The sequence below is a fragment of the Triturus cristatus genome, chromosome 7, assembly GCF_964204655.1.
Source record: "Triturus cristatus chromosome 7, aTriCri1.1, whole genome shotgun sequence".
Classification (NCBI taxonomy): Eukaryota; Metazoa; Chordata; class Amphibia; order Caudata; family Salamandridae; genus Triturus; species Triturus cristatus.
In genome coordinates, this window is record NC_140590.1 from 1,754,495,712 (window position 1) to 1,754,567,800 (window position 72,089).

Here is a 72,089-nt window from a genome sequence, read left to right on the forward strand (position 1 = left end):
CTTGCCATGTGTACCCTGGCACCATTTGTGTTAACGTAAACTCTGCTACATGTGTCCACTGTACAGGCTGACCAAATGTCCCTTGTTCATGCTCACGGGGGCCAGTGCCTGTGTCTTGGTACAATGATCTGATGATGGCCATTTGTAGATGATGTATTTGTACCGGCGCACCAGGGGTATTTTGTGTACAATCTGGATTTCTTGCAGGCCATTTGTTTGTATTCCAGACTAAAAGATGTAAGTGCCTCCTGTGTCTCATGAATATTGCCTCATGTAGGGGGTGGTTGGTGCGGGCAAGGCATACATGTCTAGACCTAAGGTCTCCTTGCTAGGTCTGGCCAGTGTGTGATGTTTGTCTGGACATACACTCAAGGTGCAGTGACCCATTAATGTTGGGCATGTTTTTAAGTATTGCCTTTGCAGCATGTGCCTACAGTTAATAGACATGTTTCCTGCTCATCCCTGTTTACGCCAACGCTGTGTGCTGCAGATGCTGTGCTGGATTGTCCCCAGTGCCTGGCTCCTCTGTCCAAATCCATATCATGTTATTTGCTTTTGTGTCATGCTCTCCATAGTTGGTCAGTGACATGGTGGGTCAACCAACTGTGTGTTGCAGGGCCTACATATGTACCTTGTATTGTAGATGTTACTCATGTTGCTTTTCAGGCTATGCACTGTGACCTATGTGGATTTGACTCATGTGACATATGTATACAGGTGTCTGGTTATTTCCTGTCTCTTCACCTTGCCCACAGCATCGTCGGGGGACACAGAGGGAGACACTGGCACGGACCGTGAGGAGGGAGCGAGCACCAGTGCCAGCGGTGCAGAGTTGTCTGGCACATCGAGTGGCACGGAGGCCGACGGGAGTGCAGCGGAGGACCTGTCCAGTCAAGACACCACCGACTATGACGCAGACGGGTCCGAGGCTGAGCACTCCGAGGGGGCGGAGGCTGGTCCCACAGCTGACACCAGCACTCCATCACTACCCGCCCCCTCCATTCCGATCACCGGCCTCCCACTTGCTCATGTCCCTTCCCGCCGTGCTCGGTCACCACGTGTCTCCTTCTTGCCAGGCACCGCACCCCCTGCCCCTGTCTCCACTGCTGCCACCAATGCCGAGTCTGTGGACATCCTGCGGCAGTTGCGTGTTGGTCAGACTGCGACGCTTAATGTCCTCCATGGCCACAGCTGAGTGCTCGACCAGATGGAGGCATACTTGGAGGGCATTTCATCGGCGCAGTCTGACCAACGCAACTTGCTGAGGTCCATAGACTCGACACTGACTGCAGCAGTGGGTCTCCTGCAGTGCTACGCCCCACCCCCTACCCCTGCCCCATCCACACTTTCCACTCCCATGCCTGTCCCACGTACACCCAGACATCAGCATGCACACACCCCACCAGACACAGGCACCACACCAGCAGGGCAGGCCAAGCGCACACCTCCTGGCACGCACACACAGGGTGAGGTAGGCACACCCACTGGGTCGGGGGGCAAACGTAAGTCACGCAGCCAGAGTGGGAGTCCGCATTCCGCAAAATCCACTCCCTCCAAATCCACTCCCCTCAGCTCTCCTGGCCACGAATCCAGCAAAGATGCCTTCATGGCCGCTCTGTCCCTGAGCCCAACAGTGACACCACCCCGCAAGCGGCCAAAGGAGTCCCCGTCAGGGTAGTTGAGTGCCCCCCCCTGTCCACACCCTCCCCCAGTGGCGCTGCGACCCATTCCTCCGCCCCCCCCCTCCTTGGGGCCTGTGGTTCCTTCAGGTGCAGGGGAGACGCTGGGGGACCTTGCTGACGTGTGCAGCGCCATCCTCACCACCTCCTTTGGCGCTGCCCCACCCCCTGTGTTGGAGTCGTCCGTCCCTGCACCCACAACACCTGCCCTTGCCCCCCCTGTCCTTGCGGTGCCTGGTCCTTCCCCCCCACATGATGCCCCCCCCCTGTGGATGACAGGGTGGTCTGAACTGTGCAGGCAAGCTAGGGGACACGCGTCCCACTGTGTCCCCCATCCAGCTGTGACTTATGGACTGCCCTATGGGCTTTGTAAATATTGAACTTGATCCACACAAACATTTTTTGCTCATGCTGATTAAAGCCATTTTTTTTTCCGTTGAACTCTACTGCTTTTCTGGTATTGCTGTTGGTGGGGCTGCTACATGATTTTGGGTGGTGATCATGTGTTGGGTGTGTGAGAAATGTAGTAGTGTGCTGGTCATAGGTGCCATCACAAGGTGTTAGCTAAGTTTCTTTGTTCATGTAAGCAGTTACTGCATGGTGACATTGTCCCAAGGTGTGTTCCTTCCTCTGTGTACCCTGACATCTTCCCTGCAGGGTGTTTCCAATATGTTGTGCTGAGCTGTGTCTACATTAGCTGGGTGTGTGACGGACACCTTCAACTTTGTCCATGCATGCAGAGCGATGTCTCCACCTGCATCATCCGTGGCATCCTTGGTGATCACTGCACTTGTGTATGTAGCCTGTTGACATGACTTCATGTGGACATGTGCCCTTTTAGGCAGTATGCATGTGTGTACTCCCAGCCTCGCACACATGTGTTACATGTACTGCAGGGTCTTTGTGCACCTGACTGACAATTGTGGCCATTGGATCTGTGGGTACTCCACCCTTTTTCTTTCCATGGGCACTGCTGGGAGGCCTCTGCACACACCCCTCCTGTGTCTGGACACTGCTGGGGGGACTCTGCACACACCCCTCCTGTGTCTGGGCACTGCTGGGGGGACTCTGCACCCACCCCTCCTGTGTCTGGGCACTGCTGGGAGGACTCTGCACACACCCCTACTGTGTCTGGGCACTGCTGGGGGGACTCTGCACACACCCCTCCTGTGTCTAGGCACTGCTGGGGGGACTCTGCACACACCCCTCCTGTATCTGGGCACTGCTGGGAGGACTCTGCACCCACCCCTCCTATGTCTGGGCACTGCTGGGGGTGTTAGGCACTCACCCCTCCTATGTCTGGGCACTGCTGGGGGTGTTAGGCACCAACCGCTCCTCTGTCTGGGCACTGCTGGGGGTGTTAGGCACCAACCACTCCAATGTCTGGGAACAGCTGGGGGACTCTGCACCCACCCCTCCTGTGTCTGGGCACTGCTGGGGGGACTCTGCACCCCACCCGCCCCTCCTGTGTCTGGGCACTGCTGGGAGGACTCTGCACCCACCCCTCCTATGTCTGGGCACTGCTGGGGGTGTTAGGCACCCACCCCTCCTCTGTCTGGCCACTGCTGGGGGTGTTAGGCACCAACCCCTCCTCTGTCTGGGTACTGCTGGGGGTGTTAGGCACCAACCCCTCCTCTGTCTGGGCACTGCTGGGGGTGTTAGGCACCAACCACTCCAATGTCTGGGCACTGCTGGGGGACTCTGCACCCACCCCTCCTGTGTCTGGGCACTGCTGGGGGTGTTAGGCACCCACCCCTCCTATGTCTGGGCACTGCTGGGGGTGTTAGGCACCAACCGCTCCTCTGTCTGGGCACTGCTGGGGGTGTTAGGCACCAACCACTCCAATGTCTGGGCACTGCTGGGGGACTCTGCACCCACCCCTCCTCTGTCTGGGCACTGCTGGGGGTGTTAGGCACCAACCGCTCCTCTGTCTGGGCACTGCTGGGGGTGTTAGGCACCAACCACTCCAATGTCTGGGCACTGCTGGGGGACTCTGCACCCACCCCTCCTATGTCTGGGCACTGCTGGGGGACTCTGCACCCACCCCTCCTATGTCTGGGCACTGCTGGGGGACTCTGCACACACCCCTCCAGTGTCTGGGCACTGCTGGGGGTGTTAGGCACCCACCCCTCCTACGTCTGGGCACTGCTGGGGGTGTTAGGCACCAACCGCTCCTCTGTCTGGGCACTGCTGGGGGTGTTAGGCACCAACCACTCCAATGTCTGGGCACTGCTGGGAGTGTTAGGCACCCACCCCTCCTATGTCTGGGCACTGCTGGGGGACTCTGCACCCACCCCTCCTATGTCTGGGCACTGCTGGGGGTGTTAGGCACCAACCACTCCAATGTCTGGGCACTGCTGGGGGACTCTCCACCCACCCCTCCTGTGTCTGGGCACTGCTGGGGGGACTCTGCACCCACCCCTCCTGTGTCTGGGCACTGCTGGGAGGACTCTGCACCCACCCCTCCTATGTCTGGGCACTGCTGGGGGTGTTAGGCACCAACCACTCCAATGTCTGGGCACTGCTGGGGGACTCTGCATCCACCCCTCATATGTCTGGGCACTGCTGGGGGTGTTAGGCACTGTTAGAAGGCGACCTCAGAGGGGCCCGGAGGGGGCCCTGACTGCCCTGAGACCCACCCTCGAGGTATCGTAGCCGGGCACTGGCGGGAGACTCCTCAGGGGAGGAACCTCGTATCTAGGATCGCACACTCGGCACCGCACGACAGAGAGACACCACACGAGGAGTTCTTAAGAGCAAATCTTTATCAGATCGGAGTGGTAAGATCTTTATGATCAGCAAGGCAAAATATATACAAGTAGAGCGCGGGCTCACAAAGTCTTGGAGGGGGGTTAGGAGGTAGCGGGTCGTGGGGTCCGGCGGGACCAAGGGAGTCTGTGGGCGCTGCGAGATACTCAGCAGGCTCGAGTACAAGTTCGGAGGTCTTACGATCTTCAGGGAGCCGCGAGTCACTCAGCAGGGCTCAAGCACAAGTTCGGAGGTCTTACGATCTTTCAGGGAGCCGCAAGTCACTCAGCAGGGCTCAAGCACAAGTTCGGAGGTCTTACGATCTTTCAGGGAGCCGCGAGTCACTCAGCAGGGCTCATGTGTTTCCAAGGCGAATCTGCCAGACAGTCCCAGAGCACCCCTTGTTATAGGGCGACTCCTCTTTGATGTCCGGAGTCTGTGCAAGCAGGGGTCTTGTTAACCTGGGGGTCCCTTGTTGGGGGTTTCCTGCCATTGTCCTTTGATCCTTTCAGGGCCGGGTCGGGAGGAGCCCCAGACACCCAGCAGGCGTGGAGCGAGCCCTCGGGGAGGCCGGCGTGTCGATCGAAACCCACCTTCCCAGGGAAGCGCAGAGGTGTGATGGAAACTGCTCCTCCCTTTCTCATCCCAAGGGGAGCGCGATGTCCTCCAGCCGGAGTGGCGCCTGTAGGCTAGGGTCGCGCTGGGGCCGGGCGGCCATCTTGGTGCATGAAGTGGGCACGCGGGCCCGGGGTGGCCGAAGGAGGAAGGCCTACGGACGGGGAAAGTCCGGGTCGGGTGTGTGTGTTCTGGTGGGAAGGATCGGCCAGGCCAGGGGCTCGGGGCTGGTGTGAGATGCAGGGGTCAGGTCTGACTATGTTACGAGGGCCAGGTCTAACACGCGTCCCCCCCAGCTGAAAGCCGGAGAGAACTACCCATCTTCTTGGGGGTTCTCTTCGCTGAGGCGGAAGAATCGGGAGAGGCCATCGGCGTTGGCGTGTTCCGTACCAGGGCGATGTTCCACGGTGAAATCCATCCCCTGGAGGGAGATTGACCACCGCAGAAGCTTGGGGTTTTCTCCTCGCATCTGCATGAGCCATCGCAAGGGGCGATGGTCGGTCTGGACCCTGAAATGGGTGCCGAACAGGTAAGGGCGTAGTTTCTTGAGGGCCCAGACTACTGCGAACGCCTCGCGCTCGATGGTACTCCATCTCTGTTCCCGGGGCAACAGCCTTCGGCTGAGGAAGGCCACGGGCTGGTCTAGACCCTGGTCATTTACTTGGGAGAGGACGGCCCCGATGCCATGCTCGGAGGCATCAGTTTGTACCACAAACTCTTTGGAGTAGTCGGGGGCCTGGAGGACGGGGGCCATACACATGGCCGTTTTCAGGGCATTGAACGCCTCTTGGTAGGCAGGGGACCACTGTACCTTCTTGGGCTGCTTCTTGGACCTGAGTCCCGTGAGGGGACCGACCAGGCTGCCGTAATTCCGGATGAATCTCCGATAGTAGCCCGTGAGGCCCAGAAAGGCTCGGACCTCTGTTTGGGTAGTGGGGGGTTCCCAGGCTAGGATGGCGTCGATTTTGGGCTGTAGAGGGGCGACCTGCCCGCTTCCGACCTGGTGCCCCAGGTAGGTTACCGAACCTTGCCCAATCTGGCATTTGCTGGCTTTCACGGTGAGGCCCGCCTGGCGTAGGGCGGTTAGCACCCTCCGGAGGTGTTGGAGGTGCTCACTCCATTCGGAACTAAAAACTGCGATATCGTCGAGATATGCAGCGCTGAATTTTTCCAGCCCGGCCAGGACTCTATTTACCAGTCGCTGGAAGGTGGCCGGGGCATTTTTCATCCCGAAGGGCATTACGCGAAAGCGATAGTGCCCATCCGAGGTGGAGAAGGCGGACCGTTCCTTGGCTCCCTCTGTGAGCGCAATTTGCCAGTAGCCGCAGGTGAGATCGAAGGTGCTGAGGAACCGTGCAGCTCCGAGCCGGTCAATGAGCTCGTCCGCTCGGGGAATGGGGTGGGCATCGGCTCGGGTGACCTCATTGAGTCCCCAGTAGTCCACGCAAAAGCTGAGATCCGGGGCGACCCCGTGGGCGGCTGCTTTTGGGACCAGGACCACGGGGCTGGCCCAGGGGCTGTCTGAGGGTTCGAGCACGCCTAGGGTCAACATTTTCGAGACTTCGGCGTGGATACAGGACCGGACCCGATCAGGGACTCGGTAGGCTCGGTGTCTCACTGGCGGGCTGTCCCCGGTATCCACATCATGGACACACCAGTCGGTGACCTTGGGGACCAGGGAGAAAAGGTCCGGAAACTGCCCTAGGAGCTGGCGGCAATCCTCACGTTGCTGGGGAGTGAGAGACGGGGAGAGGTTCACTCCTTCTACGGAGCCGTCCTTCTCCTTGGTGCATAGAAGATCAGGGAGAGGATCTGACTCTTCTTCGGACCCGTCGTCAGTGGCCAGTAGGAGGCTCAGCTCTGTCCGCACAAAGTGGGGCTTGAGGCGGTTCACGTGGAGGACCCGGAGGGGGTCCCGGGGTGACTGGACGTCTACCAAGTACGTGACCGGGCTCTTTCGCTCAACTACTTTGAAGGGCCCGGTCCATTTATCCTGGAGAGCGCAGGGTTTCACGGGGGCCATGACCCACACCAGCTGGCCCGGCTGAAACTCGACTAGCGCGGCGTTCTGGTCGTACCAGCGCTTCATCTCCTCCTGACTCGCCTCCAGATTGGCCTCTGCCATTTCCCGGAACCTCCTAGTCTGATTGCGGAGGGTCAGGACGTAACGGAACACGTCTCGGGGGGTGCCTCGGGGCGCCGCCTCCCACTCTTCTTTGACCAGGCTGAGGGGCCCCTGACGGGGTGCCCGTAGAGTAACTCGAAGGGGCTTAAACCCAAGGATTTCTGGGGAACTTCTCAGTATGCGAATAGGAGGCAGGGGAGCAGGAGGTCCCACTTACGCCGGAGGGGCTCTTCCAGGCCCGCGATCATCCCCTTCAGAGTCCGGTTAAACCGCTCTACCAGGCCGTTTCCTTGGGGGTGGTATGGGGTGGTGAATTTGTAGGACACCCCGCACTGTTGCCATAAGGACCTCATGTATCGGGAGATAAAGTTGGTACCGCGATCGCTCACGACCTCGCGGGGAAAACCCATGCGGGAGAAGATCCCCATCAGCGCCCGGCCCACCACGGGGGCCGTGACGGTGCGCAGGGGGATGGCCTCAGGGTAACGAGTGGCATGGTCCACCAGGACGAGGATGAACCGGTGCCCCTGGGAAGTTGGGGGTCCAGAGGTCCTACAATGTCGATCCCGACCCGCTCAAAAGGGGTACTGACAACAGGGAAGGGCTGGAGGGGAGCCTTGCGCTTCCCTCCACTCTTCCCACTGGCCTGGCACGTGGGACAGGACTTGCAGTGGGCTTCTACATCCGCTTTCATTCTGGGCCAGTAGAAGTGAGTCACGAGGCGACTGTATGTTTTGTCCTGACCCAAGTGGCCTGCGAGGGGAACGTCGTGGGCCAAGCCCAGGAGGAGGTTTCGGAAGCGTAGTGGTACCACCAGCACCCGGCCGGACCCTAGCTCCACTGACTTCTGTTCGCTGTACAGAAGGTCATTCTCCCAATAGACCTGGTGCGTCCCCGTCTGGTCGCCTGGGGCCTGGGCCTCTGCCTGTTGCCGGGGCCCGACCAGGGAGGGACAGGTAGCCTGCTCTCGGCAGAACTCCTCACGGGAGGGGCCCCCTTCGTAGCGCCACTGGGCTAATTCGGGCAGATCGCCTAACTCGGTGTCTGGGGTGGAGTCGGAAGGCGGCGGTTCGTCACTGGCGAGCGACTCTTCTGGTGGGGGGATGTGGGGGCCCTCGGCCGGGACCATCCCATCTTCAGGGGTCGGGGCATCGTCGACGTCCCTCAGGGGGGTCAGTCGAGCCGCCATGGATCGAGTGGTGGCGCACACCCACTCAGGGAGGCCCATCATCCCTAGGTGGGTCTTGCGCTCAACTTGCCCCCAGGGGGAACTTTCCAGGTCGTTCCCCAGGAGACAGTTGACGGGCTGGGATGTTCTCACTGCGACCTTCAGTTTACCGACCACCCCTCCCCACTCGAAGGGCACCAGGGCTACCTTACATAGGCTTTCTGTGTTGTCGGCTGAAATGACAGGGCAAAATACGTTGGGGAGGACCTGGTCCTCGTGGACTAAATGGCTGAGGACACCGGTGATGCTGGCCCCGGTGTCACGGAGGGCTTCTACTTGGTGGCCATTGATCGTGACGAGCTGCCCATATTTCTTTGTGTTAGAGGGCAGGAGGCTCCCAGGGACCATCTCTCTATCTCCTAAGGACACTAGGGCCATAGCGGCGGGTTCCCACTCCTCGGCCTCCTCAACCTCCTCCCCCAGGGCTACATTGGCTATCTGTCTAGCGGGGGGTGCTGCTTGGTTGGTGCGTGGGGCCATGGGGCATTCAGGGTCATTGGCGTAATGCCCGGGCTTCTGGCAACGGAAACAAGTGATGGTTACCCGGTGCCCCCGTCTCAGGGGGGGCCGGATACAGCTGGTGGGGGTGCCGGGAAAGGCGGAGGTTGGGACTTCGGGGGACTAGCCTGGGGCTCTCTCTGCCCTCCCTGGTTTCCCCCCCCTCTCTGGCGGGGTGGTCCCTGACTGACTCGGGGGTACTCCCCTACAGGGCCCCGGGAGACCCGGGTGTTGGTCTAGCGATCCGCCTCGACAGCCAGCTTTCTCGGGTCCGTGAGCTTGCTGTCGAACAGATGCTGGCGTAGTTCCACAAAGCAGTTGGCAGCCAGGTGTTCCCATAACATAAGGTCGGTTAGTTCTTCCAGGGTGGTTACCTTGCTGCCCTTGATCCACCCATCGAAGGCGCGGCTGAAGAAATTCACATATTCCACCCAGGTGGTACCCGGGATCTTCCTGCAGTCCCGGAACCGCTGGCGGTACATCTCCGGGGTGAGGCCGTACCTTGTGAGGAGAGCCGCTTTCATGTGTTCATAGGAGGTCTGCATGGAGGTGGGTAGGTCGAGCAGGGTGTCTCTTCCTTCGCTCAGGAACCGTCCCCATAACCCAGCCCCCCAATCCTTCTGCGGGACCCGATGGGAGGTCATGGCGACCTCGTAGGCCCGAAACCACTGCTGAATGTCATCATTCTTGTAATATTCCTTGACCACATCCTTGGGGATGTGGACCTTCTGCTCCGTCGGGGCGGCCGCCTCCCGGTTCCCCGGGGGCCGCGCTTCTTCGCTTCTTGCTTTCAGTTCTATTTCCTTCAAGCTGCGTTCATGTTCTAGTTGAAGTCTCCTTCCCTCGTGTTCTCGTTGGAGATTCTTCTCTTCCAGTTCTCCTTGTACTCGCAACTGTTCTACTGCTAGCTTCTTCTCGGCTAATTTCAACTCGCCCTCAATTTTGAGTTTGGCTAATTCGAGCTCGTGATGGCGACTTTTTTCTCTGTCTGCGAGTTCCTCTGGGGATAGGCCCCCGTCTGGTACGAAGCCTCGCACCTGGTTGCTGCTGCGCTCTCCTTGGGAGGGTCCAGCTTCGTCGTGGGGCTCCACCGCTCATTCTGGGAGGGAGGCTCCAGAATCCACCCAAGCTTTCAGTGCCTTTTGCATATCTTCTTTGGTGTTGAGACCAGTGGTAGCAATTCTGAGTTCCTTACAGAATTGCTTTAGTTCTCTGTGAGTGTACTCTTCCAGCTGTTCCACCTGGAACACGGTACTGGCGTCGTCTTCTACGAGAACCACGGCGTTTCCTTCTGCCATCTTTGTCGATAGTGCGTCAGCCGTTCACGGTACGATCTCTAGATTATGGGCCCGAATCCCGTCGCTTGCCACCAATGTTAGAAGGCGACCTCAGAGGGGCCCGGAGGGGGCCCTGACTGCCCTGAGACCCACCCTCGAGGTATCGTAGCAGGGCACTGGCGGGAGACTCCTCAGGGGAGGAACCTCGTATCTAGGATCGCACACTCGGCACCGCACGACAGAGAGACACCACACGAGGAGTTCTTAAGAGCAAATCTTTATCAGATCGGAGTGGTAAGATCTTTATGATCAGCAAGGCAAAATATATACAAGTAGAGCGCGGGCTCACAAAGTCTTGGAGGGGGGTTAGGAGGTAGCGGGACAGTCTTTGGGGGTATGGATCAAATGCAGGAGCGTATCCGGCGCACAGCTCACAATCCTCGAGCTGGGGGATACGCTTGTCGTCGTGGGGTCCGGCGGGACCAAGGGAGTCTGTGGGCGCTGCGAGATACTCAGCAGGCTCGAGTACAAGTTCGGAGGTCTTACGATCTTCAGGGAGCCGCGAGTCACTCAGCAGGGCTCAAGCACAAGTTCGGAGGTCTTACGATCTTCAGGGAGCCGCGAGTCACTCAGCAGGGCTCAAGCACAAGTTCGGAGGTCTTACGATCTTTCAGGGAGCCGCGAGTCACTCAGCAGGGCTCAAGCACAAGTTCGGAGGTCTTACGATCTTTCAGGGAGCCGCGAGTCACTCAGCAGGGCTCATGTGTTTCCAAGGCGAATCTGCCGGACAGTCCCAGAGCACCCCTTGTTATAGGGCGACTCCTCTTTGATGTCCGGAGTCTGTGCAGGCAGGGGTCTTGTCACCTGGGGGTCGCTTGTTGGGGGTTTCCTGCCATTGTCCTTTGATCCTTTCAGGGCCGGGTCGGGAGGAGCCCCAGACACCCAGCAGGCGTGGAGCCAGCCCTCGGGGAGGCCGGCGGGTCGATCGAAACCCACCTTCCCAGGGAAGCGCAGAGGTGTGATGGAAACTGCTCCTCCCTTTCTCATCCCAAGGGGAGCGCGATGTCCTCCAGCCGGAGTGGCGCCTGTAGGCTAGGGTCGCGCTGGGGCCGGGCGGCCATCTTGGTGCATGAAGTGGGCACGCGGGCCCGGGGTGGCCGAAGGAGGAAGGCCTACGGACGGGGGAAGTCCGGGTCGGGTGTGTGTGTTCTGGTGGGAAGGATCGGCCAGGCCAGGGGCTCGGGGCTGGTGTGAGATGCAGGGGTCAGGTCTGACTATGTTACGAGGGCCGGGTCTAACAGGCACCCACCCCTCCTCTGTCTGGCCACTGCTGGGGGTGTTAGGCACCAACCCCTCCTCTGTCTGGGCACTGCTGGGGGTGTTAGGCACCAACCCCTCCTCTGTCTGGGCACTGCTGGGGGTGTTAGGCACCAACCACTCCAATGTCTGGGCACTGCTGGGGGACTCTGCACCCACCCCTCCTCTGTCTGGGCACTGCTGGGGATGTTAGGCACCAACTGCTCCTCTGTCTGGGCACTGCTGGGGGTGTTAGGCACCAACCACTCCAATGTCTGGGCACTGCTGGGGGACTCTGCACCCACCCCTCCTATGTCTGGGCACTGCTGGGGGACTCTGCACCCACCCCTCCTATGTCTGGGCACTGCTGGGGGACTCTGCACACCCCCCTCCTGTGTCTGGGCACTGCTGGGAGGACTCTGCACCCACCCCTCCTATCTCTGGGCACTGCTGGGGGTGTTAGGCACCAACCACTCCTCTGTCTGGGCACTGCTGGGGGTGTTAGGCACCAACCACTCCAATGTCTGGGCACTGCTGGGGGACTCTGCACCCACCCCTCCTGTGTCTGGGCACTGTTGGGGGGACTCTGCACCCACCCCTCCTGTGTCTGGGCACTGCTGGGAGGACTCTGCACCCACCCCTCCTATGTCTGGGCACTGCTGGGGGTGTTAGGCACCAACCACTCCAATGTCTGGGCACTGCTGGGGGACTCTGCACCCACCCCTCCTCTGTCTGGGCACTGCTGGGAGTGATAGGCACACACCCCTCCTGTGTCTGGCCATGTACGCTCCATACATACACGGGTGTGGGTACGGTCTGTACATACACGGGTGTGGGTACGGTTCGTACATACACGGGTGGGGTGGGGGTACGGTCCGTACATACACGGGTGGGGTGTGGGTACGGTCCGTACATACACGGGTGTGGGTACGGTCCGTACATACACGGGTGGGCTGTGGGTATGGTCCGTACATACATGTGTGGGGTGGGGGTACGGGCCGTACATGCCCGTACCCACGCTCAGCAGGCCTGTGTACGGCTCGTACCCAGGCCTTTAGAACGTGGATACATGCCGTACCGCCATTGTTTGGGTGACGTAGGGGTGGGCGTGGTACGACCCGTACACACGCTCTTCAGGCGTGGGTACGGTACGTACCTGACTTGTTGTGTTGCCGGTTCGCGTCTACATCCACTTCCGTTGCTGGACACGCCCCCACCCCCTCGAAGTGACCAGGCCCTGCAGGTCAGGTATGTCCAGGGCATGTATGATGTGTGACTTGGGTGGGGGTTATGTGTCCTGCCCCTGCCCCCCCCTTTGCCCCTGGGTGTTGTTCTGACCTTCTGCGGCATCTGCGTCGGTGCCTGTAGAGCAGGTGGACTGCTATGAGGGCCGGGATGACACGTAGGTTCGGGTCCATTGCTGTCCGTAGCGTACGGGTGCTGCTTGCGTGCGTCGTCCTGATTTCCCGGCAGTTTTTGGCAGCTGGAAAATATAATCCGTGCGGGGTGACGTTGGTGCGGTTCGTACTTCCTGGTTCGTGAACCGCAGCCTGAATGCGTCCCGACGTCACGTCGGCGCTTTCCCGGATCACATTTGTATGCATATTTTTGTCGGTCGGTGTTTTGTACGATTCGTACGGAAATGGTGTTTCCGTACGAATCGTACTTCCATGTTTGTAATGTATTTTCCCCGGGTACGAGTCGGACGGAGAAAACGCTCCGACCGACGGTTCGTACCCGGTTTTTCCCGGATCGGAATCGGCCCCATGTAGTAAAAAAGGAAGGCTTGGGCATGGGAAAACATTAATTTTTCCAAGTTGAAATGGCAGTTTACACATGCACACACAGTCTGCAGTGGCAGGCCTGAAACATGTTTGCAGGGCTACTTAAGTATTTTAGCACTGACTAGCAGTGGTAAAGTGTGCAGAGTCCTAAACACCAACGCAAATGGGTTCAGAAAACAAACAGAAGGGTGAAGGCAAAATGGCTGGGCATTACCCTGCAGAAAGGGCCAAGACTAACAGGCAGTTTGTGATTTGCAACCACCTGTGGCATCAAATTCAGAGATGAAGGCCTTCAAGGGACAGAAGAGCTCTTACTTTGCATCTGCATTCTCAAATAGGAAACCTTTTGATTTTTAAAGCAGCTCATTTATATTAAGGTACAGGTGCTGCTTTAAAAAAATGTTTCCCATTTCGGAAGACGTCAAGTGGAATAGGCAGTGACCCACTGCCTGCTCCTCTGAAGCACTGATACCTGAAGCACCGGAACCAAAAAAACTACTGGAGAGGAAAATGTCCCTCAGGGACTTCTTCTTTGCAACACCGATATCTCTCCACTTGAGTTGTCAGTATCCGGTCAATGGTTTGCAATCACAATTGTGGTTATGTTATGTTAATTGCATTTCTTGAGCACACGGTTACCCAAGGGTGTCCTCGCGCTGGCTACTATCTGTCCAAATTCCAGAGTATGTATTGGCCTACATGGTAAACAACCAGGTTTTCAGCCCCTTCCTGAATGTCAGCAGTTCCGTGGTGCTTCTGAGATGAAAAGGAAGCTCATTCCATGCCCGGGCGGTGCAGGTGACAAAGCTTCTGCCGCTCCAGTTAGCTTTTTTAACTAGCAGTACAACCATCCCTTTTGCTTCAGCTGAACAAAGGGCTCTTCTGGGGATGTACCATTGGAAGCGTTGTTGAGGGTAGTCTGGTCCTGTTCCGTGAAGCGCTTTGAAAACCATGCATAGGGACTTAAAATGAACTCGTTGTTTCACAGGGAGCCAGTGTAGCCTTTCTATTTCTTTTTTAACAGAAACAAATTTTGGTGTCCCAGTCAGCAGTCTAGCTGCTGCATTTTGTAATAGTTGAAGCTTGTTTAGGTATTTCTTTTGAACATTAAGGTACAGACTGTTACAATAGACCACACACGATAGGATTAAAGATGATATAACTATCCTTTGACAGTCTGCTGGTAGGAACGATTTTATTTCCTTATCATTCTAAAAAGCTGCTGAATTGTGCCTGAGACTCGCGGTCAGGTTTAAAAAAAATTGTATTTACTTTTAAATTTGCATTTTTACCATTGCCATTTTGCACTCACCAAGCCTGATCACACCGATCCCTGCTCGCTCCCCAGTCCACCGCGGTTTTTACCATTTGAAGTGACGGAAGTAGAGGCAGGTCGGAGGCAGAGCTCAGAACGAGCTTCCGGGTATCCCACCACTCAAGCCGCATGGCAGACGCACAGCGGCTGATTAGACTACCTGCACTGCTGAATTGTGCCTGAGCTTTGCGAAGGTCAGGTTTTAAAAAATTGTATTTACTTTTAAATTTACATTTTTACCATTGCCGTTTTGCACTCACCAAGCCATTTCACACCGATCCCCGCTTGCTACCCGGTCCACAACGGTTTTTACGGTTTGAAGTGGAGGGAGTAGAGGCGGGTCGGAGGCGGAGCTCAGAACGAGCTTCCGGGTCTCCCACCACTTAAGCCACATGGCAGCCCCCCCATCCTCAATTAGAATGGTCTATTCACGCCAGGAGCTATTAAAGTTTAGGAGACCCAGTCCTAAAAAGGACTGTCAGCATTCACTGCTCCCACTCAGCAAGGTGCCCGTGTGCTCTCACTGCATGTTTAGCTTCCGCCCACAGGATGATTCACCCCCTGAGGTCCAGCATCACGACACATTCAGAATGCTCCTCCTCAACTGTAGATCTCTACCAAAACACTCCCTGGAGATTAAGATGCTCCTGGAAGATGAGGGTCCGGATGAACTATTCCTGACGAAAACATGGCTACATAGTGCATCAGAACCTGATCTGGTACAAACTCTGCCCATGGGTTATACTATGAAGCGGAATGACTGCGATAAAAAGAAAGGCGGAGGTATTGCCATAATCCACAAAAACACGCATTAATGCAGGGTTTAACCTGACATTAGCCCAGACTGTGAAAGTGTCTCTTTTAATATGGCGCTATCTTTCACCCACTCCTTTTCTGGAGCTCTCATCTACCGCAGCCCTGGAGGGTGCAGTCAGTTTCTTAAATCTCTTCCTGAGGTGGCAGCCACATTGGTGGGCACATCCCCCAACACCACTCTCATGGGGGACTTCAATCTACATTTTGATGACCCCAACAAGGTGGATGCACCCATGATCTTTTAGCTATCCAACTTGCCCAAAAAGTTATAGGCCCTACACACAAGAAAGGCCACACGCTAGACCCCATCTTTAGCAACCACACCAGAATGTCGGTGAATAATCCTATTCGCATTCCCTGGTTGGACCAATTTCTGATCCCCTTTTGTATAACCCCCCCACAGTGAACCCCGAGTAGCAAAGTCATCAAGAGGAAAACACACCCTTGGGCGAAATTTACCGTAGACTCCTGGATTACAGCTCTTGAGAGTCTCAAACCAAAAGCTAGCTCAAATCTCACCGTAGCTTCGGAAAGTTTCACCCATTGGATTGAGTCAAAGCTAAACTCAATGATAAAAGTAGAGATAAAAAAACTCCATGGTCCTCCCCTGAACTGCGAATACTCAAACAGACATGCAAAAGATTGGAGAGGGAATGGAGGAGAGATTACAAGGACCTGAACAAAATAAAATAAAGAGAATCTATAAAAGTCTACCAAAAAGAAATAAAAAAAGCACAGGCCAGTTATTATGAAGGCATCATTACTTCCGCCACCAACACTTCCAGGGAAATCTTTCGGGTAGCGGGGATCTCTTAGAGCTCCCAAAAAATGAACCAACTCTCGGGCACCCCCAGAACGGTATTATACATTGGCGGAATTGTTTTAGGATAAAATAAAAAAGATATATACCACATTTCCTAGCTCCCCCTGCCCCAGTGACCTCCGATCTACAGATGTGCTCCCAAATCAGCCAGAACATGTGCTTAAGGAATTCCCTGCTATGAATTTGGACAAGTAACCAGAAATCTTTTCACAAATAAAATCAGGCTCCCCTCTAGAGCCAACCCCCCCATTTATCCTTCACAAAGCAGGAGGTGTGATCCTCCCTACTTTTCTGGAAATCATAAATCTCTCCATTTCCACAGGATCTGTCCCTGGACCATGGAAACATGCCATGGTAAAGGCACTATTAAAAAACCTAGCCTAAACCCAGAGGAACTGGGCCATTATTGCCCTATTTCGCTGCTGCCAGCCATTGTAAAAATACTAGAAAAATATGCGAACTCGCTCCTCTCCAACTTTCTGGAAACCCATGACCTCCTGCATACCACCCAGACTGGGTTCCGTCCTAAGCACGGAACGGAGACTGCTCTCTTGCTGTGGTAGAGGACTCTAAACAAATTTTAGATCGAGGAGGAGCAGTCGCCATCATCCGCCTCGATCTAAGTTCAGTCTTCAACACAGTTAACCTTACCATCTTAGTGGAGAGACTCAGGAGACTTGGGATCCAAGATGAGGCGATCTCCTGGATACAATCCTACCTAGATAATAGAAGTTTTCAGGGGACGCAACATTTAGGAGATTAGAGCTCAGCTGTGGAGTCCCACAGGGATCCTCGTTGAGCCCCACACTATTCAATGTGTATATGCAGCCACTTACTGACATCATTCTACCTAACAAGATTAAGATCGTTACCTATGCGGCTGACACGCTTCTGGTCATAACTCTCAATGGGTCCCGCAATTTTCCCTCTGAGTTTGAAACATGTTTGGAGAAAGTTGCCTCTTGGATGGAGCACTCCTCTCTCAAACTCAATGGAGGCAAAACAGAACATATGCTCATAGGCAACTACTCAAGCATGGACCTTAACATGATATGGCCCAAGTGCCTAGGCTCCCCTCCAACACCTAGAACCAAGATAAAGAGTTTGGGTGTCTGGCTAGACAACTCTCTTAAGTTTGACCACCAAGCGGTGAGGGTGACAGGGGCCTGCTGCGGCACACTCAGACTTCTTCGGAAAGTCCTCCCACTCCTTCCAATGGCTGCAAAAAGAATCCTGATTCAGGTCTTGGTCCTGTCACGATTGGACTATGGCAACTCCCTCTACTTAGGGTCTTCCAAAGCTACTTTAAGGAAGCTCCAGGTGGCGCAGAACTGTACTGGCAGAATGCTGCTTGGGATCTCAAAGTCCAAATCAGCCAAGCCAGCTTTAAAAACTCTACACTGGCTGCCAATCCCAGAAAGAGTTAAATTTAAGGCCCTTGGCATCGCTCATAAAACGATGTGGGGAATAGGCCCGCCTATCAACAAATCCCTTATTACTCCCTATCGCCCCAAGAAGGACTTGCGGTCGGTCACTCTTAATCTGGCAGTCGTTCCAAAAATAAGGAGGACAAGAAGTGGAGGAAGATCCTTTACCTATAATGTGGCGAAACTCTGGAACACATTACCCCCACACCTCTGCTCTGAACCCCATCTCCTTCCATTTCGTAAACTTTTAAAAACCTGGCTATTCCAAAAATCAGCACTTTAACCTCATTTGCCTCTGTTCAGTCGCTAGTGCTAGGATGGCTAAAGGTAGCTACGCGCACTACAAAGGTTTAATAATAATAATAAAGATGGAAACTGGCAGAGGTCACCGCGTTTACCTGGTCCCCAAAGGAGAGTTTATTGCCCACTATGACACCCAGATTTTTCAGTTTCCTGGCAAACCATTGATACATCCGTTTTCTAATCGCAGATAAGAGGGTGACTCCTTTCTTGCTCCCTCTTATTTGTAATTTGAAAAGGGGTGCAAAAGCCCTTTTACGATTTGGAAAAATGTTTCAGACTCATAAAGCAACTTTTGAAAATAGTTAAAAGATATTTTTTGGGCACAATACTTGTCAATTTGCAAGTAGTAGGCTTTATGACCAAAGAGTACCACTGTACATCAGGCCCTGTTGTCTACAGTTTACTGTTATACTTCAATCAGAGCTCTTTAGTGACCACTGGCTCATCCTCCATGAATATGACCTCAACCATCTGTGACAGCTTGCCAGTTGAGGCACCTGGTTGTATTCTGAAGGGAAGATGATCAATTATTTGTGTCTGCATTAAAGTCATGTTAATTTATTTATAGTGTGTTAACTCCACAATGTACCTCAGCATTGTCAGCCAACATGCTTTTTTTAATATCTCAAAGTTACTTGGAGATTAAAGGGATATAAGCATTGCACTCCAGAGTGTGTATCAAGAGTGGTCTGTTGCAGGAGCACACCATAACATTGAAAGGATACTATCTAATGTGGCTTACACTCTAAAAGAGTAGCAACAGGTAAGTGCAATCTTTCTGCAGTTTGCTCTGGTGTTCATCTTATATGTTAATGTAATATTATGTTATGTTAGTTTATCCCATGAATGATCTAGTCTCTCAGAAAGTCCCTTTCTGTCCAAGCCTATCACAGTGGATATGGTAGGGCAACTACAGGCAGGACAATCAAAGAGCACAGACACATTATATAACTCTTTGATGACTTTCAAAGGCTCTGTTGAAATATTAATGTATTTTTTAATGTATTCTTTTGCAGATACAATGAGCTCAGCAGTGTCAATATCCGATGGGCATTGTGTGCTTGTTGGATCAGCTGCTGGTGCTGAGGCTTTGCCTTTCTTGCCCTGCAGAACACGCCTGTGTGTGTCTGTTCTTGCCTCAATCGCCCCCCTCCATGCTCCCTGCGGCTTTGTTTAATAACTAATAAATGCATGTATTATTCAATTGATTTTTCACAGCAAACAAATCCTGCTTATAGATGCAGCCTGATCTTCATGGGATTATGCGGTGACTCAGCAAAGAAATTGGATGCGCTGTGTTTCTGGAAACTTCTCATTAGTATTTGAGATGGTGGTGAATATATCAATTTTACCACAGTACATCTGCTTACACAATGAGCCATGCTCCCGCTCAAGCCTTTAACCTGGCTGTGCAGAGGGAGGGAAGAAAGAGAACTGCACTTTGTGGACTGCATGGTACATGTTCTTTGCAGCAGGCACATTAACCCTCTGTGCTACCTTTCCAGGAGTCAACCCTTCCACTAGACAAAACTCCGATCTCTCTCTAGGAAGAACATTAATCACTAAAGTTATCATGACATTTTTATTGTTTCTGAAAATTTCTGGAGGCCAGGATGGAGGCAGCAAGTTTTTTAAAAACCATAATATACTTGCAAACACTACGCACCCACCTGAAATAGGTACCCAGTGCGGTCACACCGTTCGCATCGCCCTAACCTGCTCAAGGTTCATGTGACCTCAGTGACAGAGTCACAGCGACTGGATCACTGTTGCTCTAGCGTGTGCTGTTTCGTAGGCCTGCCCGCAATACTGGAGATTAACTTCAGTATGGATTGTGGTGGACAGGCCTTCAAGGTTATCCCACAATTGACACCACTAGGGTACAGCCTTCTAAGGTCTAGTGGGGCCTTCTAAGGTCTAGCATGGGAATGTGCTCCTTCAGTATAGTGGTCTGGTGGACTGGTCATGAAGGCTGAACCCGGTTCCCCAGTTCCAAATTCGACAGCTCTGGCCATAGTGCCACATCCTCTCCCCCACTGAACACCACACTACCCCACTGAGAGAAACTCACACTGCCTTCAGCTATAACCTAATTGTGCCCGCTATAAACACTTGGATGTGGCTCATTTCAAATTATGCACTTGATAAGAGTAATATGCTGCCTAAAAAAAAAAAAAGTAAAAGCAACCACTCATAGGGAATGCAAGATTAAGTAAAGCATGTGAAATGTAAGCAGAAACAACATGGTTACCTTAATGATCTCTCACTCACTATTCAGGAATCAGCGAGTGGTTTTACCTGAAGAGTTAAGGACATGACTAGAGGGCCCTGAAGGGAACCGTTCCAATGTCCATTTCTCATATCCTTACAAAACGTAAGCAGTATGGTTTAAAAAGACCACATCCATAAACACAGAGAGCCATGGTACACATTTTGTTTTCCAATCCACCCATCAACCAGGTATTGCAGTACCTCCAGGAATGGTGCACTTTCCCACCTGGGAACAACAATGCTGTTCAAAGAAAGACGAGAAAACAAAAGTAGCGCTTCACTGGCAAACTCTGTAAAGTGATGCTGATGTATTTGGATGTAAATAAGCCACTTTGCAACCACTCTGTCTTGCTTTATTTAGTCATGTATTTATTTTTCATATTTAAAACCTTCTATTTCTCTCCATCCCGCTGCACTTTGGAATAGAAAAATGTCAGAAAAAGGGCATTTCTCGCAAGAGTGTTTTTCTTTTTTGGATCCATTTCACAGGGAAGCAACTAAATGAAAGAAGGAAAGAGAGGTTGTGAACCGTTTCTTCAAGTCACGGTTTTCAGTTAGTGAGGAGCAAGACAGAAAGAGAGTGAATAATAGGAAGGGGGGGGGCAGCAGCCAGCACAAAAAAGAAGAGGACATTGCCCTAGTCCTATTCCTTCTCTGCCCGTCCCCGAACGTCCACGAAAGCAAGCCGAGCCTTATCTGAATGCCATTGTCCTCCCCCAAAATACTGCCGCCTGGGGCGGACCGCCCCCAATGCCACTGCATGCTCTATCTGGTTCTGTCGGGTCCACTGTTGGCCTAAGCAGTGTAGAACGACTATGTTTGTTGAAAGGATTGTCTAAAAGTGATAACATCAAAGAAGAATTGAAAGACAAGTAATTCATGAAAATGAACTGGAATCAAAGGGAAATGTAAATTGTGCAATAACTTGGGTAGATCCAGTAGGTCCCCAGGTCTATAATGAGGTTCATAATGTACATGATATAATAAACAGCTATGGGTTGATGTATAGGATGCTGCTATGAGGTGCTGGGAAAGCCAGATACAAGCAGGAAAACGTGCATGAAGGCTCAGTCTGCCAAAGAATAACTGAATGCAGGCACACTAAGAGAGATTGCAGCCAGCCTGCCATTTTGATTTGTGGCCTCCAAGGCTGTCATTCATTTGATCCCAGTAGTTTTAGGAGAAAGGTTGGATTGTGCAACATCTTGTGTTGGAATACAGAGCCATTATAAATTGACCCAAAGAGAAATTTGAAACTATTTAAAATGTCAAATAATTTTGGGGTAAGATCATGGAAGGTACTAAAGAAGGAAAGGTAATGAACGATTTGCTGAGCGGTAATGATTCTGTGAATAGGGTCTGTAAGATATACAAAGCTGTTGCAAAAAAATTACCCAGCTCACAACAAAAAAATAACATAGTAGGAATTAAAACTAAAGATGGATATAGGAGGGAGGAAAAGCTGAAAGTTTTTTGGGGGCGAAGCATTTCGGACACAATGTAAGACAATGATTAAGTAGAAAATCCTGGCGTGTTGCATTAGTCCCCATGTAAATTACCTGAAATGGGACAGCAGCTTATTGCACATGTTGGTAGGATGCAGAACAGTACAAGATATTAGATACATGGTTTTTCTTGCAAAGTGTATGATCTTGGGAGAAGAATTGTAATCCTGAAACTTTGCCTGATTTCCTAGAACTGGCCAGTCAGAGAAACACCAAGATCAAAACTAAAACAAAGTTGTCTGTGGAACAGAGGCTTCATGAGATAGCATATTGGTTGGCTTGAAATGATTTCACTGAGAAAGAAGCGCAAGAAAAGGATCTGTGAAGACATTTGGGAAGAATTTGTAGACATTTATGGGGCGAGTTACACATTTTTCAGATATGTGAAGGTCTGTTTATTTTACATTGCAATGTAAGGTGTGTTTATTGTTTGGTATATATGCATGCTTATTCAATTTCATTGGGAATATAATTTAAAAACAGTTTGCTTTCTGAAAGATAAATGCTCATTTATATCAGTGAATGTGAGTGTAATTGTATGATTAATCAAAAGAATTATTGCAGGACTTGGCCTTTTTGGTTAAAGTTCCCTAAACGTTTTGCTTTTCCCCGAGACCGTTTTCCTGAAATAGAGTTGCCAATTTAGATGCTCTGGGTACTTTGGCACTGCTAATCAGTGTCAAAGTACAAGTGTTCCCTATGTCAAATGTAATGGTAATTGGTTGGCCATGATTGGTATGTTTGCCTTACTTGTAAAGTTCCTAGTGATGTGCACTGTATGTGCCAGGACTAGTAATGCAAGGGCGCGCGGAGAAGGGAACTCAGGCCTGCAGTGTAGAGCCTGCGCGCAGAGTGCTAAGTTAGCATGTTGTCCTGACAAGTGCAACCACTTGTCAGGCCTGACTTTCCCTTTTACATACACATTGGGCACCCATGTGGTAGATCCCAGGTAACCCCTGGGCAGGGTGCAATGTAGGTAAAAGGTAGAACATATACTGAGGTGTGTGCTATGTTCTGACAGTGAAAAACACTCCATTCCGTTTCTCACTGCTGAAAGGCCATTCTGCCCACAGGACAGAATGGGAGAGGCTGGGTATTGTGTTTAGTTAGCCTAGATTCCTGTCAGTTTATAATGGAGAGGTGAAGTTTAGTATGTATGAACTCACAGTGTCATAACACATCTTTCCGGGAAGGTGGTTTTGTCACTGTGTGTTCAGAAACCACTCTTTTAGAAAGTGGCTGAGTTTTGAGCTCTAGGCATTTCTGTGTGTCTCTGCTGAAATGTGGATTGTCTGTCTGGAACTGATAGGTGGGGAGAGGTCTTGACCCAGGGAGGGGGTTGAGATGGCACCAGGCTGCCCTGCATCTGGAAAGTAGGGGGAGGAGAACCCCGGGAGGTGAAAAGACCTGGGCTGGTGCTATAAACCAATTGACCCATCTCCTGCTGAGTGATTAAGGATCTAGACTCCCAGTATCAAACAGGGAGAGAGACACCCAGAACTGATTTAGGGAGGGGTCAGGGACCCCTGAGCACAAACGAACTTCAAAGACAGTAAGGGGTATAACTATGAGAGCTGAAACCCCTGAACGTTGGAATTAAACAGATATGGGTTGAGACTGAAAAGGCTTGGACCCATTCTGTGGTCAAGAGGAACCTCTGCTAAAGAAGGAGCAACTGAAGAGACTGCTGTGGAAAGACCAATCCTTGCTTCGTGATCTGGGGCTGGTCTGCAGTTTGCTAACTAAGGAAGAGGCTATTGGGAGGCTATTGGGACTGTGCTTGGAGGCGCTGGGTCCTCCTGCTTGAAGAAGATTGTGCTTTGTGCTGTGTCTTGAAACCCCAAGGGCCCGAGGTGAGCTGGCTCCCTGTTTGGAAATACAAAATCATAAAAGTTTCCGGAGAAGTCCCAATGCGGTGTGTGCGTGCTTTTGCAGCTTGAGACCCTCAGAAGTTGTGCCTTGTGATCGTGGTCACGCAGAAGTAAGCTACGTCTCGGACGCACTGGGTGTGTTGTGGTGCAGGCCAAGGCGTTGGTGAGGAGCGCCTGTTCGTGGTGTGCACAGGGAGACGAGGTGAGACTCAGATGCGCAGAGTACGTGTCATGGTGCAGCCAGGGCATTGGTGAAGAGTGCCTGGGCATAGTGTGCACCAAAAGGAGAAGTGAGTCTCGGACGCATGGAGTGCGTGTCATGGTGCAGCCAGGGCATTGGCGAAGAGCACCTGGACATCATGTGCACGGGGAGAAGAGGAGAGACTCGGAAGTGAAGGGTGTGTGTCGAGGTGCAAGCGGGGTGTTGGTGAAGAGCGTCGGGCCGTTGTGAGCACCAGAGAAGAAGCAAGTCTCAGACACGTGGTGTGCTTGTTGAAGTGCAACCTGAGGCGCTGGTGTGGAGTGCCTGGGTAGGGTGTGCACCGAATTTGAAGTAAAGTCTCTACAGTGCTGAGGGCAGATCTCAATGTGGACTGAGACCGCCAGAAGGAGGGCCAAGTCATTAGGCCCTCGGAGTAAACCAGCAGCGGCCTGGACCGGCAGCCCCAGAAGAGCTGAGCTGCTGGCCCGAGATTGCCGCAACCCCATGACGGAGTTCTGAATCAAGGGCCAAGTCATTGATGTCAGAGAGGAGAGTGGGTTCGCGCCCCCCCCAGGTAATGTGGATCAACACCCGGGGTGGGGTGTGGACCCAGAGGGACACTCTCTCGGCCTCCTGCATCTGTCAGATCCCGGCCTGTGCTGACCCCAGGAGGGGCAGTTCTGGGGTCGGAGTGCGAAGCAGTACTTTTGTGTCATCATTTGATCCATAGCGGGGGCACTGTTAACGGAGCACCTAAAACTGTCATATTACACTTTGCATTATTGCTGCTAACAAACTATCGAACTGTCGTATGACGCCTGACCTCATTTGTGCCTGACGAACTACATGCTTGGTGCGCTAAGCACTGCGTTATTTTTCCCTTGCAGATTACCTGATTGTAACGTGGCGCATTGCATTATTTCTTCAGTGCACAGACTTTAAATCATCGTTCGGGACATTCTGTGGTTACTCGTGGATGTATCTTAGCAAGGACACTGGATGGTAAACCTTCTACCCTTATTGTGGGGTGTCTTCTTTAAAGGACGCTACTATAAAAATAGATATCCTTTCGTGACTTACGTTTCAGGAATTTGGACGAAGTTTATTTATTCCTATTGAGAGACCTTTGTGATTTTGACACTTTATTCCTCCAAAATTGCCATTTGAGCCCTGATGAAGTTCCTTCAGTGGAACGAAACGCGAAGGCTGATGTCCATTTTTCACTATCGACTACAATAAAGAGACGTTTTAGATATACTTGGAGAAAACTGACTTTGTTCTTGGTGCACCTTCCCTTTCTTACAAAGATTCATATCTGGTTACCAATAGAACTTAACTGCGGCAAGCTCTGGGAGGGATTGCACAGGAATGTTTACAAAGATTGGGGTTAATGTGCTGAACCATGGGTCAGCCGCTGATGGTAGTGCTTTTCTTGTTTTATAAATAAAAATGGGATAAACTACTATGATTCCATATTTAAAGAAAGACAGAGGTATTTGTGAAATTCCTTTGTATGCCTGAAGTAATTTCAAAATACTGTTAGGTAAATCCGTGTCTCAACCACTTCACAACAACAAATATAGACCCTCCCAGTTAAGTATATCCAGGTCACCTACCAGAAGAAATCCTGTACTGTGCCAAAGCCCTGCCTTACATGATCAACCAGATGATGTTTCATTCGCAAGGTGTACAATATAACTAATGACTTAGTGAAGAATGTTGACGTCAGATGATTTATTGCAAACATCAACTTTGGGCAAGTCATCATCTAGTAAAGAAGAAGAAACCAAAAGCAGGGCCTTGAAGGTAAACATTCATAGTCACTGAGGATTCTTCTGTCTTGCTACATGTCAGGAACCTAGAGATCAAGTGAATTTGGAACATGGAGACAGAAGGTCTTGCATCCTAGCTCAGGAAGGAGTATTTAATCCCCATGCTTCCTACATATGATACCGGGAACAAAGCCAATGAATTCCCATGATTTACGAAGAGATTCAAAATTAGAACCCCTCCTCCCTGCACAGAATTAAAAAGAGAAGTGGGTTCGGACAACAAACATGGCAAGACCCTGCTTAGCCTGTAGATATCTACACTGTCCAATCCCCAAATATGTACTGCATTCAGAAAGATAAGAGATTTCTCTGACCACAGAAATATCAAACCTTGCAAGAGACTGAGAGCGGGCCCCCACCTGTAGAGGTAGCATTTTACAGTCTCATCGTCTGTATTGATGAGAACTCTTATCCATCAAGGAAGGATCAAATCCCAACAAAGCGAGACTAATACTTTCCATTGCCATCCAATTTGAGAGATTCTTCTTTTCGTAGAATGAACGGGGGATCATGGGACAATTGTCAGTACAGCTGCTAGGCCCCCTAGGAGAGTGAATCTAAGTTCTTACAGCTGAAAAACTTAAACTCAGAAGAGTTAAAAGATGTGACTTGATCATTTGAATTCTCTAATCTGGGAGGGGAGTCAGAAGCAGGTCCGTCTAAAATCTGGTTCTGATGAACTTTGGATTGTGAACTTGAGCCAACTGTGATTAGATTATCTTCTCGCTGGGAGCTTACTCTCTTACCTGACTCTGCCAAAACTTCAGAACTGCTCTCCTTTCCTGGCGGGAGCCGGGAGCCTTGTTGTTCCGCCATAAATTCGGCCCTTGCTGCCATTCCCCCTCGCCGCAGGTGAACAGGCGCTGCCGCAGAGCGGGGGGAACTGGTCAAACTACACCATCCAGGATTCCTCGGATTGCCACGCCCCCAAACGCGGCCGGAGGCGCTAGAAAAACGCGCCGCACCTGCTGACGAGCGGGTCTCTTCTCGCTGGGAGCTTACTCTCTTACCTGACGCTGCCAAAACTTCAGAACTGCTCTCCTTTCCTGCCGGGAGCCTTGTTGTTCCGCCATAAATCCGCCCCTGCTGCCGTTCCCCCACGCCGCAGGTGAACAGGCGCTGCCGCAGAGCGGGGGGAGCTGGTCAAACTACATCATCCAGGATTCCTCGGATTGCCACGCCCCCAAACGCGGCTGGAGGCGCTAGAAAAACGCGCCGCACCTCCCTCCTCGCGGGACGCTCGCGGGACGCTGGGCTAAGCCGGGCCAAGGGCGGGCCCTCTGTGGCCCTCAGAGGCCCGAGGAGACTGAGCTGGGCCAGTGACCCTGGTTCATTAACAGACTAAGCATAATGGAACTGTAAGCCAATCACATTATTTATTGTTTTGATATTTCGCAGTTCTCCTTTCTTGGGACCCCTTGACATTGTTTGACAGTATATCTTGTCAGTCATAACCCGTGGCTTCATTCGTATGCCCTTAACTTGTATTAGTAGATATTAGTATTTATCACCTTTATTTAGGATAGCTTTTGCCCACCAGACCTGTTTTGCATATGCTTTAAAAAACTGTTTTGTTTGAACATACTCCCTTTCCCTATTGGGTAATCTGACATCTGCAGCCCATATAAAATGGCTACACGGGAAACTAGAAGTAAGCATGCGGCTGGGGGGTAAAGTTGATGGGAACACTTGATGACTTCATAGTACACACTAGCTCTCTGATAGATCAGGGGATAGTACTAATGGAGAGAAGGGAATCCCAAGACCTAGCATTTGCCAAGAGGCCGTCCTTGGGCCACATAGCTGTGGCACGTGGCCCTGAAAATGCTTTATCTGAATCTATCCCCCTGCAGACACATGCGGAGGTACATAATATCGCCTGTACTCAGCCTGCTCCCCAAGATCTGATCCCTCTTAATCCTCAACCATTATATCTTATGGAAAATACTACGACCGGGGAACACTTAGACACTCAGGCTGAGACTCTAAATAGTCAAATGAGAGGAAAAAGGGAGGGGGCAATCCCAAAAAATAAGCGCGCCAACAATAATAACTTAATTGGCAAGAAAGTAAAAGTAGCTAAGGTGGGTGGTATTAGGGAGGATAGTAGTAAAGAGGCAGCGGGGGAAATTAATGGGCTTGACTCCGAGAAAGAAGAGGGTGGGCACAAGACAATGCCCCTGACTATTCTAGATGACACCACACTAGAAGATACATTAGCTGACATTTTTTCTAACAGTATTACAGCTAATAGTATAGGCGTACAAGCAGAAAGGGAGGATCCTTTAATATGTACCTTGACAATGTTAATTAAATCCTTACTCACTCCCTTAGAAGAGAGGCTCCATGGGATAGAGAAGCTATTGCAGGTGTCGCAGAAAGACATAAAAGCACAGTATAGTAGCCAGGAAAAAAGGGTAAATAATGCAATCTTACCAGCTGACAAACCGCCGACAATCAATAATAAACGGGCGGAAGGGAAAAAATCAACCCCTAAAACCCCCCTCCCTAAACCCACGCAAAATACCACCTGCTCGGTAGTAAGTACAGATGGTCCCAAACCAACCCCGGCTACCGAAGCAACCTTATGTACAACAGTTACCCCCAATGCACCCACTAATAATCCCGATAAAGCCCAACATGAGAAGCCCGAAAAACGTAGAAGCATCAATTTACCACCAGATGCATGCCCCTAAGTGGTAATCTTGACTGGGGTTCCGGAACTGGCTCCTCAAACTACGGAACCCTTTTGGGCACTCAGAAATAAGGTGATACATTGGTTAAATTCTAATCACCCTCTACCTTCAGCATTAGCCAGTAACATCTTAATGGTTCAGAGGGTTCCATGGGTGGGTTATAATAGGAAAAGATCACAGGGGGACTGTGTGGTCATAACTTTTGAAAACTCGCAAACAGTAGATCACATCTGTCGGGGGTTCCTAGAAATCATGGTTTGTCGATCATGGTTAGACCTCTGTCCTACTTTTATAAACCAGCTGAACAGCCAGATGATAGATGGAGCTGGACTAGGGACGTGAATTGTCCCAGGGAAGGGAGGAGGTATGATATGTATAGGGATCAAAATCCCAATAGCTGGAGAAGGGGGTGGAGATGACAGATGGACCCTAGTACAGCGGAGGGTCGGGAGAAACCAACAGGGTGGCCTGCAGTATTGCGGAGAATGGCCAGGCGTACAGTTTGCTCCACCCTTCATCCCATGTTATAATAGGTTTAGCGCTTTGGAGGCGGTTGACTGACGCCCGGAGCATGAAGAATTTCTTGACCCGTTGCCATCTTTAAACAATCCTTTAAATTCATTAGTGAATAGTTTATCACAGGAAATGTCTGACACGATTATTAGTAATGTGAGCAATAAGAGGGCGCCAGAAAGTGATGAATTGGCTAATTTGACCAAAATTTTGGTGGAGGAGTATGTTAAATGCAAAAAGGGACCATGCCTTAAAAGTAGCCATAATCAGATCCCTGGGCCGATAGAAACCCCGGGTAAAACTACATTTGAAAATAATGGGAATGATAGGGGTCATGTTGTCATGGATCAGACAGCAATAGCTGGACATAAAGAAGCCTGTACCGTGATGTTTTGGAATGTGGCAGGCTTAAAGCAGAAAATCTCTAATCCCTCCTGGGAAACTGTCATAGATAATATGGATATTGTGGCCTTGCAAGAAACCTGGACCATTGAGCCCATACATTTAAATGGCTATAAAACTTACTGTACGCCTGCAGTAGGAGGAACACACGGGAGACCTAAGGGCGGTTTAATTACGTACCTCTCAAACTGTATACCATATGGGAGGGTACGTTTTTACTCAGAGTGCAGTTTTTATCACAAAGTAGTGATAGATACTAAGACTGGAACTAGTTTTATTATTATTAACTTCTATAACAATATCCCAAGCAGCGCAATCCAGGATATTGTGAAAAGGTTAAATGATGATTTACAAGGTGAAATAGACAGTAAGGAGAGGGAAGAAATGATCCTATGGGGGGGGATTTTAACTGTCCTCTTTGCAATAAGGGTCAAAAAGGAATTTGCGGTTTAATGTTAGAGCAAGACATTAACCTCACACATTTTGATCATACTTTAACTGGGGATTTGTTAAATGAGATATTATTTAATTGTGATCTGGGATATGTAAATGAACTGGCCATGCGACCAACACCATTTGTCCCGACCTTTATTGATAGGGGAGCATCGACTACCATTGATTTTACTATCTGTTCGAATAGTTATGGATACAGGATCTCTAGTTTTAAGATCCATGAGTCACCAATGAGTGATCATCTTCCACAAGTGCTTGAAATTGATATCCCATTTACGGCATGTCAAAATGATAAGTCCCAAATGCAGGCAGCCCCGGACGTTACGCTGGGGAGACAAAATGGGTATACGCTTAAGTGGAGCAAGGTGGCCCCGGATGAATTCTTAGCCAACCTGGTTAACACCTGTACAGATAGCTTTAGAATTTGCCTGGACGAATACTCTAAGAGTGAAAATATAATAGAGCATTTTAATATTATAGCAGCCACCATTAAAGAGAGCCTGAGGGCGGTTTCTAGGAACAGGCCCAAGAACAGTAGAAGATGGTTTGATAATGCATGCACTAAGGCCCTCACTGAGCTTAAATATGCCATCCACCGGGCACCCCGGGACCCCTCCTTAATAAGAGACTTAAGGAAACGTTACAATTTGGCACTGAAACAGAGGAGGAACGCCATAAAGAGGGTGCTTGGGAAGAACTATGTGAAGCCTCACAGTCTAAAGACACATCTGCTTTCTGGAGGGTGGTAAATGCCCCCTTCCTCTTTGATAACACCAAGGCTCGCATGGAAATTGCGATCAGTGAAGATGACAGGGTCACACATTTCTCCACCCTGTACATGCGCTTAGAACAAAGTCCCGAAAAAGTTTCCAACTTAACATGCGAGAAAGGGGAGGATGCACAAAAAGTAGTGGTTACCCTGCCTGAGGTTTTATTGAGTTTGAAAGCTACGAAGAGTGGAAAGGCAGCAGGTCCAGATGGGATCCCAGCAGATCTGTATAAAGCTAACAGTGACATCTGGGGCCCCATTCTGGTACAGCTTTTTAATGCAGCATTAGCGAGGGGTCTAAGTCCATCATGGTTCACATCTACCATTGTACATATCTACAAGAAGGGAGATAGGCAAAATTGTGCATGTTACAGGCCAATATCCCTACTCGACTCATCTATAAAAATCCTCGGTAGAGTTATTTTAGCCAAATTACAAAACTGGGCAGAGGATAATGGGGTAATAAGCGATCTACAATTTGGCTTTCAAAGGGGCATAGGAACTATCGAGCAGTGCTTAAATTTATTTTTTGTCCAGCAGAAGTACATATCGATAAAAAGGGAGCGCCTATACCTTGCGTTTGTCGACCTTACCTCGGCTTTTGACTATGTGTCTCACAACAAACTATGGGAACTGATGCAAAGGATGGGCGTGGAAGATCCGATTATTCGTTTCTTGAGGGAGCTGTATTCTGGGGCTACTGCTACTGTTCGTTATGGAAGAGGGGGGAATGTAGTAGATCATTTGGGATAGGGCGCGGAGTACGCCAGGGATGCGTCCTGGCGCCTTTTCTATTCCTGATCTATATAAATGGGTTGGAGCCTCGTCTACTGCAGGAGTGCAGGGATATGCCTATGGTTGGTAAAAGATCTATCCCTGCACTCTTGTATGCGGACGATGCTGTTTTAATGGCGCGAACACCCATTGCCCTCCAAAACTTGATAGCATCCTTCAATAAGTTCATGTTCAGTTTAGATTTGAAAATAAACTGTAGTAAAACCTTTACCATGAACTGTGGAACATGATCTAAGAAGCAAATGAAAACCATGTTTATAAACAACGCTCCCCTAGAAAACACGCCCACCTTCCCCTATTTAGGCATCTTGTTTCATGAGACTGGTTCATGGACAAGCGCTATAAAGGCAAGAACTCTCTTGTTTTCAAAGATAATAATGGCCCTAAAGAGTTTTATAAAAAAAAGTTGGGAAAGAAACCCATAAGGGTAATTTTAACCATTTACAATGCAACGTGTATATCGGTGGCTCTGTATGGATCAGGACTTTGGGGGTACGCTAACATAAATGCAATGCAATTAGTTGAAAACAAGTTCATGCGGTACATGTTGTCTGTACCCGATAGTATTGCAACCCTTAATTGTCATGAGGAGCTGGGGCAGTCGTATATCTGTGATATAATAAGAATTCAGCCCATCTTACTGTGGCATAGGGTATGGACTGTTAATGAGTGCGTAGTAAACCATGCCATACTTCAGGATGTGTTACAACTTGAAAATGTCAATGTTTTTAAATGGTTAAACTATGTGAAATCCTTCTTGACAGAAATTGACTGTCATCAATACTATGAGGATCCACCTTCAATGGCATACATATCCAGAAAATTATTGAAAAAACTGTGTATGGAACACCTCAGGGAAAAAAGATTGCTAGAGGAAATAAAGAAAGAGACGGTTTGCTCCCATCAGTTGATACTAAGCGGAGTTAAATTACAACCATACTTAAGCCTCCCTATGTCAAATTACGACAGATTTTGTCTTACACGTTTTAGATTTAATATTGTTTTTAGATTATTAACATTCCCAGTAATGAACTCCTGGTCTAATGAATTGTGCTTATGTCCATGTGATGAATTATCTCTGCAATCCGATATTCATGTGCTGTTTTTCTGTAGATTTTACACTTTGCCCCATAGGAAATGTATTGTCCCAATCCTTAAAGAGATGAATGTAAATAGATGCCGCGCAGCGTTTTTAGAATTGCAAAGAATGGACACTGTATTTATTGTTGCATCACTGTCAGAATTTTTTTAATATGTTTTTAAACTCCGAAAATCGATGGATGGATACATTTTAATTGTTCTTATAGAAAAATTTTGTGCTTCCCCCCCTTGTTACAAAAACTGTGTATTTAGCCACTTTAATTGTAATTTTTACCTGTTGCTTTTATGGTTATTGACTTTTTAACCGAATAAAGTACTAATGAATGAATGATTAGATTATCAAAAGGCCGGGAACCTTTGGAACCCTGATGACCTTCTTCACATCTTCCAGAGCCTGATCCCTATCAGCCTCATGACTCAACGAGTCATCTAGGTGCAGGTACAAATATCCCATCTTGTGTGACCTGTCATTTCAAGGGAGCCAACATCTTTGTAAAAACTCTGGACACAGACTTGGGATCAATTGAAAGGACAGCACACTAAATTGAAAATGCTCACCTTCCTAGGTAAACTTTAAGAAGACTTTTTGATGAATCATCTGGATTTGAATAAAGAGCTATGCATCTTGGAGATCTATATAGGCCAAACAGTTCTCTGGGAGAACCAGAGGAATAATTCCTTGAAAACAGTCCATAGTGAATTGCTCTTACACATATATATTGACACTCTTTAAGTCCAAAACAACTATCCGAAACGTCTGTTTCCAGCGCTGACAAAGAATCCAGGATACCGCCCAGACTGTTCGTGTATCTCCGCTGCACCTCAGTAGTCGGGATAGCTGAAGTCTGTGTTAGCTGGAGAAGGACTGTTCTGTTGTATAGTTCCTCTCAGTCTTCCTATTCTCTGTAGGCTTTTTGCATCCTATGATCTAGATAAATGTGAAAGATTGAAAGTGAGGGATCTTTACTTAAATAAGGAAGACAAAGCAGGTTTTCCCTTCTGAGGCATATGTGTGTCTGTTCCAGCTGAACTCCAAGCAGCTTGAGATCTACAACCTGGATTTCCATCAGCGCTGTCTTTTCTGCTGTGTCTATTCCAGTCCCTCATCCACATATGTCTTCTTGCCAGAGCTAAGGCACCGGATGCTACTGCGGATGAACTAAGGCCATCACAAGCTTTATCCCAAAGAAAGCTTGTTGCTTCACATAAATCATGGGATCCGGGCTCTCTTCGTTCTTCTACATGGCACCAGCCAGTAATTCAGATGTTTTAATCAAAGATGGAGCAGTTTATGCCACATAATTTTCTACATTTTAGGCTATTTGTTACATATACATTTATAGAGCACTCGCCACACACTTGTTCGACTGAGCAACCACTGCTGTTCTTCTGGAATAACTGATGCGCACTCCCTCAAAGTAGCTAACACTGAGTCTATCTTCAACACGTGTGGCAGAAATGTGTCATTTCTGTGGCTTGCCCATGTACTCTCTCGGAGTTACCAAAGAATTCAGGTCAACGTAGTCTCTCCCAGGTTGCTGAGAGAGTCAGACCCCTTCTCATGTCAAGTGCACTTCAATAGCAAAATATGTACAGGGGGAGGTCTGGTTCATTATTATGAGAAGGAGGGAGCTAGAAGTTGTTCCTAGTTAGCCCTGACAGAAAAGGATGAACAAGGTGTTGGACACAAGCTGTTTTCAACATACTCATATTTCCTAATTGTTTTAATATAATTTTATACTGCTGGTTAAATAGTTTTACCATGAACAGCCCTGGTACCACCAGGCATATATAGGATTCACTTGGCCCCTTAACCATCACTTTGGGCCTGAAGTGTGCACAGGCTGGTGGCAGAGAGAAGCCAATCGGGTTCAGAGCGGTCTTCACACTCCTGGCCATGGAAGGCTCTGCTGGATGCAGATGGGACTGCAGGGTGAGGATGCTGGGAAGGGCCGTGGGAGCCGTTCATGGGGACAGCAGTTTAGGATACAGGTTATCAGAATGAACTGATACCCTCTCATTTCACAAGCATGGGTACCAGATGTACTGAAAGTCAGAAGAGGTTAATGAAGCTGACTCCATTGTGAGGCGATTCTGTTTTACTGAAGGCGTGGGACATAAAAAGACTGGCGTGTTGTGGTCAATGAGATGGGAACGAAGAGAGAAGGATGCCATGAATGGGGCTGACACTCCAGGTACAGAGTCAATAGGGAGACAATCAAAGAGGAGGCAGGGAGATATATAATTAAGGGTAAGACAAATTATAGCTGGTGTAATGGGGACATCGGTGGGGTAAAGGCTTATAATGCGGCCTTTGCTTCATAGACCACTTCCTGTGAAGTGTGTTATGTTGTGTCGATTTGTATAGCGCACTAATCACCGGGGAAGGTTTGGACAGCTAGGTGGTACAGGTAAAATGATCCCCCCACCTGCACAAATTATATTATTGAATCAGTGTAAATTTGCAATCCGAGTAGTAAACATTTAAGCATGTGCATGTTCAACAGCCTGAAAATATATACCATTAATGGTACAGGAAGACTTGTATTGGTTATTGCATTTGACTTTTTAAGAAAGACAAAATTGAACTATGACGATTATCCAATAAAAGACTAAAATCCAATAACATAATTATAGAATGATTAATAAAGTACGTTAAAATACTCAACTATAATATGCAAATCAAACGACAGCAAAAGAATGTGAAAATAGCGAAAAGAGCACATGCGTAAAAAAAAATGAACTAAAGCAGAGAAAGGGAAAGAAAAAGAAGAGTGTCATTGAAAGACACAATCCGAATCAACACAATGGGCCCGATTCACAAAGTTAAACTGAGAGGAAAGTCTAGCGTTACTACTCGTAAATGCCCTTTGTGAATACCGAAAGTCGTAAAGTTAGACTTTCCTCTCAGATTAACTTTGTGAATCGGGCCCAAGATTTACAGCACGGTAGCAGTGCAGTGAAGCAATGCCTTAAGTTCTTTCTTTATGATAAATAAAGTTAACATATCAGTAGGGAGTGAGTTTACCCGGAGAGGAATGCATTTCGAGCACATTGTGCGTTGTACCAAAAGAGAAGTAATGTAAAAGGCATGTCTGATGATATCTTACAAGTATGCTAAAAAAGAGGTGCGGATGCCAAGAATGGCAACCGGATAAGGGCACATTGTTGGGTCACTGCTTACTTTACAAGCAAGAATGAGCCTGAGAGCCTTCCCTGGCTCCATGAGAGTGCAGCGCCATGGGACACCCTGACACTATTAGCAGGGGTCTGCACAGCACATTGTAGGGTCACTGCTCACAATCTAGAATGACCGGAGAGCCTTCCCTGGCTCCATGAGGGTGCAGCGCCATTGTACACCCTGACACTATAAGCAGGGGATCTCAGGACACATTGTAGGGTCACGGCATACGTCACAAGCTAGAAGGAACCAGAGAACCTTCCCTGGCTCCATGAGGGTGCAGCGCCATGGTACACCCTGACCCTTTTAGAAGGGGGTCTTTATGACACATTGTAGGGTCACTGCTTACAAGCTAGAATGAACCAGAGAGCCTTCCCTGGCTCCATCAGGGTGCAGCGCCATGTTACACCCTGACACTATTAGCAGGTGGTCTGCATGACACATTGTAGGGTCACTGCTCACAAGCTAGAATGAACGGAAAGACTTCCCTGGCTTCATGAGGGTGCAGCGCCATGGTACACCCTGAAACTATAAGCAGGGGGTCTGCAGGACACATTCTTGCGGTGGTGTGACATTATAGACTCATGCCGGACATTCGCTCCTTTGTGCATGGTTCAGCTGATCTGACTGACGCACTCAGACACAGTAGCCGGCTGGATGTCATAGCCAAGTCTTTGGGCCCTAAGGGGGGCAGCACAGACCACAGGCTAGCTTGTTGGTGTGAAAAAGGCCGCTTTATTGGAAACAGGTGCACCTTACATAAAACCATACCTTGGCATGTCCCGTACAAAACTAATCCTCACCAAATATAGCCTTCCTATCTGGCCCCCCACCCCCTCCCCTAAATTGTTTCCCCCCCCCTGCAACAATCATAACAAAACTTACAATTCCTAACTTTCCTACCCTTCCTAAATAGGTAACTTCTTATGTTGTATCCCACCGTAACCATAGCTCAGTATATATCCCCAATGACCTAGGAAAAATGCCCCCAACTCCTCGCGCACCACACCAGCACCTGGTCCAGAGACAACCCCGAACAAAGCATCCCCCCGATGCACCTGTCCCCAAGAAAACCACCCCCGACTGCCAAGCCAGAACCGAAACCCCCACCCACCAAAAGAGAGGGAGGGGGGGCGCCCACAAACTCTTAGGGAGGGAGAGCGGGACAAAGCTCGCGCCAACCACCCAGCCGGCCGTTGTGTCACGATCCACCAAAATGGTGGATCGCCACACAAAATGCCCGGCTATATAGCCCCCAGCCCAAAAGGAGCCCAACCAGAGCCCAACCAGCCCAAGTAGCCCAAAACCAGCCCAACCCGCCCGTGCTCCAGCTGCCCCCCGACCCAAAACCCCCCAGGGGGGGCGAGCCTCCCGTTGGTCGGTCACCCCCCCAAAGCCCTATTGGGCCCTAAGGGGGGCAGTACAGACCACAGGCTAACTTGTTGGTGTGAAAAAGGCCGCTTTATTGGAAACAGGTGCACCTTACATAAAAACATACCTTGGCCTGTGCCGTACAAAACTAATCCTCACTAAATATAGCCTTCCTATCTGGCCCCCCTCCCCCTCCCCTAAATTGTTTCCCCCCTGCAACAATCATAACACAACTTACAATTCCTAACTTTCCTACCCTACCTAACTAGGTAACTTCTTATGTTCTATCCCACCGTAACCATAGCTCAGTATATACCCCCAATGACCTAGGAAAAACGCCACTCAAAAGTCGGTACTGCCGGCTTTCGACCCCCCCCCCCCCTTAGGCCTCCTGATGCTTCGGGTACCTGCACACACCCAGTGCCCTGTCCAACGCCTCCTTCAGCTGAATAATATATAACTCCATGCCATACCGAGACAAATGCACCCCGTCTTCTCTAAAAAACTACACTGCCACATAGCGTAATTCTGGGTGTTCCATCCTACCTATCCCTTCCCTATCACAAAAAACCCGCATGTCCCTGTTAATCTTCCGGCGTGCCCTATCTATGGCTGCCGGGCGCTCAGCCCCTCTCCAAATTCTCCGCGGAATGAATTCTGACCAAATAACGTAGCAACCTGACCACTGTGTCCGAATCTCCAGCAAATCCCTTTTCATTTGCTTCAACAACGCCAGGCCTTTGCACTGCACCAAATCATTTTCCCCTAAATGTATGACCAAAACATCAGGACACACTCCCCCCTTTACAGCCCTGTTCAGCACCGGGAAAAGCTCATGCCATCTCATACCCCCTTGCCCCTGCCACTGACAGCGAAACAACCTAGAATCCAATTCTAAGTTAAGGTTCCTGCTCTTGTCCCATTCATATCGCTCCGCTCGCTTGACGAAAGAGTGGCCCAGGATGAGGATGGACAACCCGGCCACGTCCAGCCCCGCCACCGCACTTAGAAAGAGACACATGTCAGCACAAAGAAAGTACTCTGCCTACTTCCCCCCCCCCGGAACCCTGCAACCGAATGTATGTCTGGTAACGGTCCGACTTCCACCTCCCCAAGCGCATAATGTCCTCCCTCCCCGACCCCTGGCGAGCCGCATCCGTTGCCGCATCTATCGTAAAGGAATGCATCCCGAAAAATGTTGGCTCCTCACCCAGGCCGCGCAGGGCGTGCCGCAGAACCCACAGCAGCTGGGCCGCCGTCACCCGCTCCCCCGCGACCCAGCAAAATATTTCACCCTCCACCGACTGCAACCGGGATGCCCGCACCGCCGGGCAGATGTCTTGCTCCGACGCGGGCCCCAGAAACACCCATGTCCCCGCACCCCGCTGATCTGTCTTCGAGCGCTGCAACTGAACCGCCACCTCCCCGGCCCACAACTCCACATCCTCCCATCGAACCCCGGACTTTCCCCTCTGCCCCACCAGCTCGGACACCCTGAAGGCCCTGAAATACATCCACGACATAAGAGTGGAAAACATAAGAATCTCTTCCCGATTAAGGCAGAAATTAGGCAGGCGCTGTAGCACACCCCGTAGGAGGCGCCCAGTGATGAGGCGACGCTGCCGAGCCGTGGCACCTCGTTCTTGCACCCAGCCCTCAAGTAAGCGTGCGCCCAACTCCCCCGCTGACAGCGCATAGCCCCACCACAACTTCCCCATAAACGCTATGGCCGACAACTTACCCGCAATCGTCGCCTTCGACATACCCTTATCCATCAACATCAACATGAACTGAACAACCTGCTCACACCGAACCCCCCAATCACCCTGCATCCCCGCCCCACTGTCTAAGAACTCCCACCACGCCTGCTCGTATGCCCTCCACGTTGACCGGGCCACTGACCCTCTTACCAGTTGTACGACCCTTTCTCTCCTACCGACCACATCCCCGCTGGCACTGGCGTCTTGCGTTCGTCCGCCTCCGTGGCTAGCCCATGGAACCTCTGCCACTGTGAACGAGACAAAGCATCCGCAATGTCATTGTCCACTCCCGGCACATGCCGTGCTTGAAACAAGATGTCATGCTCCAAACAACGCAGCACAAACACCCGCAACAACTTGAGCACCTGCGGATCCCTAGCGGACTGTCGATTGACGACATGGACCACCGACATATTGTCCACCTTGAAAATCACATGTTTGTGCGCCAGCTCCCACGCCCACACCGTCACAGCCACCACCAACAGGAACAATTCCAAAAACGCGATGCTCCTCCCTCCGCCCTGCCAGTGCGGTGGCCAGTCCTCCGCGCACCACCTCCCTTGCCAAAAGAGACCGAAACCGCCCACTCCCGCCGCATCCGAAGAGATGGTGACATCCCACTCCCAATCCTCTGGGGGAGCCATCGGGATCCTGTTAAAATGCGCCAAGAACGCCCGCCAAATACGCAGATCCTCTTTTGTGCCTGCGACAATCGCATATGATGGTGCGGCAATGTACCTCCCGCCAGGGCCCGCCCCAGCCGTCTACAAAACGTACGCCCTGCCCGCACCACCCGGCAAGCAAAATTCAAATGTCCCAAAAGAACCTGCACCTCCCTCACCGTCACCTTCCGCTGCCCCAGCATGTCGTCCACCAAACCCAGCATGCACAAATTTTTCTCCTCCGGTAACCGAGCCTCCATGGCCACCGAGTCTAGCTCAATGTTCAAGATTGACAGCACCGTGCTGGGACCTTGTGTCTTCTCTGGCGCCAGGGGCACACCCAGGTAGCCCATGAGCTCTGTAAAACTGTCCAGCTGTTGCTGGCAGTCCGCGGAGCCGGGCAGTCCCACCAGGAAAAAGTCATCCAGGTAGTGCGTCATCGTCTCCTTCCCCGTGCGCCATGAAAACGCCCACTGTAAGAAGGTACTGAAGCGCTCAAACAAAGCACAAGAAATTGAACACCCCATTGGCAACGCTTTGTCCACAAAAATGGCGCCGTCAAACTGTATACCCAACAGTTGATAATCATCCGGGTGGACTGGCAACAACCGGAACGCTGACTTGATATTGCACTTCGCCATGAGTGCGCCGGGCCCCACCGCCGTCACCAAACACCGCACCACGTCCTCTGATGAGTACGATACCGATGACAACTCCGCCGCAATGTAATCATTGATCGACGCCCCTTCCGGCCAGGACAGATGCTGGATTAGGCAAAACTGTCCCGGCTCCTTCTTTGGCACCACTCTGATGGGTGAGATTATCAGATCCCGGATCGGCGCCTCCCCAAACGGCCCCACCATCCGCCCCTCCCGTACCTCCCTGTCCAATTTCTCCCGGACCACCGACTTATGCGCAGCGACCCTCCCGGAAACCCCGCCCATCGGGGTGGGGCTGGTAGGGACTTACCGCCCCGCCTTTCGTGTGCCACCGCTGCCAGGTCCCTCGCTGGAGCACGACTGCCCGCATAAGGCAGAGCCGGCCCATCCCCTCGGCGGATTGGAGCCGCATGCAGCTCTCCCGAGCACCTCGCCAGCCTTTCCTGTGAAAACAAATAGGTGGAGTCCAACATGCCGGGGTTAAAGTGGGCCGCCGCCGCTCCCCACCCTCCCGCCTCCCCCCGCGCTCCCCCGCCCCTCCCGACCCAGGATGAATGAACCCGCGCCGGGAAGGAGTCGACCGCCATGCCCCCGCTTACCACCCCCCGCCCCAAGTGTCCCCACCCCCATCCCCCCGCACCCTCCTCCACCTCACTCCACTCCAGGGAATCCAATTTGCGCCTCACCTCCCCCCCGAGCCGCACCCAGCCACCCATCCTGCCCCCGGTCCCCGACGTCCCCGCTGGCGCCCCCAGGCCTCCCCCCATGCCCCTCACCTCCCACCGACACCCCACCTGACCCCCTGCGCGGCACCCTCAAAGCAACCCCCCCTCACCCCCCTAAACCCCCCCTCCGCCACAAGCCCCCCCAGCACCCCCCTGTCCTGCGCCTCCCCCCCACCCGGGCTCTGCAATCGTGGCACCCGCGCACCCCCCCGCTGGCCGCAGGGATCCCCCACCCCCCCTCATCCGAGCTCTCCATCAGTAATGGTTAGGACCCACCCTCACTACCAACTGCCCGTGCTCCCCCCTCCCCCCGCCTCAAGCCTCCGTCCTGGTCGCCTTCTCCCCCTGCCTGCCCCGCTTCTCCTGCCTCTACTATCACAGTATGCCCCCCTCGCACGTGGTGGAACCCCCACTGCCCTCCACAAACTGAAATACGGGCCGCGGTGCCCCGCCCCGCCTCCCCCCTCCTCTGCCGTGCTGGCGCCGCCTCTGCCAGGCAGCTGCGCCCCCCGCTGTCCCCCGCTTCCCAGCGCGTGGCGGCTCGCGTGCGAGAATTGCCGCGGCGACTCCGCTCGCCGCGCACCGTTGAGGCCTCACCTTCGCGTCGGGCCGCAACAGATCAGTGCGGCCTGCTTCAGCAAGGAGGCGGAGGACCTCCACCACCCTCGGGTCATACCGCTGATAGACAGACTGCCGATCACTTCGCTCCCGCTGCCTCAGGATACCCCAGGACATCGCTCCCTCGCAGTAACACACGCAGGACAGTATCCCGCCAATCGACGCTCGCGACCAAAAGCCCAACCAAGCTCGCCAAGAACCAACAATGCTCGCACAAAGCTTGCGACAAAGCTCGCGCCAACCACCCAGCCGGCCGTTGTGTCACGATCCACCAAAATGGTGGACCGCCACACAAAATGCCCGGTTATATAGCCCCCAGCCCAAAATGAGCCCAACCAGAGCCCAACCAGCCCAAGTAGCCCAAAACCAGCCCAACCCGCCCCCGTGCTCCGGCTGCCCCCCGGCCCAAAACCCCCCAGGGGGGCGAGCCTCCCGTTGGTCGGCCGCCCCCCCAAAGCCCTAATAGCACTGCAGAAGAAAACCCTGTCCAGACATTAATTCATAGACCCTCTGCTCGGCTGCTGTGCCTGGCTCTTCTGACTAAAGGTGGCAATTGTTTTCATTCTAAACGAAATGGGTGAGTAGTGTACCCATGTAAGAGAAAATTTAAAAAAAATGAGTCACTTTGGGCTAATTACATGCCTGTTTCTGCCCAAAATAAAAAGATTTGTACAAAAAGTAAATTGATATGTTAATAAACATCTCAGATTTTTAGGAGGGATTTCATACGACAACTTCTCCATATTTTCCGTGTAACGACTCCATGAAACAAAAGCATACGTAGCAGATTCTTGTGCTGTTTTCAGAATCAAACAATATAATGTGTTCCCCCAGTTCTGACCGTTGGTGCTCTCTGGCTCTTTGTTGGCTCCGAGGCGCGGTGCGTCCATTGGGGCGTGGGGGCGTTGCCTCCCCGCCCCCGCACCCGCCCGCGCGCCCGCAGCTCCCTCCTCGGTGTCTCTGAACTTAGTTTACTTAAGTTCAGAGACGCCGAGGGTGGGGAGAACTGAGAATGCATGTCAGTCAGCATGACGTCGGACCGTGGGCGGTCCGGCGTCAGTTTGACTGACATGCATTGTCACAAGCCAGGGAAAGGCAGCACAAGTGTGCATGAGTGGGCATGGAGTTTAATTTTTAGCCCGTGCCCAGTCATGCGTACTTGTGTTTTAACTGCCTTGCGTATGCCCATTAGAAGCCCCTCGGTCTCCTAATGGGCAGGCGGCGGACGAGGAGTAGGCTGTGCCCTCAGCCAATCCTGGCGCTGCAGCAGCGCCAGGATTAGCTGAGGGGTTGCCAGTCACTTAACTCCAGTGCTGAGGTCACGTGGTGTTCCGGACCGGTTTGCAGGGGCAGAGGCGCCAACGCGGACCAGGAGAAGAGGCGGTCAGGTAAGTGTCTTTTAATTTTATTAATTTTAATTTCTCCCGCTGCTGGTGGTAGGGTTGGGGTGGTGTTTAGGGTTAGGTGGTAGGGTTGGGTTGTGGAGAAGTGGTTTTTAGGGTGTTCCAGTGGATCGACAGGAACGGGGCTGCTGCGAGTGGTAGGGAGGGGGAATTGATGGGTGTGCAGGAAGTTTGGGAGGAATCGATCGATGGGAATGGTGTTTTTTGGCAAAGTCGAGGAAGGGAAGGAGCTGCCATAGGAGTCCATGTTAAACGTGAGTTTTGCATGTTTTTGGGGTTCGATTGTAGGGTGTTGCAGGTGGTTCCGAGTGGATTTGCTTAGCTGGGATGAGAGTTGGGACGTCTAATTTTGATTGCAAGTGTTTTGAAGAAAATCCATGGAGGGGAAGGGGTGTTTTGGGCCTAGTTTCAGAGTGCGTTTTGACGGGGCACTCCTCCAGCCTTTTTAGGCCCGCCATTTTCAAATGTCACCAGCCGCCCCTGTTGGCTCCATCTCCTGAAGCTGACGTATCCTGGCCTCCTACAGCCCTGCAGGATCCCTGATTACTGCCCATCGCCCCTTCTTTACATTTCTGTAGTCTGGGTCTTTGTCTGCTGGGTCTTCTGACTTTGTTTGACTTTCCTATTCGCAGATCAATGGCCCAGGTCTTAGCCATGTGTTATACTTTCTTCTTACGTCATCATCAGAATCTCTCGAGGTTTCCATTGGATTCATTGTGTTTCTTGTCCAGAAATGGACTTTTCCAAAATTCCAAACCTTTGCAATGACTGTGATTTCTCAGCAGCCCTACGTGTGTTCATAGCATCTGTGGGAAGTGCGTAGACCCTGGGCCGCCACGCTTCATTGAAAGGGCTTGTAAGCGGTGATAAACAGGTGAGCTCTCACCTTAGCGGTATCAAAAACACCTCCTGGCAAAGCCTCCCTTACAACATGGGCAGTCCTGCCCTGCTTCATTTATGGAACCAGTGTTATCCAAGACCGCAAACTTTGGACACAGGGATTCACACAGGCAAGCCAAGGTCACCTTATCACGTATGCAAATAACCTTTTCAGCCTTTGTACATAACCTCTGTTGAGCTTACTGATAAAAGAAACAAGTTCTGACTAAAGTGGATTCTAATGACAGTTTGTGACCATAGTCTAGATCATAAAACTACATGTGACCCTTATCTAAATGTATGTTGTTTCAAAGAACATTGAGTACTTTAATGTGTGGTTTGGGCACTTGACAAAACTCCATTTAACAAAAAGAAGAATACCTCAATGTATTGTGTCAATGTCTATGTAGGAGGTATTTCTATAGCACATCTCTAGCCAAAAGATGTCCTAGAAAGAAAGAAAAAAATGCTGGCAATATCAAATTAATGTATTATTACATGATTCAACAATATGTGTGATGGGTTTGTTTGGTGTTTTGAAGCATATTTGAAATAGAATGATTGATAGGTAAGAAACATCAGCTTAGAAAGATTGCCTATTATTGTGTGGCTCTATTCGCTGCAAGTAAAGTTTAATTTTTTCCTCATCTCTTAAGATTTATTTTTGGTCAAAGGACTCAGTCATTGCCTATTATAACTGTCCTCTGCAGCTCATCATTTTGTCCTGTAGACCTGATGCACTGCTAATATTTTCTGGCCCAAACCACAAGTAGCCAGAAGTAACAATTCTGGGGGGCCTGATCCCCGGTCAAAAAAACTATAAAAGTAGGTTTCTGGGTGTGATTCTGTTGTTATATTCCATATAGGTACCCTATATAGGCACAGGTAACATTGCAACCTTTCACCTATATTCTTCCCTACATTACATACATAACGGTTCATAGGGACTGACTTTTTACCTAGATACGACACTGCATTTAGAACGCAGGTTTTTCCCTAGTTCGAATATCATACATTATTCATGAGGCTTCTTGGAAGAACAGCAGGACTAATAGCAGGACTAACATCTCCTGTATAATATCTCTGTATAAAGTTCAGCCCCAACGTCATCCTTCAGGCCGACACAGTAACATAGCAAGGTAGGACCCCTGGGGAGACCTATGGGTATATATTATCACATCTTTCTTAGAAGGACAGAGGCGACCGAGACTTCCCGGCTGACACACTGACCAGAGACACTCATAAAGCGCATGGCTGCCCCAGTATGGGGGCGTCCCAGTGCGGGCTGTCCAACTCGAGACCAGGGCGGGTCCCATATTCTCTCATCTTCAGGTAATGGGGTCTACTAAATCCTAGAGGGATTCTTGGCATAACATCTACACAGATGCTAGGTACATTTAGGTACATCTAGTTAGGGAGGCATCATAGAAGTATGCTCTTTTTATCATGTGTTTTATATACTTGTATGTATTCATGATTATTGGAAGATGGTAGAGCTTTACCAACCCTTTACTTTCATAGTTCTCCTAATCATATATCTCTGCTACTGTCTAGTGGTTTTTGCAGCTCATCTATTCTACACCAGAATAACAACTGTTCAATAAATTCTTATTGAAAACGCCCAGCTTGTTTATTCGGAGTATCTCTCTGAGACCAACCAAGTGAGCATGAGTGACTGAGCAAAAGGTAGTATATTGTTTCCACGATTCTGAGGGATCAGGGTTATCATGTTCTGAGGTTGCCAGAATCTATTCTCTCCTTGGTAAGAGGAGATTATAGTGCCACTGTGAGCTAGCTGATACAGACAGGCTAACGTATCCGGTGGGGGTGCACGGAATCAGTCAGCCACCAGTCCCACAGTTTTTGTTATCCAAACGCGCAGATCCTGTATAGGTTATGTAGGGACTACATGACACTGTTTGAAGAAAGCAATATGTTTTGCTGGATTTTCTGCCATGGTATGTATTTTCTATTGCACGTTTTCATAATGGCGTTATTTTCCACATGAAAGATTTCTTGGGTCCAGTTGTGGAAAATAGGACATCGTGAACCATGTAGGTCAACATTAGATCTAAACACAAGTGTTTAGGGGGTTTGGCACTCCCATATGGAATTGTACCGTTCATCAGAGTCCATTTTATTTTAAAAAAACTGTATTTTTTCCATTTTATAATACAGGACAAAGAACCAGGCACCAAGTAGTGATAAGTATAGTGGAAGACAGACACACAGAAACAATTTTACATTTGACATTGTTGAAAGTACTAGACACATTAGACACCTCAATAGAACATCGGGCCTAACCCCACAGGACTTGAACCCTCCCCCCATCAGCAGAACTTGTTGTAGACCCCCCCTCCATGCATTCCTCCCTGCTATCGTCAGCCCCTTCGCTTTTTGAGGAGAGCCCATCTGATGTTGGTTTTAGGAGGACATTAAATAAATCCCACTGGTCTGTTAGATCCTCTGCAAACTTATCATCACGCCTGTGTAGTTTATCTGAGTTCCTTCCGTCAGTGACCACTCCGTTATGTCCCTGTGCCAGTGTGTTATCTCAGACACTCGTTGACCCATCCATGTAATGGCAACCCTACGTCTAGCCAACACTGATACTAATTGTAAAAATTTACATCGAAGTTTTCTACCCTTTGGCCATTTGACATTACCCAGCAGACAGCACTGGGGCGAAGGGACTTTATGCAAACGTGTAGTCCAGGCAATATGAGCTAGGACCTGGCGCCGGAATACCTCCACCAGACTGCAATGCCAAGCTAAGTGCAAGAAGTTGGCTTGTCTGCACCATAGCAGGGGCAGCTGTTAAGACGTGTCAAGGACAAATGATGTAGGGCCCTAGGTGGGAGGTATGCCCTGTGAAAGAAGTTGTAATGTACCAACTGAAAACGAACATTGCTAGAGACTATATGTGTTAGTTTGTTAATCAATCCCTGTCAGAAAGTGGAGTGTCAAGGTCCAAATTCCACGCAAGCCACGCCCAGGGAAGAGTCCCAGTGGCCTGTAAGAATCTATCTAATGCACATGTAATATAACATTGATCAAAAGTGGGGACAAAATATAAATATAGTTTTATAAGGGATTTTGAAGTTTTCTTCAAGGGATTTTTGTTATTGGTAGTTGCAAATCAAGCATCACCAAGCGTGTTGGGTCACAGGCACTAGTAAAACCTGCATAGAATTTAATACAGCCTTACAGGTGAATGCTTAAATCTCTTCAAGAAAATCCATGGAAAAGTAGTGGCAAATAGTACATTTCATAGTACAATGGAGTACGAAGACAAAAACTGGCTACGATTAAATGTAACTAAGAGTGCACCATAACAAAATCTTCCCACAAACATGCTCCCTACAACCATCCAAGATCACCTCCTTTCAAAAGCAAAGATACAGTAACAATATCTCAGGAGCAAGACACTTGACATCCAGGTCGTTGAAACTAAGATTAAGAAGATTACTGCCTTTCGCCCTGGCAAACTGCAATTACAATTTTTTAATTTAAACAAACAAGGTAAATGGTCAAGCAGCTTCACCTTCAGAAAGGTCTCTCAAAAAATAAGGAAGAGTCCACTGTCAAAAACTGCTATGATCCCAGCAAAAAGCCTCCTTAATAACCTAGCATCAGGCAGGTTGCTCCACCAACCTCAAAAGCCTCCTTAATAACCTGGCATCAGGCAGGTGCCCCACCAACCTCAAAAGCCTCCTTCATAACCTGGCATCAGGCAGGTGCCCCACCAACCTCAAGTCTTCACATCTGAATTCAAGATTTCCCACATTAGACTGCTCATTAAGACGAAAATCGTGATTAAGCAACACTGGCAGCTATCATCCAATCCCCAATGGTCCATTCTTGGGGAAACTAACTTTTAGAGCCATCTTTAATCAGTTCTGCTGCTTCTGAAACAAACCTCTATACTTTCAGACTATCCGAACAAGGTGCCATCCATTACAAGGCCCTGAATCCACCTTGGTTTCCACTGGGATGACAGGAAGACTATGGTACACCGAAAGAGTTGCAGCATTTGTACCTTTGGACGTGACCCTTGCCTTTGTTCCAGTCCATCACTTGACCATCCTTTGGAGACTAGCAGAACTTGAATCAAAGGAACTATCTTCCTTTCTTGCCAGAAAGCTAGCATAATTTGCTTCCACTGTATACGTAATTTCCTTTCAGCAGTGACCCTGGTGTACCTAAATGATCAGCCAGTTCATCTCACTTACCCTCTTTAATGCCCACCTCTTCAAGTTCTTCAACCTAACCTGCTACAACTATGGTGATGAGACTCAGCTCATCGGAAACTGGGGAAACCCAAAAGATACAGACAACTCCGTACTAGACCACTGACTCATAGCTGTGACCTATGGAACATGCTAAAATGTAACCCATCCATAACAAAGATCTTTACCTGCTAAGAGTGGAAAAACTACTTTCATAATCGTCTGGTTCCATGGGCTCCGGGGAGATGAAATGAGTTAAGAAATGTGTGTCAGCTTTTCACGTGTTCTGCTAGTGAGTGAACCAAATCACAAGAAGTGATTTCAACATTGTGCAATCCCTTCAATAAATTACCCCCGGTCTATGTTGCTATAGAGGCTCCAGGCCTCCATGGTCCGTTTCATGCTTCTTCCAGCCTCTGCAAATAGACTCTACGAATCTGTGGTAAGACATTTTGTCTTCAAGGCGCTCTATTTTGCCCACAGAGTCATCCATTTCAAGGGTCTATCATTTTTTGAAGCACCACTGCAAACTTCACTGGACAGGACCTCCTCTCTAGAATGGCACCCGGCTGATTGTCCCCTCCATGTGAACCAATGTCTTGGTGAAATTACTTTTTTGTGCAGACAGAAGTTCTATGGAACTCTCAGCCCACGAAGACAAGAAACATCCAAGACAACCTGCAGGACAGAAAGTCAGTAAAGACAAGGATCTTCCTCAACAGTTGACTATGAAGAGTTCGGCTAACTAGCAGTTAGAAGATTTTCCGTCTCAAGAAGGTTTGGATGCCACAGGACCCAGCATCATACCCACCCTTGAACTTGAACCAATTCTTACTCAAGGATGGTATGCAAGAACACATGCACAGCTTTCGCTAACTCTCCTTTGCTCCATTCAATGCACAGTTGCAGCGAAACATTCGCAACAACAGAATCTTAGTGGCAGTTATTGTGCAACCTCTGACAATCATGCACATCAAAAGCATTTCCCACAAAGGCCACACTGCATTTGTACACCCTTACAACTAACTCAAAATACCTTTTTAAGCTCTGCTTACTCTCTCTCACCCTTTTGACACTCTGCCAAACAGTATGGAGCAGCATAATATGAATACATCTGTGGTCTTCAAACATAATACCAAAACACTTCCCACAGGACCCCACTACAAGCCCAACCAAGCACAACTTATCCTCTAAGCACTTTGGTATCTCATCAGGATGATGTGTTGTAAGTAGCACTTATAAATTCAACTGCAAAACAATATTGAGGGGCTTGTTTACAAGCCCCTTGTGTCACCGAGGCGTCACTTTTAATATCTGAAAAAGTGACGTACCGACAGCCCAAGGGTCTTGTAAATGAGCTCCTGAATGTTTATATAAAGTTGGCTTTGTGGTGAATTCCATATGAACATGTTTAATTTCAGGAATTATTACAATTGTTCTTCTTTACTTCAGCAAACAAGAGGGCGAGTGGGACTACAACCACACCATTTAAGCAAAGCAGTGCAGGGCCATCTAACCAGTGTACATATTTTACCCAAGACTCTCTCCCTACATAGAGTACTGGTGTTACTTTAACTTGGAACGACTGAAGACTATATTGGCCTTGGCAGGATTCAAATGTGTGACCTCCGTATCATACAAGTGCTTAACTCATGGAGCCACTTTAGAGGGAATTTGGACAAAATATTGGAAAAAAATATCGAGATACAAAAATATCACGTTGTAAATATCGTGATGCACAAATCTCATTGACAAGAATATCGGTTTTAAGGTAAGTAATATTGATGATAAAAGGATCCATATTGTTAATATTGATGTTAAAAATATCTATGTTGTTAATATTGTTTATACAAATATAGTTGTTAATATCATATTAGAGATTCTTTCCTGCACGAAAGCTGTCCTTAGAGACATATTCCTATTTCTATGTGTGGCGTAGAATGCAGCACATGTGCAAAGAAGAAGTAATAAGGCGACGTACAGATATTTCTTGTTATGCCAGCCTTGGCTAGGCACACCATTTTGGCATAAACCTGATTTGCAGACTTTATTACATATGAGTTTCTGTCAAAATACATGGGTGGATGCATGGGAATGCCTCTGCTCCACTCATGTAATGCCTCCACAACGTGCTTAAAAGCAATCTAGTGCAAGGCGCTGCATTGATTACTTTTTCGGTAAAACCCCACGCTAAGCCATGCAAACTTTGATTTGTGTGGCTTAGTAAATCCCGAAAAACCTGCATCACGGCTGCGTCAAAATGGTGGCACCCAAATCTCCACTGGTTCACTTTGCTGCAAATTCCATTCATTTCTCCTGCCAGCACAGACAGGATTTTAGCCAAAATTTCCTCTGCTTTTCTTCATGTCCTGTACCATGGAGATTTTTTTTGTTGTGTATCCTGTCCACGTTTTAGTCCAGGGTACTACGTAGCGCACACATAAATATCACATATTTCTATACATAGCACTTCTTGACAGGCTTTGAAGCTCATTAGCAGAAATACTGATAATCCATTTACCAACCTAGAAAAGATGGAAGGCTGAGGTTTCCTTGCCATGAATTGAACTTTAATTCATTCAGCTATGGTAATGGTAAGCTAACAGAGTGAATAAACCATGAGCCATAGACACCTGTCCCAATATTGAAGGTCATTAGTTTGAATCCTTGCATGCAAACTCACCCTTTCATTTATCTTAGGCCAGTCAATTGAGTACTGATATATTTGATAACAATAACACCTGCTGTTTACAGTTAGAAATGGCTGGATTATAGTTGAGGGGCTATCTAAAAACTAAATAATTATTTTCAATTCTTATTGAAGCTTTTAAAGTCCGGGACCATCTTATTGGAAGGGAGCAGCCCAGCATATTTACACACCAAAGGTCAGATTGTGAGTGATTTGAATTCAATGAGGAATGAGGTGGCTGGAATTATCAGAATGTTCTCACAGACGTTAATCCCCGGACAATGGAGAATGACTCTCTGGGTCTGGTTTCACTGGTCAGAATTGGACACCGTATTCTCTGTTCCATGGGGATTAACACTCATGTTTCCCACCTCCTCTGAGGAGAGCAGGTGGTAAGTGTGAGATGGGGGGGCAGGGCAGGGAGTGAGTGAGTGAAGAGGCTGGCAAGGGGAGTGAGAGGGAAGGGGAGACTGCCGGGGGTGGGTGGGAGGATTGGGGGGGCATTGCACACTCTTGTGTCATTGCTAAGGGCCGGGTTGCAATGCAGCGCTTTCCCTACATCACATTTACTGGCCAGAGTGTCCAGCTAGTAAAACCAGGTCCATTGTTGCTGCTCCAGGTAAATACGGGCTCAGGCGCACCGGCCCACTCGTGAACAGACGGAGGGTCATTCGATATTGATTTTCCACCCAGCACGACACATAAGCGATCCCTATTGTGTAAAACATAAAGTGAACACACAATACAACACTGTGTTTATGTGCAGCACCATTATTTTATTGCAACCCACACCACATTGAAATTAGACTCAGCAGAAATCCATATTTTATTACTTGTCTGCTAACTATGCACCTGAAAAATCTCCCATTGAGGCCCAATTTCACAGTCACTCAGGGTCTCATGTACATGAGAAGAATTAGACCATGTGTATAAAAACGTGACATTTCTTGCTTCTCAGTGGTGAAAATATCAGGGATGGTTTTCACGATTTGCTAGTTTAATGGTACTCACGGTACCACCTATGAAAGGACAAAGGCTGCGTTGTCCACGCAGGGATTCAAACACGAGTCCTGCAGATCACAGCTGTTATCAGTAGCTAGCGATGAAATCACTGAAGGCCTGTTTTAGACTTTGAAGAATGGGGTACATCTGTTGGTATGGCGGAGTACTCTACTCCTGCCATACAGAGGGTGCTAAGCCTGCCAAATTTAGAGATGTCCGCCGGCCCAGAGGACTTCTCATAACATTGGCAGGAAGCGATGTGACAGTAGTTCATGTCGATGTATTACAAATTTGATGGACGGTACCTTCAAAATGGCATTATCTTCAATCAAATATTTTAAAGTTTTTGTATTTTAAAAAAAAAAACCTGGAAGGGGGATTTTGTTTTTGAAAACACAAACGCTGATGATCCCCCACACCATGGGAGTTGTCTCCTATGGTGTGGAGGGTCATGTTGCCTTTTTCACTGCCCCTTACACCAGGTTTACCTCTAAATCGGGTGGGCAGTCGAATTGCCAACTATCTGGCGTAAGGGCCCCTTGGAGGAGTATATCTGTGATGGAGACAGAGTAGTCTCTGATGCTGATATACTTAAGGTTCAACCGCTTGTAAATCAGGCAGATAGACTTTCAGTTTGGCAGAGAGGGTATTTCCTCACTATTGGGGTACTTGTTGTGGGCACATCGCACCACCCCGAGTGCTGTTACAGGTTCCAGTCCTTTCACTCTACTTAGGGGTAGACAAGCTTCCTTTCACATGTGTCCAGATTGGATGAAGAAGTGGGGTTTGTTGTCAAGGTGTCAGGAGACACAGGGTGTTAGTGACACTCAGTCTTTACCCACTGTTCCGACACAAGGAAATAGTGACACTCTACCGCAGTGTGCTGTCCCAGATGTAGGCAATTTTAAATCTTCTGTCTCTGTGGGAGATTGGGTGAGGATGAAGTCTCCACTCAATGTTCCCAAGGGTCTGTCAAAGTTTGGTCCCCCTGTTAGGACACACTGTGTGCGCATTACCGCGCAGAAGCAAGCTTTGTTCCAGCGATTTTAACAATCCTACTGGTGTGGCTTGTGTATTCTGGTTCACAATGAGCAAGTCTAAAGTAACGTTTAGCGCAGCGTTTTGTGTGCAGTGTCTGTTGTACTCAGAGACACAGCCCGTGACATCTAAGCTGGTACACTGATCAGTGTTTGTTGCTAAGAGAGTCATCGGGTGTGACGTCTGCCCTGAGAGACATCGTGCTTGTCAGGAGTATCATCGGATGTGACGGCTGCCCTGAGAGACATCGCGCTTGACATCTTTGTGGGCGCACAGGGCAGTGTCTGATGTCCTGAGACACCGCGCTTGAAATTGGCAATGTCTGCAAGTGTTTCACTCTTCTATTTTCAAGCACTTTTACCAAAGGACGTACTGGAATAAGTTTTGCAGTATTTTTTATTGCATCGTATTTTCTTTCAAGGCATTCCAGAGTTGACAATTGCCATTCCTGTCTCAGTACTGCACAGTGACGCTTTGCTGCATAGTGTTTTTTGTGACATTTAACAGTCCAAGTCGAAGTCCATCTTCTATGTGGGGTTGCTCTATTCATTATTTATCAATGACATTTTCTTTTCCACAGGTGGACTACCTAATTATCTATTGTAGTATGTGATAGGGTTAACTTCTTTAATCCACAGGTATTTTCACCGCATACTGTGATTGTTTCTTCTTCTCTTCACCATACAGAATGTACAACCTCCTCCTCCTTTTCTACAGCTTCAAGGTGATCCACCAGTAAAGTGGAAAGTGTGGTATGGAGCCTTTGTGAAATATCTAGGTGCTATGGGGGGCTCGAGATTTAGCACTGAAAGGAAACATTTCATTTTAGAGCATCATCTGAGGTTCGAGGGACAAGCGGTTTTGGAACATCTTCCTCCTTTAGTTGTAGTTGAGGGTGAAGAAGAATTAAATGTATATGATCAAGCTGTAGGCATGCTAGAGAAACAGTTTGATGTAGAGAGCAGTTTAGTTGTTGCTAGGTACAGGTTTTTTACCAGAGAGCAGGAGAGTGAAGAGAGCATAGTCTCATATGCAGCTGCTTTGCGCATTCTCGCTTCAGAATGCGAATTTGAACATTTCACGTCTCAACTAATCCGAGATCAAATTGTTGTACATTGTAGGGACAAGAAGGTCCAAGAGAAATTGCTTACTTTAAAAAATCCTTCTTTGGATGAAACGGTTACCATTGTCAAGAGTATTGAGCTCGCTCAAAAAGCATCAAAAGAGCTCAAACCTGAGAAGAATGTTGTGGGTTTGGTTAAGGATCATAGGGATATGAGTGAAAAAGCCAAACCGCAATCTGAACAGAGAGGGAATAGGTTTGTTTCCACAAAAACTGAGAAGAAAGGTTTGCACTCAAAAATCTATGTACTAAGTGTGGGTTCCCTTCACATTTTTCCAATTCAAGTGTCTGTCCAGCAAATAATGCTTCTTGTCGCAAATGTGAGAAACAGGGGCATTTTGCCAAAATGTGCGGTTTCCGGGGGAGTGTAAATGTTGTGTATTCAGAGGAACCTAAGAGTGATCTTGCATGCGAAGTTGTTAGTTCTCTGACCGATTTTGTAGTGATTGTTAAAGATGATTCTGAAGATTGTGTCGATCCCATTGTTGATGTGTTGGTGGATGGGAAGTGTCTGCAACTGCTGGTGGATTTGGGGGCACGCATGACTATGATTACGGAGGAGTTGTTTGAGAGCACTTGGGGGAACAGACCTCTAAATCCTCCTTACAGAAGTTCTGTCTCTTATGAAGGGAGAAAAATTGATTTTACCGGGTTCTTTGAGACTTCTCATACTGTTTAATATTGTTACACATGTCAGAAACCAACCAATACGACCTGAGAAACCTAAGCACCGGACTAGGAACATCAAAGGAGTTCCCATAACCGAACTGGAATCCAGGATTCGTGCCCATCTACAACCTCAGCCTTCCACTATGACGGCCGCTGACCTCACAGCCCACTTTAATTCCACAATGACAGAGGTGTTAGATCAAGTAGCACCATTCAAACATTTGAGATCTATCAAATCTAAATCTTGCTTCAACATGGATCTTAATAACGAAAGACGACAACTCAGACAATCGGAAAGGATTTGGAGACTAAACCCTTTGACTCATCACATAGCACAACTTAGATCAACCCGGTTAGGTTATAAAAAACAAATTTTTAGAGAAAAGGCCACTTTCTTCCGCAGCCAACTAGACCAGGCGAAGAATAGACCTAGAGAACTCTTCAACATTGTTAAAAGTCAAACAAACGGCACACCCTCACAAGAAATAAAAGCCACCAAGGATCGATGCGAAGAAATCTCCAGCTCTTCACTGATAAAGTCACAAAAATTGAGCAATCCTTTGTCCAAAACCTCAAATCCTCCCTCCCTCGCAACCTGCCCCCATTTAACCACCCCTGACCAAACAGATCAAAATCATACCACACACATCCAGGCCCGCTTCCAACTGAAAAATGACGCTAATTGGTCGAACTTCGAACTCATGTCGGACATAAAGTCTTCAATATCATTACAAGCGTAAAGCCTACTTCCCACACTACGTACCCCCTCCCATCCACAATAGTAAAAAAAAACTCAACCACATCATTGTCCCTTTCTGTACAAAAATCATCAACTCCTCTCTCGCATCAGGGTGTGTCCCAGACTCCCTTCAGCTTGGACAAATCACACCTATACTCAAGAAACCAGGGGCCGACCCCAACAAGCTCAACAACTCCAAACCTATCTCCAACCTTCCGTTCCTAGCTAAAACATTGGAGAAGCGCGTTCTCCAACAACTTAACAAACATATTGACGACTTCAACCTCCTCTACACCTTTCAGTCGGGTCTCAGAAAAGGATGTAGCACCGGAACAGCGATGCTCAATATTGCAGATGATATCCACAGAACCTTAGATGAAGGTGAAGCCTGTCTCCTCATCCTTATTGACTTATCAGCGGCATTCGACACTATAAACCATCTAGCTTTACTTGAGACTTTGAAAAGGTGCTCTGGCATTAATGGCACAGTACTAGAATGGTTCACTTCCTTCCTTCAGCACCGTTCGCAACAAATTAAAATCAATTTCTGCCTCTCTGTACCAACATGAGTCAAACTGGGAGTCCCGCCAGGATCGATCCTCTCACCATCACTCTTCAATTTCTTCATGGAACCCCTTACAAATACTCTGAAACAAGCAGGGGTTCAATACCACCTATATGCAGATAACACACAAATATGCTACAAAATAAAATCACCCAGTGATGTCCGACACCTCAATGTTACGCTAACCAAGAGCCAAACCTGATTTAACGCAAACCACTTAAAACTGAACCCGGACAAAACGGAATTAATACTGTTCTCTCCAAAAAGTAAGCACGACCAATTCAAGACTGGCTCAAGGAGCTTGATGCACTAAACTGCTCCCTCGTCCTATCAGACTCGGTAAAGTCACTAGGATAAGAACTTGTCAATGAAGGACCACATCAAGAACTCTGCAAAAGGTGCACTTTACTCTCTAAAACACCTCAAGAAAATTAAACCTTTCATTCACCAAGATGATCTCAAGAGTACAGTCCCTAGTCCTTTCCAAACTGGACTATGGGAAAGCCATCCTAACAGGGTCTCCAAAAGCTCACCTAGCCCCACTAAGGTCAGTCCTTAACATGGCAGCTCAACTCATAACTGGTGTAAAAAGATTTGAACACATCACACCAACTCTCAAAGCACTCAACTGGCTTCCCATGGAAGGTAGATGTCTTTACAAATTGGCCTGCATCACACACAAGGCCCTTCATGCCCAATCCCCCAACTACCTAAACAGCAAACTGGTAAAAGCAGAAAAATCCAGAACTCTGAGAAGCACCAACTCACTTCTTCTCATCCCTCCAAAACGGAAAAAGAAAACGACCCAGTGCCGATCCTTCTCTGGTAACGTACCCTGGATGTGGAACGCACTCCCTATTGACCTCAGATGCAACCCCTCCTTCGCTTGCTTCAAAAAGGACCTGAAACTTCTTCTCCTCAACCAATACTTTACCGAACAAGTCAACCAACCTAGGGATCAATAACCTAATGGACTCCCCCTCACTTTGACCTTCAAGGATGGTGGTTATCTGACTGTTTCAACCACCTGCATCTTTCTTCCCTCACTGTATACATAAGTATTATGTCTTTGCTTATACCTTTCTGCACCCTCATGTCCTCCCATGTTTTGCAATTTTTCTTTTCCGCTGTGTATGTAAAGTGCTCTGAAACCCACGGGTCTAGCTAGCGCTATATAAACCTTTATAAATAAAAAAACATTTTTTTTTAGGACAGGCACATCCAAGGGAAGGTTTATGTGGTCTCACTCTCATCATTCTTAATTGGTATCACCAGGGGTTGTTCGGCATGACTCTCAGGCCTGGCACGTCTGAACAGGTTTCAGTGGTGGGTGAACAATCCGAAGGGGAGATTTAGTTTCCTGGTCCATGAAGTTTCCCAAAGTCTTAAGTGACAAGCTTGACTGTGTTAAAGGGTTGAAACATTTTATCAAGGTCAAGGAAGGGGCTCTCCCGATCAGAAACAAATTGCGTAATGCGCCTTTTACTATCATAGATGACCTGTCATTGGAACTTAAGAAAATGTGTGAATCAGGAGTCATTGAACCCATTGAGTCCTCACTGTGGTCATCTCCCTTGGTGGTGGTGCGCAAAAAGAATGGAATTATCAGGGTTTGCATTGATTTGCACAGCCTGAATAGGGAGATTTGGGTGGATTCTCACCCTCTTCCCCGTATTGAAGACATCCTTTCCAAATTTGCTGGTGCGCTAGGCAGCTAAATTTAGCACCAGTGCTAGGGAAAACACAGGGGTGCAACGTATTCTTGTGAATACGGGGTATCCCTGCATTTTGAAAATGTTGGAGCGAGGCACTGCCAAATTTGGCACAGCTCCGCGCTCTGACATTTTCTCATAAATATGCTTCCCAGAATGGGATGGTAAAGTTTTGCTATTGAGAAACTGGTCTTAAATCACAAAGTTTTAAGCAATGTTCTAATTTCATATACTCAAATTTTGTGGGGGGGTGGAATTTAAGTTTCAAGGAGCTGGACAGCGGAAGTGGGGTAGACAATTTTACAAGTGGTTCTTCTTGATAACTGAGGCTTGGTTTACAGAATCCACCATAGGAGTCAAGAGCATGACCAAGAGTTTCCAGGATAGTTTTACAGTTGGCAATGATATGGTTGCTGTTCCATTATTACTGGCCTACAATGAGTAGGACCGGAGACAATTTTGCATAGCTTATAAGAGGAGATTGTCACTCGACAGTCACTATTTAGAGACCAGTTGGGAGACCTAGAGGGTGATTTATATGCTCAATGATTTTAATAAACAAAAGAAGGAGCAATAGTTTCTCACCACAGAAAATCCTCATATAGTGATATGGCAGGAGATACAATTTAAAAGCGGGAATGGTTAGGGAATCTGTACCTTGGCTGCTGGGACAATGATAAAGTCCTCAGGAGGGAACAGGCAGGTGTCCCGCGGGCGGCTGACTTTGATGTAAGTGTGACTACAAGTCCCGCCCCCCACCAGGACTCATGTTGTGATGTGCAATGCCATTTTACCGATCAAAAGCTTTCAGAAATCCTGAATGCCACACTTAAAAACCGTAAGTTTAAGCGGTTCTAGACACCACAGGTTAGGGTGCGCCTTAGCGAGCGCATACCGCCGTGGTAGTCCACTAAGGTCCTGACGAATGCTTCACCTAATACCTCAAGAAGAAGAAACATGTTGACCACCTCTCTCACAATTATTAGGATGTAGCTGGTCTAATAATCACCAAAGCTCACACGTCCAATACACCCCTTTTAACTGTGTCCAGTTTTTCATCATTAAAATTATTTTTGGATAAAACTGTGACACCATTTTAAACTGCACTTCCACTATTCACAACTTGCACTGACTTAACCAAATCCAGCTCCGCTGTAATTCAGGCGTCGCAGCACACCGGAGAGGCACTCGGCTTCTCTGGTGGGAACCCAATGATGAAGCATGTCACCAACCAGGTTGGTGAGTGAGGGTTCTTTTAAAACACAGTGACTCACCTTTTTTTGCTAGTTCTCAGTCTAATTCTAATTTTACTTTAGGATACACTCTTTTGTTGTTTAACTATAAAGGTCTGTGGCTGCAATCCTAATGGGGAAATATTTACATGGCCATGGTTTGTAAACACAGGATCAACAAATCCATGATTATCAGATCCATACTTGCCTCAAATGCAGACCAATTACCCAATCTATCATACCTCAATAGAAGGGCACACATACACTGCCTGCATTGGAGTGGGCTCATGCACTAGATCCAGTTTTATCCACGCCAAGGAGGCTGGATGGAGAAAAGGTGGCCAAAGAGAACATCCACAAGTACTAAACATGAAGACATTTGCCTTTTCACTAATAAGCTGAACATTTGATTAGACCTAACAAATGACAGATTTCGATATCTGATGTTGTTCTTGTTGAATTTGTCCTCCATTGCTTTTTCGATATTTGTTTGCGCTCATCTTGTGTGTGTTATTTTATTGGAAGAATTAATTATTTTATAATGGAATTGCATACAGTGTCCTAACTACAAGTATGCCCTGAAATTGTAAGGCATATGCTTGCTCTTTTATTTTTGTGCAATAAGCTTTTTTAAATGCAAAGTGTTCACGGCACACACTTCAGGAAACTAGTGCTGAAGTGAACTACTTTGCAAGGCGAGATGGTTGTCGGAAATGGGTAATTAGACCTTACAATGCCAGTCACAGCATCAAATGAATCTGGAGTTAGGGACAGTAAGAAGGTGCAGGTGGAAAACCTTTAGGGGTCTGTGAGGAGCATTGGGGCTGAGCTTCCTGCAAGACATGGAAGGGTAACAACAATAAGTGCACAATCTTTGGGTCAGATATCAAATCTAGGATTTTATCCTGGACAAGGATTCAGAGGAGGTCTCCAAGAAGGAAAACAATGAACATCAATGAGGATGCATCACTGACTTTCAGCAGAAGTGGTGGTGAAAACAAAGTAATGCAAATTAAGAAGACGCTTTAAAATCTTCTTCAGTTTGGCAAACAAACTAAGTTTTAAATGTTCTTTGTTTGAGAAGCCTTTAACCTTCAACAAATTGTTTCCAACCAACTCACTCTCCTAGACACACTCTACATGGCATATATCCATCCTTAGGAAAAGTTACAGTTACAGACAGCTCCTTCATAAGCTGGAGGGAACACACCATTCATCACCTTAAAAATTCAGCTCACCTACCAATGGCAACACTTCAAAGACACCAAAAACCATCAACAAGAAACCCTCTTATAGACAGTGGATAAAACTAGACACCCACAAACTCGTCTCCCATCATGCAAGAAACACCGATAATAATGCATCTAAAAGACACGAACACCTGCAACTGAATCTCCACTATACTGAACAAAGAGATACACATGGATTAATGAAGACACCAAAAGAATGAAAACACCACTCCACATACTACAATGCAAATGGCGAAAATCTAGAAAGGGAACAGACAAAAGCAATCTACACCACTACATCAGAGCCTACAGAACAACCACCAGAACCGCAAGAAGGCTGCACATCTCCACAAGAATAACTGAAACTGACAGCCCTTTTAAAAAACTTCTCAAGATTCCAGCAGAATTCGATAATCCAAAAAGGTAACACACAGAAACGCCACAACTGCAAGACTTCAGAGACAATATCTCCATGGAACTGATTTAAAAAATTAAATAGATGGAAAATGACTTTAAGGAGAACAAAGACAACACCACACCAACACATTACCCAACCAACATAAAAGGAGACAAAACCATCACTACATACTTTCAATACCCTCTCAGAAAAACAATTTGCTTGGCATTTTCATCACACGCATGCCACCAGAATCCCCTTTAGACTCAGCACCTCCAAAAATCTTTAAAGATAGCCTTCACACAATCTGTGGGGGGGGGGTCTACAGGCTTACCAAAACAAGCCTTTAGAACTGGGTTCATTCCCAACCAAGCTGAGAATCTCCTACATTAGACCACTCCTCCAAAACAAAAACCTCAACCAATTCATCCCAGCAAACTACAGGCATATAAAAAATTAAACATTCTTATGAAAATTATTTGAGAGAGTGGTGTTTATCCTATTTTTAAATTTTACTGAAGATAATGACAATGTCAGAAGAATCATACGGCTTCAGACCAGACATAGGCACTGAGTCAGCCAATATATCTACTTGGAATCATCTAAAACCCTAAGTGGACATGGCAGAGTGGCCAGCCTATTGCTTTTGGAGTTATCATCTGCCTTTGACACTGTCCACCACCACACGCTACTACAAAAAATCTTTCATCTCGGAGTACATGAAAATGCCCTAAAATTGATAGCTTCATATGTCAGAGACAAAGTGTTGTTTACCTACCCCCTATCCCATCATCTCCTCACACCCATTACTGTAAAGTCCCTTGAGGGTGCAACATATCTCCTCTATTATTCAGCTTCTACCTAACCCCCTTACCAGACCTGAGAAAATCATTCAATCCTATCTGCTACAACTATGCAGATGAAACCCGAGCCACTCTAAAAATGAATGACCCTGAAGACCTTTGCTGCTCAAAGCACTTGAGGACTTCCTCTGTGCCATAAACTCATTGATGATGAATAACCATCCAGAGATCAGCAATGCAAAGACAGAGATCATGACCTACTGACAATGGCAGAAATACCAGACATGACCCAAGGAACTGAAGGTCCCTCCAACAACATCAAGAAGAGTCTGACACCTAGGGGTAAGCCTGGATTTAGACCTATCTTTAGCACCACATGTTAATATCACAAATAGGGCCTTCTAAATAATGAAGACACTGTGTAACATCTTCCCATACCTTCGATACCAACGTAAGCAGCAAGCCATTCTCACATTTGCAATCTCTAAGCTTGACTATGCCAACAGCCTATACTTTGTTGCATCCAGATTTATCAGACGTAAAATACAATTCATCTAATATGCTACTGCAAGTCTTCTGTTCCGCCTACGAACAAGAGAATGCCTGACTCCAGTTTTGCAATCACTCCACTGGCTACCTATAGCTAGGACGACACTCTGTATTGTCCACAGAATCTCCAAAAGAAAAGAACCACTATACCAACAAGTTAAATTAAAGCAATCCAAACAAAACAGGACACCGCTCCAAGCTTGTACTACTTATCATCCTACCTTACTATAAGAAATCCATAGGAGGCAAAGCTTTCTCAGTGCAAGCCGCCAATCACTGGACCTCACTACTAGACAACATCCAAACATCCAAAACACTTCAGAAGACAGTTGAAAACATGGCAATTCCCAAGATAACTACATCTTCCTGTATCCCTTGGATGGAACGCACAAAGACAATCACAACTTCAAGCTCAATGTGTAACTTACAACCCACGGATAGGGAAGAACTCAATAAGAAAACTATTTTCTACATGCAGGTAAGCAAAAAAGGGCTGACCTATGGTTAAGCTGGCTATTTTATTGTTATTTCAATTAATATGTAACATTTCTGGCCCACAATAATACTAACATCATAACACTCAGCGGTCGATGACCAACTTTGGGGGAGGGGATGTAGCCTTATGGCTATAGCGGTCAACCTCAAAGCTAGGGAACCGGGTTCGAGTCTCGGCAACGATGCTCAACATCCTGTGATTCTGGGGAAATCCCTTAATCTCCCCTGGCCGAACGAAAAATGAATGTGTCCTTGTGTAACAAAACTGGTGCTCATGTAAAGCGCTATGATACCTGATATCTTTGGGTCTAGTTTGCACTATATAAAACTCTAAAAACAAAATTGTAACTTACCGCTCTTATGCTCACAGAAGAGGGGATGCTACGGGTATTGTCCATCACCATGACTGTCCCAGGCAATAAACCAAAAACCAGCCATTACCAAATGAACAATCATGGAATATGTGAAGAGATCTGTGACATACTGCCGGTTGATTGGAGGACTTTAATCTAGTGCAGCACTGCAGAACCCAAATAACAAAACACTGTGATGACTTCTTTACATCTCACATTGGCATTCACCTACAAGATGTTAGGAATGAACCTAATCCTGCAGACCTCCCCAGTTTTTTCTGTCTCCCACATTACCAACTCAGGACCAAAACTATAAACCAAATATTAGGATGGACAACCCAGTGCAGTAACCTGCTAAGTAGACTATGATCATAAGACATAACATAAAAGGACCTGCAGAGCTGCTCAAAGCTGCTAGTGCATTGAAGACCATAAACTGCTCGCCTATCTCACACACCTCATCCTCCACCACACTATGCTTTATCCCAGAACACGATAACCACACCTCGGTGATCATCACACACTTCCCACATAGGATCCCAAAACAAAGACAACATCCTTCCAACCACATACCCAAGAAGGCGTAACTTACTGCCCGTGTAGAAAAGTGCTTCAGTGCCCTCCATAGAGGTAACAAGCGCTATAAAAATGCAATGCAACACCCCCTCTGCACACCCATCTACATACTCCTCAATTAGAATAGTGAAATATACAGAGTAGGTGAGACAGAAGATATGGTAACATGTATTTGAGATGAAGGCGATGGTTAGAGACTGCCAATACATGTCCAAATTTGCCATGAGTGTGCATCAAGGTGCGCCATGTGACAGAGCTGCAGGAAGGCATTGAGACTAGCAAAGCAGGGACAATTATGGTTGGTAAAGTGTGGAGTTATTAGAGTCCGCAGTGGTAGAGACTACCCAGCATCTAACATGCAGCTGAGGGGCTTCCATGCTTGCAAAGAACGATTGTTTTAGTCTTATAGATTTTAAAATTAAAACTGTTAGCATCTCTTGTTGTCAGTTTCTGACACCATCTACTTGATGCCTCACAGCAAACTGGTTTCATGTTATTAAGAGTTGCAAAATCCCACTTCAACCCAGAGTAGAGCTGGAGGGAATGGAGTAACTAAATACATCAAACATTTTTATGAAGAGTGAGTTGCTATGATTAGACAGTCTTTAGGTGATCAACTCATCCTACACCTGAGAGATGCCCTCAGGCCTAGAATAAAAGATGGTGTCTTTGGTGACGGCTATTTAATTTCATTCTAGCTAGAAATCACTAACCTTAGTTAGATGACAAAAAGGTCACCCGTGACCATAAATACGGGGATTTTTACACGTCACAATAGTTTTAGTCATGAGAAGTATGCGTTCATGTGCCAGCTAGAAAGATTTTTGGAATTCACATTCTCTGAGTAGAGTCCTTGACATCATGCCACAGTGCCATTTATTTTATTTATTTATTTAGAAGGTGGCACAGTTGCCAATGTTTCATAATCTATGAATGGCACCTTTGTGCAACACGTCCAGAGAAAAAAATCACTGGCACTACCTGTGAGCTGTATAAAGCCATTAAAATGAGCAATCAATCATATTGTAACTTAGCCATACACCATGGATGCAAATTCAACAAAATGCCAAGAATAGCAAGAGTGACATCACTCTCCTTGACCCCTGCCCTCAAGACTTCACAGAAAGTGACTTGACATGACCTTTGACCCTGATTACATCACAGGAAGTTCTCTCACATGACCTTTGACTGTTGATCTGACAGAAAGTGACAACACTGAACTTCGGAGACCAGCACAAAATAAAAACAATGTTAACAAAATATAGAGAAAAATACTGCACACAGGAAACATGCACACTCAGGTCACCAAGTCTGTGAAATCCTGTGTGCTCTGCCACCAAAAACTGAGTATGTGCTCCAGAACCGTTTGCTTGTTCCATTGACATCATGCTTCGTTGGCCATTGATTTGTGTGACATAGACATGTAGACAAAACATTCCGAGAGTTATAATGGTTGGGTTTTACATCCATCAATTGCGCTGTGATGCAGTGCAGCGTAGCAAGTCACCTTGCTGTGCTGCACGGCACTGCGTGACAGAGAAAGGGCAGGAATGTGCCGTACGGCACTGCGTGACAGGGAAAGGGCAGGAATGTGCCGTATTTAATGGAGTATGTGCAGTCCTTTCCTCTTCCATGCACTGGTGCACAATAGGCTGCCTAACGCCAGCACAGACACCCTTGCATCGCGGTGCAAGGGTCCCTGCGTTGCATGCAGGACTGTTTTAGTGCAGGAAGGGACACCTTCCCGCACAAAAGCAATCCTTTAAGGTATATTCCCCTTGCACCACGTTAAATGGTTCAAGAGCAACACAAACTGCCTCATAAACAGGCCCCTTAAATATGTTGGGCATGCTGAGCCTTCTATCTACGACTTGCAGCTGTGGCTGCATGCCTTTTACACAGACAGCATCCAACGTAATCAGCTATTGTTCCATCTACAAAGTGCTAGACATTTTACCAAAATACAGCCTAGAAAGTGCGCATTGAGACATAACTGGCTGATCTGTTACTAGCATATTACAAATTCCTACAATCATATTATTACAGGCTACTGTTTTACACATGTGGGGCCCGAACCACAGCCCAGTCTGCTGTAGGTGTCCGTACCCTATGGCAGATATTATACCTCTAGCCTGCAGATGCCCAAAGATACAGACATACTGGAGTTGCATATTCTCAACCTTGACCAGGATGTTAGATGTAGGTATCCTAGCAATACTAATAGTGCCCGCTGGGCTGCGAGCAAGAAATCCCAAAGAGAGGGTCTTGTAGCTCAGTTGACTAATGAGTCCATTGCAGGGGCCTATGTTTGACCTAATGGTCACAGGTTCAAATCCCGGCAGGTCCGCTCAGACTTTCAACCATCTGAGGTTGATAAAATGAGTACCATTGAGTTGGGTAACAATGAACATCTGTTATTCAGTGCCAAGAGACTTCTGGGTGAATGTGCGCTTTACAAATACTTATGTTATGTAGAATTGTCTGCCTTTTCATAAATCCTACCTCAACAAATCGTACCTATGGTATGGATACACAGACCAAATCCCAAAGAGCAATGAAGGTGCGGAGGTCCATGCTACCCTCCAACCCATTGTATCTAATCCCCAAGGTATCTGGGCCCTCTGATAGAGAACTTGCTCAAGACAGAAGAAAACAAGGCGATCAAGGTGTGGTATAGTGCTGTGTGTTCAGGCCTGGACTGGGATCGCAGACCAGCCATGAGCAATTACGTCCGACAGGCCCCTGGGGAGTGGAGGGGGAGTCCAGACATAATTGGCAGGGCTGGAACACTGCTGCTGCGCTTTTGTTACAAGGGGGCCGATTTTGCAGCACTGAAGCAAAACTGTCCCTCAGGAACAAAAATGGCCCCCACCAGTACAAAACCGGCCCCACCCTTCCGGCCCACCGGGGGAATGCCCGGTGGCCGCTACGGCCAGTCCTTCCATGTGTGCATTGGAACTTGTGCCTCTTTACCAGAAATACTCTGACTCCATGCACTGTCGCTTTCAGATCTTATATATTTACTGATTTATGCCGGGCATACCTATGTGATGGGAGATACAAAGTGCGGACTAGTTAGAGTTAAAGGTGAAACTGACATGCATTTATTAGTCTGTGTTAGAAATGGGGGTCTCTAGCTGGCAGAAGTAGGTACCTTTGTCCAAATAGTGACCCTTGCTTCTAGTATCGGTAAGGTACACTTCTAAAATAACTCCTGCTCACCCCCTTGCTAGCTTGGCACGAGCAGACAGGCTTATCTCAGAGGCAGTGTGTTAAGCATTTGTGAACACATACAGTAATACAGTGAATACACTACAAATGGACATCACACCAATTAGAAAAATAAGTAATCTTTATCTAAACAAAAGGACAAAAATCCACAATACAGTAATGAAAATATGACTTTCAAATGTTAGAAATAGTTCAGTTCAAAGCAAATTGCAGATGCAACACTTTTCACACAAAGTACCTTGGATGCGTCGTGCACACAAACATAAAGGGTCGCAGGGAAGGTGATGCGTTTGTTTCTTAAACTCATGGAAGTTTGATGCGTGGGTTCCTTGCTCCGGGGGAGGTGATACTTCGGTTCTGTACTGCGGCGCAGGGGAGGTGATGCGTTGGTTCCTTACCGGAGAGGAGGTGATGCGTCGGTTTCTAACTGCATGGGTAGGTGATGCGTCGGTTTCTTACTGCATCCCCCAATGATGTGACAAACTTGGCACCTCGATACGATAGGACGATCCGGGACGATACGTGGGTTCTTGCAGCCGCACAGCAGACCTGGCATCGGAATCGGTGCAGTGATCTCAGACTTTGGCGATCAGTGCACTTGATGCGGCGCCCACTAGCAGCATTTGATTTACAGGCCCTGGGCACACACAGTGCACTGTACTAAGGACTGACTAGTAAATCAAATAGCCAATTATGGAAACACCAATCCATAGCAACAATTTACAAAGGGAGCACTTGCACTTTGGCACTGAACAGCAGTGGCAAAGTGCCCAAAACATCTAGACCAGCAAAACAAAGTCTAACACACAGCAAAAACATAGGAGGCAAGGGCAAAAAATGCAGGGGAAGCCCACACCAATGGTGCCAGGTCTAAGAGTCGGCCTATGCCGATTCATTTTCGTTCTTTACTTCCCTTTTTGCTTTTTATTGCTATGTTGGTTACAGTTGTAACACTTCTGAAATACAAAGACAAGCTGTGCTGCCTGTTTTCTTTTCAGAAAACGAAAATTATTCAGCCTTCCTCTCATTACCCTTGTACTGCTGATTTCAAGCCAGGGGTTACAAAGGCGCTGCCAGGGATCGCAAAGGACATGCCACAGGTCGCACTGAATGACGTTGTATTTTACAATGCCCGGCCATTCAGATAAATCTTAGGCAATCTTTACAGATCTTAGATTCCTTTTGCCTTATCGCAGGGCCAACAATCAAAATCATCTAATGTCAACACTAGAGGAAGTGACATCAGGCACCCTTTATCACCCGATGGCGTCACAGGGTTGACCCCTGTCCCACCATTTGCCCTTTGAAAGCCATTGTCATCGCTGAGTTTGTCATCTGTGTTCCCATCTGCTTCCCTCGACTTCCTATGTGGGGCAGAGGGGCGAGAGAAGGGCAAGGAGTAGAAACAAGGGAAAGAAAACCCCTTACTTAGACTCCAGTTTACTTTCAATTCCCGCCCCTGTGAGCTGGAATCCCAAGACTGGGTGAAGCAGGTGCAATGTGAGGTCTTCCAGTAGGAAAGCATGAAACTGACTATCCTTAATTAACATCTAGTTTATTGTATTCATCAGTTTTCATTTTCAGGCCAGCAACCACGTCCACCCCTAGATTTACAATTCCCCCTCTGACCACTCTCGCATTGATGTATCCATCTAATGACCGATGCCTAGCACTTTAGCGTCACTGTCCACCACAGTCTACACCGAATAAACAACAACCTCATACCTCAATCAACCCAAACCTGCTCCAACCATTTCAACAATACTCTAGTCCATACCTTTGCCCCTCCTTCCAGCCCGGTCTCATATCAGCCATCCCTGCCCTCAAAACACGAATGCTTGCCAGTTACATAGAAAGAGACTCCACTCTGAGCAACAAACACCTAAGCAAGCCCAAATCAAGACACTATATGAACCTTTTCCTATAACGCAAATCACACCCACAGAAATGATATCAACCAATCACTCCCCTCTTTCCTGGGACCACTACTCCTCTCACTTTACACGAACTCTCTGCGCGATATTGTATCCTTTTACAAACTGAATGCCACGAACTCAAATCTCAGTCTCTTTCCCCTTTTTCACAACAAGATCCAATCAAAAATATCGAACTGCCCAGATCTTATTTATAATATCGAACTGCCCCAGATCTTATTTATAATATCGAAATGCCCCAGATCTTATCCAAAATATCGAACTGCCCCAGATCTTATCCAAAATATCGAACTGCCCCAGATCTTATCCAAAATATCGAACTGCCCCAGATCTTATCCAAAATATCGAACTGCCTGACTGATATCAACCTTTGGACAAAACTAGGCTCTCTAATGTTAAACCTCTCAAAACCTGATGATCTTTATGTCACTACTGTCACGTCCGCCGTCGTTCCTGTAGATTCGAGCGAAGCACAAGGGGTCCACCTCCCGATGCCCCCGGCTCTGGTTATAGAAACACAGAGTACCAGAGTAATCAGGCGAGGGACTAAGGACAGGGATGGGTAAGCAGGGACAGGTATATCTGGAATGACAAAAGGTAGTAAAACAAGCTACTCTCATTTAGGTCTCACTAAATGTGTCCATTCAGGCATACCGCTGCACCATCAGCTTTAAGCACAACATGAGCTAACACTCCCCCGGTTCACCTTGCCCCTTCATTGCAAATTATATCACTGAGCGCTGTTTGAAGTGAACTCCACCTTCCCTGAGTACAACGAGCGCTGGAACCAACTGTCTTGTAAATCTAGATAACGCACAATGCTCTTTCTCCTGAGTACAACGAGAGCGCTGGCATCCAAATGTCTCGTAAATCCAAATGAAGCCCCACGCTCTTTCCCCTGAATACGACGAGAGCGTTAGTAACCAAATGTCTCGTACATCCTAAATGAAGCACCACGCTCTTCCTGAGCGCTGCCCTAACGTGAAATCACAACAAAGTCTTGCAAGCCTTTGAGCGCACGCTCTTACTCACGGGCTGCCGAACTATCTCTCTCCTCTGATCGGATGCCTTGGTGAGTTCTCACGGAACCAGTCGCGAAGTCCTCTGCTTCACTCCGGCCTCTCACGGCACCCCCCGGTAATCCTTTGGTCCTGAAAAACGTGGCGACGCTTACGTCAGCGTCCCACGTTAAAGTTCCTGTATGAGGGAACCACACCATCCGCTGAATAGTTCTCAGCGTCTTCCTCTCCCTACGAAGATCCCAATCCTCCTGGAAATCGAGCTCCCAATCTTCCGTAAGTCGCAGACGCTAGTGCACGCGTCTTCCGTGCTTTGCGCTGGGCGTCGGCACCAGCTTGAATCACTCTCCAGTATTACGCGCCTCGATTGGCTCTCGAGCCGCGTATTTACTCGGTGTTTGGCCCCTCCTCCGTACAGCCGAGGATTCTGGGTGTCGTAGTCCTCAACCGGCTGTACATTCGGTAGGCGCTCTTGATCAGCGCCTGACAGTATGCCCCCCGTACGAGCGCCTCCTAGGACCAGGCTTGGCCGGGAAGCGGACGTGAAAGGAACGCACAGCCTCCGGTGCGTGGACATCCGAGGCAGGCACCCAGGAATCCTCCTCCGCTGAATAGCCCTTCCAGGCCAGCAGGTACCACAGTCTCCCCCTCCGAAACCGGGAATCCAATACCTTCCCCACCTCGTACTCCAGATGGCCGTCGCGGAGTATCGGCGGAGCCGCCATCCTCCGAGCCCCGGCTGCCGGTTTCAACAGACTGCAATGGAACACCGGATGGATACGTAACGAGGCGGGTAACGCCAATCTATACGCCACCGCGCCCACTCGGCGAACCACGAGGAATGGACCAATGAATCGAGGATGGAAAACACTGCGTAACTTGAAACGGAGATATCTCGTAGACAACCATACACGATCGCCCGGTTGGTAGGAAGGGCCGTCCTGCCGGTGGCGGTCTGCCCAGGATTTGTATATGGTTTTTGCATGCTCCAGATTCGTCTTTAGGCGTTTATGTAATCTCCCCAGAACCTGCAACTGGGCTGCCAACGCCGGCTGATTCTGGACCTCCGCCGAGAAGGACAATGGAAGAACCTTGGCATGATAGCCGTAGTTAGCCTTAAAGGGCGCCTCTTTGATGGAACAATGCCACGCTTTGTTGTAGGAGATCTCCGCCAACCAAAGCAGCGACACCCACGAGGCGCTTGCTTCCTTGGAGTAACAGCGTAGATACGTCTTTAGTGTTTGATTAAGACGCTCCGTCTGCCCATCCGTCTGAGGGTGGAAACTGGTGGACGTGGCCACCTCCACTTGCAGAGCCGAACACCAGGATTTCCAGAATCGAGCAATAAACTGCGGGCCTCTGTCCGACACGATTACTCTCGGAAAGCCATGCAGTCGTACCACGTGAGATAACAATAGCTGGGCGGTCTGGCTGGCTGAGGGAAGATTCTTGCAAGGTATAAAATGGCCCATCTTCGTGAGGCTGTCCACCACGACCATGATCGCGTCGTATCCTTGGTCCATCGGCAGACCCACCACGAAGTCGACGCTGATGTTTTGCCAGGGCCCAGCGGGAGTAGGTAGCGGTACCAACTTGCCCTTCGTTTTCGAGCGGTCTCCCTTGGCTCGGGCGCACACGTCGCACTGTTGTATCCATCTTCTGACATCCTCCTTCATGTGGTCCCACCAGAAGTGTCGTTGCAGAAGCTGAAGGGTTTTTGCGCACCCCGGATGACCTACCATCAGAGATTCATGATACCACCTGAAGGCTTGCCGCTGTAGCGCTCCTGACGGCACAAACAAACGGTTGCGGAAAAACGGCAAACCTCCCTCAATCCGCCGATCTACCCCCTGGTCTTCCCATTGAAGCCACTGCTCTATGGTGTAATGTGTCCGGACTGCCTGTAAATACGTATCCGCCCTGATGACACATATCACTTTGGCCGGGGATATGATTGCCTCGGGGACTTCCCTGGGAGACAGGCGTTCTCCGCCTTGTCGAGATAGCGAATCAGCTTTCTTGTTTTCTGACCCTGGTCGAAAGGTAATGACGAAGTCGTATCCTGCAAAAAACAGCATCCAGCGCATCTGTCTTTGCGTAAGGTGTCTGGCAGTCTTTAGGAATTGCAGATTCCGGTGGTCCGTATACACAGTTACCGGATGTTTGGCTCCCCACAGGTAATGCCTCCATTCCTGAAATGCCTTTCGGACGGCGAGCAACTCTTTCTCCGCGATGGTGTAGTTTGCTTCCGCAGGTGTCAGTTTCCTAGAGAGAAAGGCTATGGGATGCAGTTGTCCTGATTGCGCCTCTCGCTGCGAGAGTACCGCCCCCACTGCTATTTCGGAAGCATCGGCTTCCACTATGAAAGGCGCTTCGGAGCGTGGATGTTGCAAGATCGGGGCTGTAGTGAACGCCTTTTTTAACTTGTTGAAGGCCTGCATCGCTTCTGGAGTCCAAGAAAACGGGTGTCCTTTTCTCAGCAACCGAGTGAGAGGAGAGACCAACTGCGAGAAGTGAGAAATAAATCTCCGGTAATAATTTGAGAAACCCAAAAAACACTGAACGTCTCTCACTGTCTTTGGGATTGGCCACTCCGGTACGGCTGTCACTTTCCTCTCCGCCATACTCAACCCTGATGGACTCAGTACCACCCCCAGGAATTCCACCCTCTCTACATCAAACTCGCACTTGCTCAACTTACAAAACAATTTGTTCTCTCTCAATTTCTGCAGGATTTGTGCCACATGTGTGTGGTGTGCGCTAGGGTTCGTGGAGTAAATTAGGATATCATCTATGTATACCACCGCTGTTTTATCGATATACTCCTTGAGCACGTCATCTAGGAAGTATTGGAACGCTGCCGGGGCGTTACACAGCCCAAACGGCATTACCCTATACTCAAA